Genomic DNA, 70,821 nt, shown 5'->3' with positions numbered 1-70,821 from the left:
ATGTACTCTCCACTCACTCTTTCTACCATGGTCTTAACTTGCCCTCTCTCAATCTTCTCTTTCAAACTGCTTGTTCATTTACATCCCCTTGCTCTCTCAAACCCTCTTTCTCAACTCCTTCAACCCTCACAATATCTCAACCCTCTCTATGCCTTTTTTTCCCATCCTTCCACTTCCCTTGCTATTTCCCTGAAAGAGGCTTTGTTTTCTTTCAAAATTCAACTGCTTTCTAAAAAATCCAGTTACAATAAGGAAATAATCTATCTGTCTTAACCTGAAGTTTATAGAACACTAAACAAAAGCTTCAAGTGTGGAATTAGTGCATTGTTATTTTTCTCACTGTTTCACAGTCAAATAGGCCCCATGATTCTGGGTGGGATTGGACAATTTATCACTAAAATTATGGAAAGAGACAGGGAAAAACTTTCTGGAATTTCAGGGCCTCAATGACACAACTTCTTAAGAAAAAAAGCATTCAATAGAAATATTAGCTCAAGCTTTTGAAATTTGTCATCTTGCTTTTCAAAGTGTTCGAAAGAAAAACTACTGATCAGAAAATTGAAGAATCTGAAGAAAATATATTTTATCAGTAAAGCTGACTGAACGGTACAGATGCATCTGGGTAATTAGTTACACTGCACGTGAAGAGAATGCATATTCCAAATTCAGCCAACACAGTGGTAGGCCTGGGCAAAAATATCCATTGCAAGCCGGGTTTGCATCAAGACTAAAGCACAGAAACAGGCCATTCGGCCCAACTGGTTAATGCTGGCGTTTATGCTCCACATGAGCTGCTTCCTACTCCTCTTCATATAACTCTAACAGCCTAACTTTCTATTCCTTTTTCTTTCATATGCTTATCGAGCTTCACCTTAAAAAAAATCTTTGTCATTTGCCTCAACTACTCCTCGTGGTAGTCAGTTCCACATTCTGACCACTTTCTCCGAAATTAACTATGGGATAAATTAGTATCAATCTATTATATATATATATAAAATGACCTCTAATTTTCAACTCCCCCACAAGGGGAAACATTTATCCTATTAAACCCCTTCAGAAATTTATGGTCTGACCAAGGTTTTATACAAGTTTAAGATATCTGCTTTTCAATTCTCTCTGCCTAGATATGTGCCCTCTTGGTTGCTTCTTTTAGGCCTTATTAACCTGTTTTGCTACTTTTAGTGATTTGTGAATGTGTACTCCTAGATCCCTTCGATCTCAACACCATTTAGGGTCTTATTATCTAAGCAGTATGTGGCATCTTTATTCTTGATCATATTGTGCAGACAGAGAGAAGCGTTTACACAGGACAAAACCCATCACAAAGGTGGTCAGAGGAATTTATGATTGAAATAGATAATGAGGGGCAACAGACCTAGTGCAGAATCCCATCCTATATTGTAAAGTGATACTGTATCTAATTACATATCACATTTATATAATGTTTTCACTCCAGGTAGGAACCCTTAAATTCCTACACACTGGGTGGCTGATATCTGGCAGGATGATTTCCACATACATACAGCCAGGAACATGAGACAGTTATGATGAGATTCTATCCCAGATCTTCCACCAGCCACCCCATATCAAGGAGGCATATCTAGGGGGGTTTGTGGGCTTCTCTGGGAAATTCCATTCACTGCATGCCAAAAAGGTCTCAGTATTCATGGTATTCATAGAAAAGCAAAATACTGCGGATGCTGGAAATCTGAAATTAAAACGTATAATACTGATAATACTCAGCAGGTCTGGCAGCATCTGTGGAGAGAGAAACAGAATTAATGTTACAGGTTGATGACCTTTCATCAGAAGTTAGAAATGTAATAGGTTTTAAACAAATGAAGGGGGGAGGGTGGAAAAAAAACAAAAGGGAAGGTCTGTGATAGGGTGGAAGACAGAAGTTAAATGACCAAAGAGTTGGTGCGCAGGGCCAAATGGAGTGGTAATGAGATAAGTAAAGAAACAAAAGATGCGTCTAGAGGAGGTGTGAATGATGAACAACTTCCACCCAAAGACAAAAACAAGAGAAAAACAAGAGTAAAACCAAACCAGCAAAGAAAAAGGAAACAAACTGGCAGCATAAATTATGGATTGAAATTGTTGAACTCAGTGTTGAGTCCTGAAGGCTGTAAAATGCTGTATTGAAAGATGAGGTGCTGTTCCTTGGACTTACTTTGAGCTTCATTGGAAACTGCAAGAGGCCAAGGACAGAGAGGTCAGCGTGGGAGCAAGTTGGAGAATTAAAATGACAGGCGACCGGAAGCTCGCAGTCATGCTTGCGGACTGAGTGGAGGTGTTCCACAAAGCAGTTACGCAATCTGCGTTTGGTCTCCCCATTGTAGAGCAGACATCATTGTGAACAGCGAATACAGTGTACTAAATTGAAAGAAGTACATGTAAATCGCAGTTTTACTTGGAAGGTGTGTTAGATGTTGAGAGAAAGGAGGTAAAAAAGTTAGTGTTGCATTTCCTGCGCTTGCACAGAAAGCTGCTGTGGGAAGAGGACGGAGTTTTGGGGGTGATTGAGAAGTGGACCAGAGTGTCACTGGGGGAATAGTCCTTTCAGAATGCTGACAGGGTTGGCGAGGGTTAGATGTGTTTGGTGGTGGCATCATGCTGAAGGTGGCAGAATTGCGGAGGATGAGCCGTTGTTTACGGAGGCTGGTGGGGTGGAAGGTGAGGACAAGTGGAACCTTATCATGGTTCTAGGAGGGTGATGAAGATGTGAGAGCAGTCGTGCAAGAAATGGGAGAGGTATGGTCGAGGGCCCTGTTAATCACGGTGGAGAGTATTCTCAGTTGAGGAAAAAGGAAGACGTATCAGAAGCACTGGTATGGAAGGTTGTATCATCAGAACAGGTGCAACGGAGATGGAGAAACTGGGAGAATGGAATAGAGTGCTCACAGAAAGCAAGGCGTGAGGAGGTGTAGTCAAGGTAGCTGTGGGAGTCAGTGGGCTATTAGTGAATATTTGTTGAAAGCCTATCCCCAAAAATGGATACACAGAAGTCGAGAAAGGGAAGAGAAGAGTCAGAGATAGACCATGTGAAGGTGAAAGAAGTGTAGAAATTGGAAGCAAAGTTGATGAAATTTTCCAGTTCCCGGCAAAGGCAGGAAATGGGACCGATACAGTCATTAATGTACAGGAAAAAGAAGTGAGAGGGGGGGCCTGAGTAGGACTGGAACAAGGAATATTCCACATATCCCACCAAAAGGCAGGCAGAGCTAGGACCCATGCAGGTATCCATAGCCTTCCTAGCCGTTACAGCCTTTTCCATTCTCTGTATCATTGTTCCTCTGAATTTTCCACCCCTGTTCCTCCAAATTTCCAAATCTACTTCCTTCAGGCAGTTTCCTGGCTACCATGTTTGACCTCAAAATATGCAGAACTCTGTCCGTTAAACACCCCTTTTTTTAACCTGGCCATTCCAGTCTAGACAGGACTTTTGTTTCTTTACTTGTCCCATTATCATTCCCTTTGGCCTTGCACCGCCAGCTCCTTTGTCATTGGATCTCTCTGGTTTTCCACCCTATCACAGACCTTCCCTTTTGTTCCTTTTCTACCCTTCCCCTTTCACTTGCTTAAAACATTACATTTCAACTTTCCCCAGTTCTAATGAAGGTCATTGGCCTGAAACGTTAACTCTCTTTCTCTCACCACTATGTTGTCAGACCTTCTGAATATTTCCAGCATTTTCTGTTTTTATTTCACGGTATTCATGTCTGTCGAGAGCTAATGTGAGTACTGCTGAGGCTCCAGGAAAGGCCTCCTAAACTCCTGAGACCAAAGCAATCTCTCAAACACCTACATAGTTCTCCCTTCGAAACAAATAGTAAACAAACTAGCATCATTTCTTTAGCTAAAAAAAGTGCCTTGGGATCCGCGAGTTGGAAAGGCCAGGGAAAAAATTTAAGGGAGGGACTTCTGCATATTTTGAGGTCAATAACCAGGAAAATGCCTGAAAGAAATATATTTGGAAATTTGGAGGAACAGGAGTGTAAAGTTCAGAGGAACAAAGATACAGAGAATGGAAAAGGCTATAACGGAAAGATAGTCTAGTGGTGAATGAAGGACAGCCGAGCAGATTACAAGCTTTTATTTGACTCTTGTCCTGGAAAAACTTCTCCTGCTGTGAGAACAACATTCAAGTCGGGGACAGGTTGGGCTTTATAAAATGTTAGAGTTAATGAAGTGGAAATAAGTTACACCAGCATGGTTGTCATAATGATTCTGTAATTTATAAATACAATTAAAGCATTTAAAGCAGCCACAGAAAACTAGAATAGATGTACAACTGGATCTGGACTGCATCCGAGATAAAGACCAGTGAAGGTAAAGTTACTTACTACGGCATTCGCTGATTGTCATCGTTAAGCAGTTAGACAAAGCACAGATATTTGTCTGATTTACGAAACATGTATTAGGATCTGTAAGTTAAAAAATTGAACATTTCAGTGAATATTGAACATGAATTTCTTTGATGATGAGTCAATGAAATACAAACACATCATTCAAACGAGACCCTTGAATCTTTCTTGAAGCCCCTAATGGATAAAAGCACTATGTAATCCATTACAAAGAATAACAGCCAGAAGATTGTATTCTTCTATCCTTTATCCATGTTCAGTTATCCTCAGCTGGGGGGTAGTGGGGGGGGGTGGTGTGGGCATCCCTGAACTAGAGAGACAGGAAAATCGGCCACGATTCTGGTTCCTCATCACCATCTAGGACGTATGAGAGACAGAAGCTGGCTTGACTGATGCTCTTCCTATCAAATAGCCCATTGACATTTGTGAGGGTTCACTCCCAGCTAGAAGGCCTTGTGAACAACAGCCATGACAGTGATTTTAGGATGACAACACTGTAGACTCCATTTTCCAACCCACATGTGCACTGATAGAGTTTCAGAAATGCCCTCTTTTGTTGTCTATGCTTGCATGAAGAATTGGCACCTGGCTGAGATGCTGGAGAGCTCCAAGCACCTATGAGACTGTATAAAGTGGATTGAGAAAGTCAACAAGAATGACAACTTATGTCTATATAACACCTTTAATGTAATAAAACATCCCAAGATGCTTCACAGGAGGAATATTTGACACCGAGCCACATAAGGATATATTAGGTCAGATGGTCAATAGCTTGGCTAAAGAGATATGTTTTAGGAGCATATTAAAGGAGGAAAGATTGGTGACGAGGGGAGAGATTTAGAGAGGAAATTCTAGATCTTAGAGCCACGTTAGCTGAGGGCACGGCAACCAGAGCAGGAGTGATTAAAATCGGGGACACTCAATTGGCCAGAATTGGAGGAACACAGAGATTTTAGAGGACTGTGGAGTTGGAGGAGATTACAGAGACAGGGAGGGGTGAGACTATGGAGGGATTGGAAACGAGGATGAGAATTTAAAAATCGAGCAGTTGCTTAACTGAATGCCAGTCTATGTCACGACAGATGATGGATGAACCAGTCTTGGGGCGAATTGGTACACAGACAGCAGAGTTTTCGATTACCTCAATTTTACAGAGGGTAGAATATGGGAGACCAGCAGAAGTGCATTGGAATAGAAAACTGTAAAGGTAACCAAGACATGAATGAGGGTTTCAGCAGCAGATGAGCTGAGGCAGTGGCAGAGTTGAGCAATGTCATGGATTGTAAATAGGCAGTCTTATTGATGGCATGTATATGTGATCAAAAGCTCATCTCAGGGTCGAATATGACACCAAGGTCACGAACAGGTTGTCTCAGCCACAGACAGTTACCAGGGAGAGGGATGGAGTCAGTGGCTAAGAGTAGTGGGGACCAAGGAGAATGGCTTCCAAATATTTAACTGGAGGAAATTTCTGCTCATCTAGTAGTGGATGTTATACCATTTAGAGACAGTGGAGGAGTTGAGAGACATGGTGGTGAGGTAGAGCTGGGTGTCATCAGCAAACATGTGGAAACTGACACTATGTTTTCAGATGATGTTGCCGAGGGGCAGCATGCAGGTAAGAAATAGGAGGGGGCCAAGGATAGATCCTTGGGGGACACCAGAGATAACAGTGAGGGGGTGGGAAGAGAAGCCATTGCAGGGGATTTTCTGGCTACAATTAGATAGATAAAATGGAACCAGGATTGCTGCAATCTTAGAAACAAAGAAGTCCATAAGCTCATCACACTTGCTGAAGGTGAGGGTGAAGGATACAGGAGAGGGGTTTAAGAAGAGCATTTGCAGTAGAGAAAAGAAGCCAAGCATTATCTGTGTACTCCAGGATAGTCCTGGAATAGTGAGCACTTTAGGCAGATGAGAGTAGAAATGACTAGTGCTTTGTGTGGTCTAGTCAGATCTGGCAGTGAATGGCTAAGATCGTAAGATCATAAGAAATAGGAGCAGGGGTAGATCATTCGGCCCCTCAAGCCTGCTCCGCCATTCAATAATATCATGCCAGATCTGATTGTGGCCTTAACTCCACCTTCCTTGCTTGCCCCTCCATAACCCTGGACTCCCTGGTAGATCAAAAATCTGTCCTTACTTAGCCTTGAATATATTCAATGATCCAGCCTTCACTGCTCTCTGAGGGAGAGAATTGTAAAGGTTAGCAACCCTCTGACAGAAGAAATTCCTCCTCATCTCCATCTTCAAAGGGAGACAACTTATTCTGAAACTGTGCCCCCTATTCCTCCATGAGGGGAAACATCCTCTCAGCATCTACTCTGTCAAGCCTCCTCAGAATCTGATATATTTCAATAAGGTCACCTTTCATAGATCACCTATACTCCAATGAGTATAGGCCCAACCTGCTCAACCTTTCCTCATAAGACAACCCCTTCATCCCAGGAATCAACCTAGTGAACCTTCTCTGAACTGCTTCCAATGCAAGTGTATCCCTCCTTAAGAAAGGAGAGCAAAAGTATATGCAGTACTCTAGGTGCAGTCTCACCAATGCCCTGCACAGTTGTAGCAAGACTTCCCTACTTTATACTCCATCCCCCTTGCAATAAATGATGCCAATATTGCATTTGCCTTCCTGATTACTTGCTGTACCTGAATGCTAAGTTTTTGTGATTAATGTATGATGAGTACTGCATGAACAGCAGAAGGTCTGACAGCACAGCAGGGATAAAGCAGTGGGAGAGGGGGAGAGAGGGAGAGAGAAAGCACACTTCGAGAGGAAACTAAGAAAAAAAAACAAAGTGTGACATCACAGGAAAGCAGGTCAATGGCTGGTTGTTGATATTTCTCTTTTACTCTCTCTAAATGAGGGAAGTTTTTCAAATTAGGAGCCTGGAACCTCAAATCAGGGTGAGTATAACAGTGAATGAATTAAAAGTAATAGCACAGATCTAGAGGCATAAATTAAAATTAATAGTTTAAACAAGATAACAACGAGATTGTTAAAGAGGGAATAGAGTTTTCTTTTTAGATCATGGATGGACAGCTGCGACCTGTTGCTTGCAATTTCTGTGCCATGTGGGAACTCCAGGGCACTTCACATGACTTGAGCAGCCATGTATCTTGGGTGTCTTGGTGTAGGAAGTGTCTCCAGCTGCTTCAGCATTTCTGAGCTTGAGGGTCAGCTGCAGTCACTGCTGAGCATCAGGGAGCAGAAGAATTTCCTGGATTATACGTTCCAGGAGGTGGTCACCCACAGGCAATAAAAGTTCAGGATACAAGGTGGGTGGCCATTTGGAAGACCATAAGAGGCAGGAGGTGCAGGAGTCTTCAGGGTGTGTGCCATTCAGCATTGGAGTGCAGTCCAAACTATGGCACCAATGGGCAAGGAGGGAGCAGCAAGTGCAGAAATGCAGTTTTTATAGGAGTGGGACAGACAGTCATTTCTGTAACTGTCATCATGAATCCCACATGGTGTGTTACCTCCCTGGTGCTAGGCTTAAGGACATCATGGAGAGGGTGCAGGATATTCTGCAGTGGGAAGTTGTGGTACATTTGTTTTATTTTTTATTTAGAGATACAGCACTGAAACAGGCCCTTCGGCCCACCTGTGCCGACCAACAACCACCCATTTATACTAATCCTACATTAATCCCATATTCTCTACCACAAACCCACCATTCTCCTACCACCTGCCTACACTAGGGGCAATTTACAATGGTCAATTTACCTATCAACCGGCATGTCTTTGGCTGTGGGAGGAAACTGGAGTGTCCGGCGGAAACCCACGCAATCACAGGGAGAACTTGCAAACTCTGCACAGGCAGTACCCAGAACCGAACCCGGGTCGCTGGAGCTGTGAGGCTGTGGTGCGAACCACTGCACCACTGTGCTGCCCAACAACATAGCAAGGGCAGGTATTGAGGGCCTATGGTCAGATTCTCAGGAGTTAGGCAGGAAGTTAAAGAGTAGGGCCTCGGAGGTAGTAATCCCTGGATTACTCCCAGTGCTACACGTTAGTGAGAGTAGAAATAGGTAGATAGGGAGGGTCAATATGTGGCTTGAGGCATGGCACAGGAGGGAGGGCTTCAGATTCTTGGGGCGTTGGGACCAGTTTTGGGGCAGAATGCACCTATTCAAAATGGAGGAGTTGCACATCAACAGAACTGGAACCAATGGCCTCACAGGAAGGTTCACTAGTGTGGTTGAGGATAGTAGTAGAAGAGAGGAATAAGGTGCATAATATGAGAGTGTTGGACAGTACTAGAGAAGACAGCAGTTCCAAATTAGGTAGGAGCAGACTGAAGAAGGCTACGAGGAATACAAAGACAGCTTTGCAATGCATATATGTAAATGTGTAGTGAATAAGGTTGGTAGATACAAGCACAAGAGCAGTATGGAAATATGATGTAGTGGTAATAGAGGAATCGTGGCTTAAATCTACTGAGGACTGGGTGCTTAATATACAAGGTTATAAAGTGTTCAGAAGAGATAGGGAAGGTAAAAAGAAACATGGCTTGGCAGTACTGATTAAGGAAGACATTGTACTGTTGGAAAGATGGGATTTCCTTGAGAGGCAAGGACAGAATCCATTTGGTTAGAGTTGTGAAACTGAAAGTGTATGAACACACTACTAGGGTTATCCTATAGGTCTCCAAATAATGAGAGAAAGATAAAGGAGCAAATCGGCAAGGAAATCACAGAGATGTGCAAGAACTATAGAGTGGTGATATTGGGGGACTTTAATTACCCAAATATCGATTGGGATAATTTTAGAGTAAAGGGAAAGGGGGGGAGGAATTTCTGAAATATGTTCAGGAGAGCTTCCTTGATCAGTATGTCCTCAGCCTAACCAGAAAGGAGGCATTGCTGGATCTAGTGCTGGGAAAAGATGTGGGCCAAGTGGACGAAGTGTCTGTGGGGAAGCACTTAGGTAAGAGTGATCCTTGTATTATAAGGTGTAGACTCGTAATGCAGAAAAGCAAGGAACAATGTAAGGTGGAACAGCTAGATTGGAAGAGGGCTAATTTCAATGTGATGAGAAGGGATCTAGCCAGGTTAAAATGGAACCAAAGACAGACAGGAAAAACTGCAATGGAACAATGGGTTATTTTGAAGGAAGACATGCTTCAGATACAGGCTAGATACATTCCAACAAGTGCAGAACGTAGGGCTCCTTGGATGATGAGGGAAATAGAGATTATGATGAAACAAAAAAGGAGTGTGTATGATGCATGTCAGGTGAATTCTTCACATGAGAACCAGGCAAAATACAATATGTTCAGAGGGGAGGTGAAGAGGAAAATATGACTGGCAAAGAGAGAATATAAGAATGGAATGACAGTTGAGATAAAAGTGAACCCAAAAATCTTCTACCGGCATGTAAATAGTAAGCGGGTAGTGAGAGGTATGGTGAGGCCTGTTAGGTACTAAGAGGGTAATATGTGCTGATAGGCACAGGGCAAGGCTAGAATACTTAATGAGTGCTTTGTATTAGCGTTTACTAAGGAAGAGGAATCTGATAAAATACTGGTAGAAATTGAGAGAGTAGAGACAATGGATAGGTTAAAAATTGAGAGGGAGGAAGTTCTGGAAAGGCTGGCTATGCTTCGGGTGGTTAAGCATCCCCGGTTGCTAAACAAAGTGGGGGTGGAGATAGCTGAAAGGCTTGCCACGATCTTCCAATCTTCCCTAGATATGGGAGATGTGGCAGAGGATTGGAAAGTGGCAAATGTGACACCCTTATTCAAGAAAGGGTAAAAGGACAGTCTAGCAACTACATGCCAGTTAGTTTAACATCAGTGGTGGGTAAGATTTTAGAAATAATAATCAGGGAAAAAAATCAACAGGCACTTGGAGTTAATTAAAAATAGCCAGCAGGGATTTGTAAAAGGTACATCATGCTTGACTAATCTAATTGATTTTTTTTGATGAAGTAACAGAGAAGGTTGATGAAGGGAATGCAGTAAATGTTGTCTATATGGACTTTAAGAAAGCATTTGATAAAGTACCACATAAAAGGCTGGTTAACAAATTTGAAAATAAGGGTTAGTGTCCAACTGGATAAAAAAATTGGCTTAAGAACAGAAAACAGTGAATCGTGGTAAATGGTTGTTTTTCAGCTGGAGGATGATAGACAGTTGTGTTCCCCAAAGGTCAATGCTAGGACCACTGATTTTTTGATACATATAAATGACTTGTATCTTGGAATACAGAGTAAAACTTCAAAAATTTGCAGATGATACTAGACTTGGAAGGGCGGCCAGCAAATGGCAGATGGAATTTAATACAGAGAAGTGTGAGGTGATGCATTTTGGCAGAAGGGATAGAGTGAGGCAATATATACTTAATGGCACAGTTCTAAAGAGTGTGCAGGAACAGAGGTGCATTTGCATAGATATTTGAAGGTAGCAGGACATAACGAGAGAGTGGTTAGCAAAGCATATGGGATTTTCAGAAATAGAAGCAAGTTGTACAAAAGCAGGGACGTTATGCTGAACCTTTATAAAGCTCTGGTTAGGCCCCAACTAGAGTACTGCACTCATTTCTGGTCACCACACTTTAGGAAGGATGTGAGGGTCCTTGAGAGGGTGCAGAGGAGATTGACCAGAATGCCTATGAGAGTGATGGAAACGGCGAAGATCCATGCTTTCAAAAGGAAATTGGATAGACACTTGAAGGAAAGGAACTTGGAGGGCTACAGGGATCGAGTGGTGGCATGGGACTCACTGGATTGCTCCACAGTTAACTGGCACTGACTCTATAGGCCGAATAGCTTCCTTCTGTGCCATAAAAGACTATGACACACAGATCCCTCTGTATCACAGCATTCTGCAGTCTCTCTCCTCTCTCTTCTTCCTGCCAAAGTGGACAACTCATATTTTCCCACATTATCCTCCATCTGCCAAATTTTTGCCCACTCACTTAACCTATCTATATCTCTTTGCAGACACTTTGTGTCTTCCTCACAACTTGCTTTCCTACCTATCTTTGTATCGACCGCAAATTTGGCTGCCGTACAATTGGTCCCTTCATCTAAGTCGTTAATATAGATCATAAATAATTGAGGCCCCAGAACTGATCCCTGTGGCATTCCACGAGTTTGGCCAGTTGAGATTTTGAAAGTGAATTGGGATGAGGTTATTTCTTGGGACAGACACAGAAGGAAGTAGGGTTGAGAAGGGGAAGAGAGATGTGATCAGAGATCGCCGTATCTGTGATTGATATGTTGGGAGTACAGATTCCACATGAGATGGCAAGGTCAAGGGGATGGCTGCAAATATGGGTTGGGAAGTTTATAGGGTGGGAGAGATTAAGGGATGGTAAGAGGGTAGTGAACTCCGATGAGAAAGAGCATGGAGTTTGAAATCACTGAGGATGAGAAGTCACTTGGTGCAGAGACTGAGGGAGGAAAACAGTGAAGATATCTCAGAGAAAATTTTTATGGTGCTTGGCTGGGCAGTAGAAGGTGTCATCATCCCTCAACCAGGTTTCCGTAAAGCCATGATGTTGATGCAAGCATCCACAATCAGCTAATGGATGGCAAGGGCCTTTTTTCACAAGTGAATGGATATTCTTGAGGGAGATGTGGAGAGGGCTGGTGGATAGAAGATTTGTTGCCACAGCCTACAGGATCAGCACTGGGAAGGTTGAATTTTACGGGGAGGAGATTGGCAATATTAGGCCACAGCACTGGGTGGGAAGGTCGGTGAGAGTATAGGTTGGGGGCAGTTGGGACTGCTGCTCATAAGGAGACAGCAATCTTAAGATGTCACAAGAAAAGATCAAAGAAAACTCAAAAAATAAAGAATCAAAGACTTTTATACACAAAGCAAGTGTTCACATTAAAAAGACTGTCTGTACTTTTGAAAGATCCTTGGAATGCTTCACATCCGAGTTAATAGATTGATGTCAACAGCTGACATCCCAATGACACTCCATTGTGTACCAATGCTGATGCTAGATGACATCATAGCATCCCATATTCACATCACCATTATGCATTTTAGTGAAAGACAGCAAGAAATACTTGCCTCGGAACATTTCTGGAATGTAGATGTTCATTTCAATCTCTTTTCTAACAAATATAAACGCTGCATGTTTATTATCATTAATCCATTAATCACCAATAGAAATGTAAGGCTGGAAATTAACACCTACCAACATTAGTAGATGATGTCAAGGTCTTGGAGAGTGTGCAGAAGAGATTTATTGGAATGATACCATGGAATGAGGGACTTTAGTTATATGGAGATACTAGAGAAGCTAGGATTTTTCTCTTTAGGCTAGAAAATGTTACAGAGGGATTTAATAGAAGTGTTCAAAATTATGAGTTTTGCTGGAGTTAAAAAGGAAAAATGTTTCCACTGCTGAGTGGGTCAGTAACCAAAAGGTGCAATTTTAAAGAGGGGGGGATGGTTCAAGAACTGATAGACTTGGGCGTTCACATACACTAAATATTCGAAGATGGCAGAACAAGTTGATAAGAATGTTAACAAAGCATACGTAATCCATGGCTTTAGAAATAGAGACATAGTGCACAAAATCAAGGAAGTTATTCCATACTTTCTGAATCACTAGTTAGGCCTCAGCTCGAGTTGCTATGTCCTGAAATACATAGACTGAAGAGGTGGTGGAAGTACATTCAAAAGTCACTTTAAAGAGGGAATTTGTTATACAATTGAAAAGGAAAAATTCGTAGGGTTTTGGGAAAGGGCAGGGCAATGGGTAGCTCTTTCAAAGAACTAGAACAGGCATTATGGATTGAATGGCCTCCTTCTGCCCTATAAAATTCTATGGGCTGGATTTTGTGGAGGAAGTGGATCTCCCGGTGTCAGACCGAAAAGGCAGGAGGACCCTGCCTCAGCCTTTTCATGCCCCCCCCCACCCCCACCCCCCGGAGCAATCCTCCGGTGTTTTTAAGCCTAAGGGTCCCGCGCCAGGATCACCGTCTCTTTAAAGAGGGGGGTTGGCGCCTCTAACAGTTGCCGGTGAATCACAACGCCAGCAGTATCAGCAGTGCCACTGGGGGCGGTGGCCACTGCCGGTACTGCGGAGACCTTGGACTGAGGCCCAGCGCAGGAAACCTGGACCTCAATGAAGCGAGATGGGGCCATTGGGGCCAGTCCGGAAAGCACCAGAGATTTGGGGGCAGGAGGAGGTGTGGGGTGGGGGAGGGCGTTGGGAGGGTGGTCATGAAGCAGGGGGAGGGAGTTCCATGGAGTTGTAGCTTTTGCCATCAGGGGTCCTCCATGGGCCACAGATTGCCCACAGAGGAGGGAGTCCCTCCCCCAACCCCCACCAAACCCACAGGGAGTGTGCCTTGTTTTACAAGGCGCCATCCCCATGTGGAGGAGGCACCTCCTACTGGTTAGATCTCAGTGGCAGCAGGAAGTGGCCATTAAGTGGCTGTTAATAGAACACGTAAGGCCCTCAATTGGCTTCTTGAGGATATAGATAGGTTGAGTGAAAGGGCAAAAACTTGACAGATGGAGTTTAATGTAGGAAAGTGTGAGGTCATCCACTTTGGTAGGAAGAATCAAAAGGCAGACTATTATTTAATGGAGAGAGACTTCAAAAAAATGCAGCACAGAGGGATCTGGGTGTTCTTGTGCATGAAACACAAAAAGTTAGCATGCAGGTGCAGCAAGTAATTAAGAAGGCAAATGGAATTTTGGCCTTTATTGCTAGGGGGTTGGAGTTTAAAAATAGGGAAGTCTTGTTACAACTGTACAAGGTGTTCGTAAGGCCGCACCTGGGGTATGCGTACAGTTTTGGTCCCCGTATCTAAGAAAGGATATACTGGCATTGGAGGCAGTTCAAAAGAGATTCACTAGGCTGATTCCTGGGATGAAGGGGTTGACTTGTCAAGAACACTAAACAGGTTATGCCTTTATTCATTAGAGTTTAGAAGAATGAGGGGTGATCTTATTGAAACGTACAAAATTCTGAGGGGGCTTGACAAGGTAGATGTTGAGAAGATGTTTTCACTAGTGGGGGAATCTCGAACTAGGGGACATAGTTACAGAATAAGGAGACAAAGAACAAAGAAAATTACAGCACAGGAACAGGCCCTTCGGCCCTCCAAGCCTGCGCCGATCCAGATCCTCTAAGTAAACATGTCACCTATTTTCTAAGGGTCTGTATCTCTTTGCTTCCTGCCCATTCATGTATCTGTCTAGATACATCTTAAAAGACGCTATCGTGCCCGCATCTACCACCTCCGCTGGCAACGCGTTCCAGGCACCCACCACCTTCTGCGTAAAGAACTTTCCACGCATATCCCCCCTAAACTTTTCCCCTCTCACTTTGAAGTTGTGACCCCTAGTAATTGAATCCCCCACTCTGGGAAAAAGCTTCTTGCTATCCACCCTGTCTATACCTCTCATGATTTTGTACACCTCAATCAGGTCCCCCCTCAACCTCCGTCTTTCTAATGAAAATAATCCTAATCTACTCAACCTCTCTTCATAGCTAGCGCCCTCCATCCCAGGTAACATCCTGGTGAACCTTCTCTGCACCCTCTCCAAAGCATCTACATCCTTTTGGTAATGTGGCGACCAGAACTGCACGCAGTATTCCAAATGTGGCCGAACCAAAGTCTTATACAACTGTAAAATGACCTGCCAACCCTTGTACTCAATACCCTGTCCGATGAAGGAAAGCATGCTGTATGCCTTCTTGACCACTCTATTGACCTGCGTTGCCACCTTCAGGGAACAATGGACCTGAACACACAAATCTCTCTGTACATCAATTTTTCCCAGGACCTTCCATTTACTGTATACTCATTTAAAACTGAGATGGGAAAGAATTTCTTCTCTCAGAGGGTAACTGAATGTCTGGAATTCTCTATCCCAGAGAGTTATAGAGGCTAGATCACTGAAAGTATTTAAAGAGGAGATAGATAGATTTTTGAAATATTGGGTGGTTGAGGGCTATGAGGAGCTGGCACGAAAGAGGAATTGAGGTTTGGGGCAGGTCAGCCATGATCTTATTGAATGGCGGGGCAGGCTTGAGGGGCCTAATGGCCTACTCCTGCTCCTATTTCTTATGTTCTGGGCTGGAGGCCATCGTTGGCCTACCCTGCCCCAGCAAAATCACTTGGTAATGGGAAGGTGATGGGCCCTCTGTCCCAGTACCCATCATGATTCTATGGCACCCCCCTGCCTCTGACCCTGCCTCAGTGGGGCTCCATAAAATCCAGCCCTATGAGTCTGTAACATCCCTCTTGGCATTTGTCTACTTGTTTAATTCATTTATTTGAACTGGTCAATGGCGCTTTCAAACAGCAGTGAGATGAATAATAAACATGTTAAGTGCTCATATCTTAATATCATTTTCCTTATGATCTCATCACTCCTGGTTTAAACAGTTCCGATTCCGATCTTTACCTCTGCACTGAGTTCCTGGGTTTGCCGGATTGGTATCTATTATTCCCTGGAAACAGCTACATGAGTAATTCCCTGGGGTGTTTGTGCAGGCAGCAAAATCAGAGCATGTGTTGTTCCCAGTCTGACACTCGTCAACATCTGAAACAATAATTAGAATTAAAACAATCACTTGGAGCAAAGGTTACTTTAACCCAATGATATTGAGTCATGTTAAACTCAGGCAATTACGTACCTTCACATATCCTTCCAGGTGTACTGGGGCTTGTGTCTCTGAACCCAGCATTGCACCGACAGGTGTAAGTTGCATTCAGTCTTATACAGGTTCCATTACCTGAACAGTCATTCAGGCCTGGCTGGCAGCTGTCTCTGTCTGTAATGATAAGGTCGGATCTGTATTAGAAAATTGATTCAATCTGAAACCTAACCAGCTTGGAAGTATTTGAAGAACTGATATATATGGAGTTTCATGTGACTCCTCTTTCCCCTCTTTACTGCAATGTAAATGTCATCTCCTAATGGCGGGAAACAATTAATACAGAAAGATACCTAAACAGCACGGGGAGGTGAATCATGGGACTAGAGCTGGCTAGTGCAGTGAAGTGGGACACTATTATGTTACCCCTGGGCTTGGGTTTTGAGCCAGTCATAAAGAATGAAGGTTTGCATTCTCTTCTAGTTGCAAAAGTCCTGAAAGAAGTAAGTGTGGGATTTAAAACTCAGTTTGCAAAAGGAACACTCTTCAAGAAAGGAGGGGAGAGAAAACGGTACAGCAGGCCAGTTTTTTTTAATTCGTTATTGGGATGTGGGCATCACTGGCTAGGTCAGCATTTATTGCCCATCTCTAATTGCCCTTGAGAACGTGGTGGTGAGCTGCCTTCCATGTTCGTTAGGTACATCCACAGTGCTGTGAGGAAGGGAGTTCCAGGATTTTGAAACAACGACAGTGAAGGATTGGCGATATAGTTCCAAGTCAGGATGGTGTGTGACTTGGAGGGGATCTTTCAGGCGTTAGTGTTCCCATGCAACTGCTGCCCTGTCCTTCGAGGTGGTAGAGGTCGCAGATTTGGAAGGTGCAGTCGAAGGAGCCTTGGTGCATTGCTGCAGTGCATCTGGTAGATGGTACACACTGCTGCCACTGTGCGTCGGTGATGAAGGGGGTGAATGTTTGCTGATGGGATGCCAATCAAGCGGGCTACTTTGTCCTGGATGGTGATGAGTTTCTTGAGTGTTGTTGGAGCTGCACCCATCCAGGCAAGTGGACGGTATTCCATCACACTCCTGACTTGTGCCTTGTCGATGGTGGACAGACACTGGGGAGTCAGGAGGTGAGTTGCTCGCTGCAGAACTCCTAGCCTCTGACCTGCTCTTGTAGCCACGGTATTTATATGGTTACTCCAGTCCAGTTTCTGGTCAATGGTAGCCCCAGGATGTTGATAGTGGGGGATTCAGTGATCGTAATGCCATTGAATGTCAAGGGGAGATGGTTAGATTCTTTCTTGTTGGAGATGCTCATTCCCTGGCACTTAAGTGGCAAGAATGTTACTTGCCACTTTTCAGCCCAAGCCTGGATATTATCCAGGTCTTGCTGCATTTCTACACTGACTGCTTCAGTATCTGAGCAATCACGAATGGTGCTGAACATTGTGCAATCATCAGCGAACATCCCCACTTCTGACATTATGATTGAAGGATGGTCATTGATGAAGCAGCTGAAGATGTTTGGGCCTAGGATACTACCCTGAGGAACTCCTGCAGTGATGTCCTGGAGCTGAGACCTCCAACAACCACAACTATCTTCCTTTGCGCGAGGTACGACTCCAACCAGTGGAGAGTTTTTCCCCGATTCCCATTGACTCCAGTTTTGCTGGGGCTCCATGATGCCATACTCAGTCGAATGCTGCCTTGATGTCAAGGGCAGTAACTCCCACCTCACCTCTTGAGTTCAGCTCTTTGGTCCATGTTTGAACCAAGGCTGTAATGAGGTCTGGAGCTGAGTGGCCCTGGCGGAACCCAAACTGACCATCAGTGAGCAGGTTATTGCTAAGCAAGTGCTGCTTGATAGTACTGTCGATGTCACCTTCCATCACTTTACTGATGATTCAGTAGACTGATGGGGCGTGTCCTGCTTTTTGTGTACAGGACCTACCTGGTCAATTTTCCACATTGCTGGGTAGATGCCAGTGTTGTAGCTGTACTGGAACAGCTTAGCTAGGAGTGCGGCAAATTCTGGAGCACAGTTTTCAGTACTATTGCTGGAATATTGTCAGAGTCCATAGTCTTTGCAATATCCAGTGCCTTCAGTCGTTTCTTGATATCACGCAGTGTGAATCGAATTGGCTGATGACTGGCATCTGTGATGCTGGGGACTTCAGGAGGAGGCCGAGATGGGTCATCAACTCAGCAATTCTAGCTGAAGATTGTTGCAAATGCTTCAGCCTGATCTTTCGCACAAATGTGCTGGGCTCCCCCATCATTGAGGATGGGAATATTTGTGGACCTACCACCTCCAGTTAGTTGTTTAATTGTTCACCACCATTCATGACTGGTTGTGGCAGGACTGCAGAGCTTAGATCTGATCCGTTGATTATGAGATCGCTTAGCTCTGTCTATCGCATGCTGCTTACGCTGTTTGGCACTCAAGCAGTCCTGGGTTGTAGCTTCACCAGGTTGACACCTCATTTTGAAGTCTGTCTGGTGCTGCTCCTGGCATGCCCTCCTGCACTCTTCATTGAACCAAAGTTGGTCCCCCGGCTTTATGGTAATGGTAGAATGGGGGATATGCCAGGCCATGAGGTTACAGATTATGGTTGAGTACAATTCTGCTGCTGCTGATGGTCCACAGCACCTGATGGATGCCCAGTTTTGCATTGCCAGATCTGTTCGAAATCTATCCCATTTAGCACAGTGGTACTGCCACACAACATGATGGAGGGTATCCTCAATGTGAAGGTGGGACTTCGTCTCCACAAGGACTATGTGATGGTCACTCCTACCAATACTGTCATGGACAGATGCATCTGCGGCAAGTAGATTGGTGAGGATGAGGTCAAGTATATTTTTCCCTCTTGTTGGTTCCCTCACCACCTGCTGTATACCCATTTTAGCAGCTCTGTCCTTTAGGACTCGGCCAGCTCGGTCAGTAGTGGCGCTATCAAACCACTCTTGATGATAGACATTGAAGTTTCCCACCCAGAGTACATTTTGTGCCCTCACCACCCTCAGTGCTTCCTCCAAATGCTGTTCAACATGGAGGAGTACTGACTCTTCAGCTGAGGGAGGGGCGGTAGTGGTAATCAGCAGGAAGTTTCCTTGTCCATGTTTGACCTGATGCCATGAGACTTCATGGGGTCCAGAGTCAATGTTGAGGACTCCCAGGACAACTCCCTCCCGACTGTATACCACTGTGCCATCTTCTCTGCTGGGTCTGTCCTGCTGGTGGGACAGGACATACCCGGAGATGGTGCTGGCGGTGTCTGGGACATTGTCTGTAAAGTATGATTCGGTGAATATGATTAAGTTAGCCTGACATCAGGCATCGTGAAAATGCTGGTTTCAATTATTAAGAAAGCTTTAGCAATGCACTTAGAAAATTATAATATGATCAGAGTCAACATGGTTTTAACAAAAGAGTAAGAGAAAGAGTAGGGCCCATTAAGGACCAAAGTGGCAATCTGTGTATGGCGCCAGAGGACATAGGTGAGGTTTTAAATGATTACTTTTCATCTGTGTTCACTATGGAGAAGGAAGATGTAGGTGTAGCGATCAGGGAGGGGGATTGTGATATACTTGAACAAATTAGCATTGAAAGGGAGGAGGTATTAGCGGCTTTGCGGGCTTAAAAGTGGATAAATTCCCAGGCCCAGATGAGATGTATCCCAGGCTGCTATGTGAGGCAAGGGAGGAGATGGCAGGTGCTCTGACACAAATTTTTAATCCTCTCTGGCCACAGGAGAGTTGCCAGAGGACTGGAGGACAGCAAATGTGGTGGCATTATTCAAGAAGGGTAGCAGGGATAAACCAGGTAATTACAGGCAAGTGAGTCTAACATCAGTGGTAGGGAAACTATTGAAAAAAATTCTGAGAGTTAGGATTAATCTCCACTTGGAGAGGCACAGATTAATCAAGGATAGGCAGCATGGCTTTGTCAGGGGGAGTTCATGTCCAACAAACTTGATTGAATCTTTCGAGGAGGTGACGAGGTGTGTAGATGAGGGTAAAGCGGTTGATGTAGTCTACATGGACTTCAGTAAGGCGATTGATAAGGTCCTGCACGGGAGATTGGTCAAGAAGGTAAGAGCCCATGAGATCCAGGGCAATTTGACAAATTGGATCCAAAACTGACTTAGTGGCAGGAGGCAGAGGGTGATGGTCGAGTGTTGTTTTTGCGATTGGAAGCTCATGACCAGTGGTGTACCACAGGGATCGGTGCTGGGACCCTTGCTGTTTGTCGTGTACATTAATGATTTAGACATGAATATAGGGGGTATGATCAGTAAGTTAGCACTAGTTAGGCCGCAGCTGGAGTACTGTGTACAGTTTTGGGCACCACACTATAGGAAGGATGTGATTGCACTGGAGAGGGTAGAGAGGAGATTCATCAGGATGTTGCCTGGGCTGTAGCATTTCAGCTATGAAGAGAGATTGGATAGGCTAGGGTTGTTTTTCTTAGAGCAGGGAAGGCTGAGGGGGGACTTGATTGAGGTATGCAAAATTATGAGGGGCATAGATAGGGTAGATAGGAAGAAACCTTTTCCCTTAGTGGAGGTGTCAATAACCAGGGGGGATTGATTTAAGGTAAGGGGCAGGAGGTTTAGAGGGGATTTGAGGAAAAATCTTTTCACCCAGAGGGTGGTTGGAATCTGGAACACACTGCCTGAAGAGGTGTTAGAGGCAGGAACCCTCACAACATTTAAGAAGTATTTAGATGAGCACTTGAAATGCCATACCATACAAGGCTACAGGCAAAGTGCTGGAAAATGGGATTAGAATAGATAGGGTGCTTGATGGCCGGCACGGGCACGATGAGCTGAAGGGCCTGTTTCTGTGCTGTATAACTCTTTGATTTTAAGAAAGGGAAATGGTGTTTGACAAATGTATTACAGTTTTCTGACGATGTAACTGGTAGGGTAGATACAGGGGAGCCAGTAGATGTAGTGTACTTGTAGTTCCAAAAGGGATTCGATAAGGTGCCACATAAAAGGTTAATATGCAAGATAAGAGCTCATGGAGTTGGGAATAATAAATTAACATGGATAGAGGATCGGGTTAATGGACAGGAGGCAGACAATAGGAACAAACAGGGCATTTTCACGTCGGCAGGCTGTAATTAGTGGAGTTCTGCAAGGATCAGTGCTGGGGTCTCATCTATTTACAATCTATGTTTATGACTTAGACAAAGAGACTGCAAGTAACCTATCCAAGTCTGCTGACGATACAAAGCTAGTGGGAATGTAAGCTGTGAGGAAGACATCATGAATCTGCAAAGAGATATAGACAGGTTAAATATAGAAAAACAGAGTATTTTTTTAAAAGGTGGGAAACTTTTAATTGTTGATTTCCAGACTTGGGTGTACTAGTACAAAGAACACAAAAAAATAGCAAACAGGTGCAGCAAACAATTAGAAAGGCAAATGGTATTTGGTCTTTATTGCGAGGGGATTGGAGTATAAGAATAAGGAAATCTTGCTCCAATTGTGCAGGACTTTGGTGAGACCACACCTGGAGTACTGTGTATAGCCTTGGAGGCAGAACAGCAAAGATTCACTGGATTGGTTCCTGAGATGAGAGGGCTGTCCTATGATGAGAGGCTGAGTAAATTGAGTCTGCATGCTCGAGGGTTTAGAAGAATTTGAGGTAATCTCAATGAAACATGCAGGATTTTGAAGGGACTTAACAGGGTAGATACTGAGAGATTGTTTTCACTTGCTGGAGAATCTAGAACACAGGGGGACAGCCTCACGAAAGGAGAAATTTCTTCACTCGAAGGGTTGTGAATCTTTGGAATTCTCTACCCCAGAAGGTTATGGATGCTCCATTGTTGAATATGTTCAAGGCTGGGATAAACAGATTTTTGACCTCTCAGGATATCAAGGGATATGGGGAGCAGGTGGGAAAGTGGGGTTGAGGAAGAAGATCAGCCATGATGGTACCGAGTGGCAGAGCAGGCTCAAGCAGTCGTACAGTCTGCTTCTGCTCCTACATCTTATATTCTTATTTCCTTCGGTGGCTACTTCTTAGTGACTTTGTCAATCTGGCAAGTATTTGCTAATTCCAACAGAATCACAAATACGATTTTATTTTCTTCACACTGTTCTTTCCGAGACCATCTTGTTCAAAATGGCATTAGGAAAAAACACTCCTGCTCTGTTTACAAGGTCACTTTAATTCCATTAGTTTACTTTTCCTGGCGGTGGCTTCAATAGACACTGCAAACTAATCAGTTTCTTGGGTAGAACATCGTTTTCTCACAAAATTTAAAGTACTAAATAATTAATTTTTTTCACGTTTTAATGTTTTTCACTAGGCCTTTCATTCCAGACCAAACTGAAGGCTTATTCCGAAGTCGTTAGCTGCAAGCGTACGTCTGCTCTATTTATTTCAGTCAAAATAACTGAACTCTAGTCAGGACTGACATGCTCTTCCTCCTTGCTACAAAGCCAACTGTTGTAATCAAGCCTCATTGGATCATAACCCACTCTAGTTCATTCTTTGCCAGGAATCCTAAGACTATGGAAGTCCTCCCATTTCCCAGTCTTCCTTTCTTCCTAACTCTTCAGTCTTTGCAAACCCAAGTTTGGAATCACCTACCCACTTCATGATTCAGCTTTGTCTCCCTTCTGTACCTTTTAATTTTTAGTGTTGCCTGTAGGATAGTCTTTCACCAACTCTTCCAGAATTTTACCAAGTCCATTGGGGATTGAAATGCTTATGGTGAAATAAATGCCTTACCTGCAATGGTTGTATTTTGAAGGTCTATAGCAAACTGTCGGCTGTTGTTTAAAGAATCTACAAAAGATTCTTTGATATCAGACAGAGTGACGTTCACGCTTGTTGATGTTGTCACACCAAATCGAACAATCACGCTCCCTTGTTCAATAGCTGTGACAATAATTGTCATTTTTCCACGCCTGATTAAATCCTGGATATCTGCATCAAGTCCTTTTTCCAACTGAAATGAAAGAAATAGAAATCCACTTATCCACTTTTGAAAAATGTCTAATTGTTTTTCCTGCAAGACATGAATGTCGCTAAAAGGCTGTTCATAGATTTCAAAAAGGAAAAGCTACCTACACCCAGCCCACAATCATAGACCTAACCTTGATATGAGAGGGGAGGCTCTCATAAAAGCCAACTGATATCATTTCGAATTAGTCCTGCCTCTCACAGCCAAACAAAGCCAGATTGAATAATTAATTGTCTCATTGCCTCTCCCACTCTCTGCAATGTGGTTCTTGATGTGTTTGCCTATAAAACAGGTGTTACTATAATTCATTGTGCAGGATCTACTTCTGAGAACTTCAGAACTTGTAATGAAAGGTCATGAACCTATATGTTGTCTGTGTTTCTCCCTCCACAGATACTTCATGACCTGCTGAGTGTTTCCAGCATTTTCTGCTTTCATCACACAGGGCTCCAGTTGTCTACCCAAAATCAACAGACTCCATTTCACTGCTGAACCCTACATTGATATTCCAGGTTCAAGGTGATTATTCAGATAACAATATTTGTGGGTTGAATGAATCCACTCAGTTGAAATCACAATGCACAATATTGGTAACATACAAAATCATTCATATAAAATTCTTCTTTTATAATTGATTAGCTGGAAGAGAAAGGAAATGGGATTAGAGCTGATAGTTCCAGTAAATGAGCCAGCACTAAAACAGGCACAATGGACTGAATGCCCACATTTTATGCTGCCATTTCCATGATTCATGTGTTAATGTATCCATTATTGATACTGTAAAATAGTCTATAAGCAAGATGGAATTTTTCAAGATGCATTATCTTTTAAATAGATAATTACTAGCTAATCATTAATTTGTATTTTACAATTAAGCCTAGTTGTGTTCATTTCTCTGCTTATTGTTTTCTTATATTAACTGATTAGAACCTGCACAATGGGTAGGTTTTGCTGGGAAATGTTAAGATCTTCCAGAATGTCCACGATTAAGTCATCGCTATCACTGTATTTTATTCCCAAATAGAAATCTGAAAAGGTATTAGAGAGAGGAGAATAATAATTTGAGGACAGTTGACAATATTCAAACACCCGCCATCTACACTAAGTACAAGGTACTTTAATAGATAATTTGAAATCTCACAAGTAAAAGAAGTATCTTATCATGTCCTCATATTTGCAAAAACATACACATGCTACAGTCTATTTCTTTTCTGTGAATTGAGATCCAGGACTCTCTTCCTCCCAACACGCAAGAATGACTTACTTCAGCAGTGAAATTCTTTACAAAGTCTTTGTACTTCTGGCTGTTTGTATCTTGCAAATCTGAGCTGAACTCCACATTTGTAATTCTTGTTGACACATCCAATACATTGGCAACTTTGGAAAATGAAAAAAAAGTTACTTTTTCAGTAAAACCTCAACTGTAAATTTGATGGATGTTGCTACTGTTCTAGATTGAAATTCAAGTTGGCTTATACATCCATTGGGGAGAGAATGAGCAGGGTGTTACAACAACGGTAAAATATTTACCGCTCTGTACTCACCACACACACCCTGTCACCTGCGCCCCCCCCCCTTTCCTAGTACATGAATCACAAAAAGTTAACATGCAGGTATAGCAAGTAATTAGGAAGGCAAATGGAATGATGGCCTTTATTGCAAGAAGGATGAAGTATAAAAGTAGGGAAGTCTTGCTACAGCTATACAGGGCATTGGTGAGACCACACCCAGAGTACTGTATACACAGTTTCGGTCTCCTTATTTAAGGAGGGATATACTTGCATTGGAAGCAGTTCAGAGAAGGTTCACTAGGTTAATTCCTCACAGAATCACAGAATTGTTACAGTGCAGAAGGAGGCCATTCGGCCCATCATGTCTGCACCAGCTCTCCGAATGTGCAGTTCACTTAGTGTTATTCCCTGCCTGCTCCCCATCACCCTGTACATTCTTCCTTTTCAGATAACAATCTATTTCCCTTTTGAATGCTTTAGTTGAACTTGCCTCCATCACACTCTCAGGCAGTGCATTCCAGACCTTAACCACTCGCTGCATGAAAAAGTTTTTCATCATGTTGCTTTTGGTTCTTTTACAAAATTACTTTAAATCTGTGCCCTCGCGTCGTCGATCCTTTCATGAGTGGGAACAGTTTCTCTCTATCTACTCTGTACAGACCCCTCATGATTTTGAATATCTCTATCAAATCTCCTCTTGGCCTTCTTTTCTTCAAGGAAAACAGTCCTAACTTCTCCAATCTATCTTCATAACTGAAGTGCCTCATCCCTAGAACAACTCTCGTGAATCTTTTCTACACTCTTTCTAATGCTTTCACATCCTTCCTAAAGTACGGCACCCAGAACTGGACACAATACTCCAGCTGAGGCCAAAGTAGTGTCTGATTCAAGTTCAACATAACATCCTTTCTCTTGTAACAAAAACAAGAAATGCTGGAATCACTCAGCAGGTCTGGCAGCATCTGTGGAAAGAGAAGCAGAGTCAACGTTTCGGGTCAGTGACCCTTCTTCGGAACTCCTTCTTTCTGCTTCTCTTTCCACAGATGCTGCCAGACCTGCTGAGTGATTCCAGCATTTCTTGTTTTTGTTTCAGATTTCCAGCATCCGCAGTATTTTGCTTTTATCCTTTCTCTTGTACTCTATGCCCCAATTAATAAAGCCTAGGATGCTGTATCCTTTATTAACTATTCTCTCAATCTGCCCTGCCAGTTTCAATAACTTGTGCACATATATACCCAGGTCCCTCTGCTTCTGCACCCCCTTTAGAATTGTACCCTTTATTTTATATTGTCTTTCCATGTTCGTCCTACCAAAAGGAATCACTTCACATTTCTCTGCATTGAACTTCATCTACTACCTGGCTGTCCATTCCACCAACTTGTCTATGTCCTTTAGAAGTCCTACACTATCCTCCCCACAGTTCACAATGCTTCCAAGTTTCGTATCATCCGCAAACTTTGAAATTGTGCCCTGTACACCAAGGTCTAGGTCATTAATATGTATCAGGAAAAGCAAGGGTCCCAACACTGACCCCTGGGGAACTCCACTGCAAACCTTCCTCCAAAACATCCATTAACCACTACTCTCTGTTTCCTGTCACTCAGCCTATTGTCCTTTTTATTCCATGAGCTATAACTTTGCTCACAAGTCTGTTGTGTGGCACTGTATCAAACACCTTTTGAAAGTCCATGTACACCACATCAACAGCATTGCCCTCATCAACCCTCTCTGCTACCTCTTCGGAAAACTCCAGCAAGTTAGTTAAACATGATTTTCCCTTAAGAAATCCATGCTGACCTTTTTTAATTAACCCGCATTTCTTCATGTGACTATAAATTTTGCCCTGATGTATTGGCCGGGATTTTGTTTGGCCCCCCTGAGGCAGGGTTGGAGGTGGGGAGGTGGGGGGGCACAGAGTATTGCAAAAGGTGGTGGGTGGAGCAGCAGGGTGAAGGGCCATCGCCCAGCAATCTTCCCGGGGCCAGGATAGGTCAATGGCAGCCTTCCCGCCCAGAGGCCAGTCGAGGCCCTTAAGGGGCCTATTAATGGCCAATTAAAGGCCTCTTCCCACCGCTGCTGAGATTTTACCAACAGCAAGTAGGGCCTTTGCCACATGGGAAGGTTGCCTTGTAAAACAAGGGGCTCTGCCTGCAGGCTTGATGGGGGGGGGTCCATCCATTGTGTGCAGTTTTTGGCCCACGGAGGACCCCCATCGGAAACAACCTTACCCCCCAAGACCCACCTCCCCCTGGACTGCACGACCACACCACCATGCCCCTTCGCCGCAGCCTTCTGGACTGGCCTCGGCGACCCATCCGCACCTACCTCTGTTCCGGGATTCCAGCGCTGGGCCTGGGTCTGAAGCCTCTGCAGTACCGGCAGTGGCCACCGCTCCCGGTGGCGCTGGTGATACTGCTGAGCTACCGGCTCTCTGTTTGGCCAGCAGCTCTTGGAGGCGGGATCCCCTTCCCTTAAAAGTCTTTATCGGGACAGGGATCCTGCCTCCAGATTCTTTGATTTAAAAAGACCGGAGGATTGCTCCGGGGCGGGTTGGGGGGGGGCATAAAAGGCAGAGGCGGGTTCCCCCCACCTTTTCGGCCTGCCATCGGGAACCCCACCTCCAGCACAAAATCCAGCCCATTCTTTCTAGAGGTTTCTCCACCACCAAAGTTAAACTGACTGGTCTGTCGTTGCTGGGTTTATCTTTATGCAAGGGTAATGTTTGCAATTCTCCAATCCTCTAGCACCATCTCTGAGTCTAAGGAAGACTGAAAAATGATGGCCTGTGCCTCCATAATTTCCACTCTCATTTCCCTCAGTTTCCTTGGATGCATTTCATCTAGTCTGGGTGCCTTATCTACTTTAAGTATAGACATTCCTGGGATGAAGGGGCTGTCTTATGAGGAAAGGTTAGGCCTGTACTCATTGGAGTTTAGAAGAATGAGAGGTGATATTGTTGAAACATACAAGATTCTGAGGGGAATTGACAGAGTAGATGAGGAGAGGGTGTTTTCTCTCATGGGGGGATCTATAACTAGGGGGCTGAATTTAAAAATAAGGTGTCTCCCTTTGAAGGCGGAGAGGAGGAGGAATTTCTTCTGTCAGAGGGTCATTAATCTTTGGAATTCTCTTCCCCAGAGAGCAGTGGAGGCTAGGCCATTGAATATATTCAAGGTTGAGTTCGGCAGATATTTGGTCTACAAGGGAGTCAAGGATTATGGGGGGGGGGGGGGGGGGTGGGGAGGCAGGAAAGTGGAGTTGAGGCCACATTCAGATCAGCCATGATCTTATTAAATGACGTAGCAGGCTCGAGGGGCCGAATGGCCTACCCCTGCTCTTAATTCTCATGATCTTATGATCTTGTGACCTAAAGCAATGTTGAGTCCTCCATTTTCACAACTCATGTTTAGGAAGGATATTCTATGAGAAGAGCAAGAAAAATTTGGTTCATCAAACATACCTGTTCTGAACCTTCTGGAGATTGTCTGCTGCTGACGACAAGTTGTTGTGGATATTATTATCTGAAATTCAACACCAGGCTGCAGATTGATAAATTCTGCTGTTTGTTGTGTAGTTAGAATTGTATTCCCTGTAACATTCCCCCTGGAGATTGTGACATTGAATTGAGGATTTTTGAATGCGTTGTTGGTATCCCAGGTAATGGAAATTGCTTCACTTTCCACCTTTATCAGATTAATACGAAGGAACCTCAGTGCAACTGCAACAAAAATGTTATTTATTATCAAGCATCAGAATAAAAGCAACATAAGGTGCTTTTTAAGTCCCAAAATGCTTTATAGAGGATAAAATACTTTTGATGTGAGTTCACTATTATAATGTTGGAAATGTGGCAACCATTTTATGCATTGCATGGTCCCCCAAATAGCAATGAGTTCGCAACCAGACAATCTGATTTTAGTCATGTTACTTGAGGCATATGTATTGGCCAAGACATCAGGTTACATAAAAGCAAAATACTGCAGATGCCGGGAATCTGAAATAAAAACAAGAAATGCTGGAAATACTCCGCAGGTCTGGCAGCATCTGTGGAGAGAGAAGAGATTTAACGTTTCAGGTCAGTGACCCTTCATCAGAACTGACAAATATTAGAAATGTAAATGATTTTAAGCAAGTATAATGGTTGCGGGGGGGGTGGTGGGGGGTGAGCAAGAGATAACAAAAGAGAAGGTGTTGGTAGGACAAGGCCACAGAGAATAGCTGACCAGAAGGTCATGGAACGAAGGCAAACGGTATGTTAATGGTGTGCTGAAAGACAAAGCGTTTGCCAGACCTGCTGAGTATTTCCAGCATTTCTTGTTTTTACATCAGGTTACATTTCGAATTAGGGTGCTGAGAAAGAGAGATCGAGTATGAGAGGTCAGGAAGGGAGCATGAGCTCTATTCATGATAGAGCATGAATGCATTGAATTATTTTTGCCAACCTTGCAAGGATGTTGAACATTTATCAGCACTGTGTTGCAGCACTTGGGAGGGGGTTGCCCTGACTGCCTCTGCTATGTTACTACAGACTATCTTTGCCTTCCTCTTATGGGGCTCAATGCCCTAAGTACCCTTGAGACAGGTCCTCCTTGCCCTGCCTGCAGCACCTCTACAAATGCATATGAAAACCTTGATGTAGATACTTCTGCTGCCATGCCCTAAATGGCTCTTGCTGTAACCGCTGGGTCCACCTGTAACTAGCTGCAGCCTTTTAAAGGCTGCACAAGAACTGTAATCCCTTCTGCCCCTGAGGTGCTCAGTCAATTAAGTGCAGTTTGCTGTCCTACATGCCTAATGAGGGTTTGGGAAGACGAAGCAGCAGATTAGCAGCATTCGTTAGGAGGCGAATCAAGGCCTCTAACTCTTGGCCAGAATGTAACTGTAGTGGGCCGCTCCGAGTTCGGGGAGGTGGAAGCGGGTGAAGAACTCACTCCCGCTCTGCGCCTAGCTGCCGCTCCTATCGTGCGCGAGGCAGCCTATTAGCGGCCCCACGGCGTATTTCTGAATGAAAAGGGCGTGCACAGGTGGGAGGCTGAGTGTCGGCGGGGGCAGGGCGAGAGCTGGAAGAGGTTGCTGAAAGCCATTTAAAAGGGCTTTTAGCAACCTCTGTGGCTCCGAGAGGCTTACCCTGCAGCAAGGAGGATGTTGGGAGGAGCAACTGCTGAAAAAGAAAAACAAGAGACTGAGGGTGAAAGGACTGGAGGAGGACTTAGTGCCCACCAATCCAACAATTGAAAATAAAACAGAACCCCACCAGAACCTAATCTAATCTAAACCCGCTTGCAACTATGGAAGGGAGAAGCAGCTGAATGGCCCCCTGCTTCTGAGAGGAATCCTTACATGTCCTCCTCCAGGCAGTTGAGGCAAGGCGGGAGGTCCTCTTCCCATCCAACGGAAAGAGGAGGTCTCCCCAAGTCACAAAGAAGGCCTGGCTGGAGGCAGCGGAGGAGGTCAGCAGCCGCGGAGTAGTTAGGAGGACATGGCTCCAGTGCCACAAGCGGGTGAATGACCTTCTGCGCTCTGCCCGGGTAGGGCGTATTCCACAGTCATTGCGGCTTCTTTGTGACGCGGAAGGGTCAATGGGTGCTGATGCTGCAAGGTTGAAGCCATCCATGGTCAGTGATCGGCTGCAGCCATGCCTTGGGCTGTATAATGGGCACATCAGTAACGCCCAGGGGTCCAGATGTGTTCCATCCATGCACTTCACTGGCATTGGTTTGAGATGTAGCACTCAGCCCAAGGGATGAGTGGGTGATCTTCCCAATAATATGTATTAACTAACTGCTTTATGTCTACACAGGAGAAGAGGGCACATAATGCCCGTGAGAGGTCCTGCACTGGTGGCAGCGTGGCGAACCTGGCATATTTGAGCAGACCAGAGGAGGATGCATTAACACTAGCAGGGGAGGATGGAGGATGTGCTATAGCTGGCACACCTGGTCAGGAGAGTGAGTTCCCCAGTGTATGGTCGAGGGGGATGGTGGGGGTGCAGGGGGTTGCGCGGGGTAGTATGGTGTTGTGCAGCGATTGTTTCAGGCACTGAAGGGTGCTCTCAAACGCAAAATCACACCGATGTGCCCACACTGCAGTCTATAACATGTCCTCCAGTCAGGAGTGCTGATCACAAATGATCATTCTGATTTTCCCTGCAGGTGAAACACAGCAGCAGCCAGGAAGCGTGTTTGGGGCTCATCCACCCACGTCGGAGGAGGAAGGAGGGACCTCAGAGGGTGCAGCGTCACATCCTCACCCTGCAACAAGCGCCAGCTCAGAGCTAGTCACCTCGGTTGGGATGCGTGTCTCCTCGGATTCGTGGTCACAACCTGGTGTTAGCGCCGCTCAATTGCCGGACCAGCTGCCAGAGGCAGTACCGGCCGATGCCCCTGACTATCGGAGGACTGTGGGAGGCCAGGCCCGTGCTGAGCCACAAGCTAATGATGAGCCTCTGCTGACATCCATTCGGCGGGAGAAGCTGCAAGTGCAGCGTGCGGTGCGTGGAGATCTGACGGAGTTACCAGAGACTTTGCGTGCTATAACTCAGACTTTGGAGATGTCCATCCAGGGCTGCAATACCGCACATTCTCTGTCATCTGTCCATCTGGCTTCCTCCATTAACAGATTGGCGGCTGCAGTGGAGGGCCCGATCCTGGAGGCCATGCACAACCTCACAGAGAGAGTGGGCTCCATGGACATTAGAGCATTAGAGATCGGACTCTGATGCTCAGGCGACATTTGGAAGCTGCTCATCCCTCTATGGTTAGCAGAGAGGACCACTTGAGCCTCGAGAGCGCACAGTGCAGCAGCAGATTTCATATGGGAGGTCCTCTTAGGGCACTCCTGATGCATCTTGCAGCTCCTTGTCCCCTCTGCCAGTGACATCAGCACCGCATACTCACATGGTGTCAGAGGGTGTTCCTGAGACTTTTCAGGGTCACCTTGAGATGTCGCGGCCCACACGGCCTCGGGCAGGCAGAGGACGGCCGCCAAAGTCATCCAGAGCAACACGGCAGCCTGATCAGCCACCTGCCTCCGGTGTGGCTGGCAGCGAGGGGTCATCCACACACATGAGCACTCGCAAATGTTTCAAAATAAATCACACTGACAGCACTTAGGGGTCACTGGTGCAATTTGTAAATGTTTATTTGATGTAAAAACGCACTAAAAGTTATTACAGTTTTCACTTGGCATTTTCACATGTCACAGCTCATTGCTAATGTTGGAGGCGAGCTTGTTGATTTACTTGAGAAAGATTATTTGAGAGGTGACACATTTGAACTGGATGGTGTTTGATCAAAATGTAGCCCATATCAGCTGAGATTTCCCCCTGAAGGTGAGTGCCTCTGCGCTTCCAGCTCCTCGTAATGCCCCATCTCAGACTGCCATGCGAGTGCCTGCTTGATGAGACTCTGTTCAGGAGAAACGCCTGAGCATTAGAGCCTCCCGGGTTTCCCTTGCACTTAACTCCCCCAGACCTTCGGCTCCCTCTCCCCGCCGTTCAGGTGGCTGCGGCCACTCTTCCTCATCTGTATCACTATCCTCGTCTGAGAATGCCTCGCGCTGAACTTGATCATCCTCCAGGACCTCTCCCCTCTCCATCGCCAGTTTATGTAAGGCGCAGCCGACGACAATAATTCTAGAAACCCTTGATGGCGAGTGCGGCAGGGCTCCACCTGAGCGATCAAGACACCTAATATCATTTTGAGAAGATCTATCATCTGTTCTATGGTCACTCTGGTGGTCGCATGGCTCTCATTGTAACATTCCTTTGCCTCGTTCCTTGGGTTCCTCACCAGTAATGGGGAGACGGTGGCGTAGTAGTAATGTCACTGGACTAGTAATCCAGAGCCCAGACTAATGCTCTAGGTATATGGGTTCGAATCCTACTACGGCAGATGGTGAAATTTGAATTCAATTAATAAATCTGGAATTTAAAAAAAATCTAGTCTTATGATGACCATGAAACCATTGTCGATTGTTGTAAAAACCCATCTTGTTCACTAATGTCCTTCAGGGAATGAAATCTGCTGTCCTTACCTGGTCTGGCCTACATGTGACTCCAGACCCACAGCAATGTGGTTGACTCTTAAAATGACCTCTCAAATGGCCTAGCAAGCCACTCAGTTCAAGGGCAATTAGGGATGAGCAATAAATGCTGGCCTGGCCAGTGATGCCCACATCCCACAAAATGAATTTTAAAATAAGTGTCATCAGCCATGTCTTCAGTGGATAACTCCTGTCGCCGAGTATCCATCTTTGCGGGCATTCAGGAGGGCTGAATAGTGCTGGCACCTGGGAGTTCTGGGGAATGAAAGCATCGTGACTACTTCCAGGGTAACGTGTACACAGCTGCAAGATTCCCTTACGATGGTCACAGACGATTTGAACATTCATTGCATGGAACTCCTTGCAATTAATGAAGACCCCTGACTGACCTGTAGGTGCTTTAATGGCCACATGAGTGCAGTCTATTACATCCTGGACCATGGGGAACCCAGCAATGGTGCTAAAGCCTCTGGCTCTCTTGGCCTGACTGGCGGCGTCTGTCTTGAAATTGGTGAAATGGTTGGTATGCCTGAAAATGGTATCAGTCACAACCTTTATGCAGTGATGCAGTGATGCTTGAGAGACTCTGCACATGTCTCCCGATGAAGCCTGGAACAAGCCTGATGCATTGAAATTCAGTGCGACTGTTACCATCAGTGTGACTGGCATTGGATGACCACCAATGCAGGGTGAAGCAACCTCCACCGCCAGCATCTCACACAGAGAAGTGACAGTCTCCCATGACAGCCGCTGTCATCCTTGGCATTGGCGTTCTGGCAGTTGCAGGAAGCTCAAACATGGGCGGTAGATCCTGCCTGCTGGGTAAGCTCATCTCCTGACAGATGGTTGCACCCAGGCCACTCTGCCACCATCTCCCCCTCCCCCATTATGAGGCTGAACTGGACCAGCAAATTGCTGGTTCCCCTGGCCAGTTGTCCTCCTGTCACTCCTTGGGCCATAGTCCTCTTCATTAGATGAGTCGCCTCCAGAGTGCACAATAACCATTGTTGCTGAGTTCCACAGATGCAATTAGTTCAGGTATTGTCAGCCTGCTGTAAGGACAGGCACACACAACCCCCTCCTTTTCATCCAAAAAATCAATACTGCTGGAGCCCAACCAGGAGTGAGTAATATTCAGATGAATCCTGCTGAACAAGCAGAAACTACCACAAACTTTCAAGTCACACAATGAAATAACAATGAACAAAGAACTAACAAAAAAGTACCTCCAACTCCGCCACAGATACAATGCCTGTTCCAGTGGACATTAGATATCCCACAACATTATTTCAAGAAGAACAGGAATTAGTCTGATGGCCTGATCAACATTCCTCACTCAGCCAAAAAATACAAAGTATCATTCAGTTCATTGCAGATTGGGAAGCTTTATGGTGCAAAGGGTAATGGCTCTTTGTTTACAAAACAACATTTAATGCACGTCAAACCAATTTGGTGTGTGCAAAAAACGTCAAGACAGATATGAGCGATGTGAGAAGGCACTCCAGGAATGTCAGTCTGATTTTCTTACTGATCAGTCCCAGTACACTGGAAACCCACTATTATCATAAATCAAATAACTTTAGATTCACCTTCAAACAATAGTTCAAAAACATCATGATGCCACAACAAAATGAAGGATAAGAAAAATTTCCTTGTCCAGGCGAAGAACCATTGATAATAGTCAGTGAAAAGGCAACAACACAGTCTTAGCATTCTGATGGAAAATAACATCACATGTAATACTCATACTTGAACCCCTACTGTCTAACATTGACCTGCCATTGAGTTAGAGGGATACTATGTAAATATTAACAAGAATGTTAGGAAAATAATCAACTTTGTCATTTATAGAAACGACATAGATGACTATGTGGGGAGTAGGATCAGTACGTTCACGGATGACAAAGATTGGCCGAGTGGTTAACAGTGAGGCTGAGTGTCTTGGGTTACAGGAAGATATAGACAGGATGGTCAAATGGGCAGAAAAATGGCAGATGGAATTTAACGCTGAAAAGTGTGAGGTGATATTCTTTGGAAGGAGTAATATGATACGGAAGTATTCAATGAATGGCCTGACACTGGGAAGTTCCAAAGAACAAAGGGACCTTGGCGTGTTTGTCCATAGATCTCTGAAGGCAGAAGGGCAGGCTAATAGGGTGGTGAAAAAGGAGTATGGGACACTTGCCTTTATCAATTGAGGCATAGATTACAAAAGCAGGGAGGTCATGTTGGAGTTCTATTGAACTCAGGCCACAGCTGGAGTACTGTGTGCAATACTGGTCGCCACATTATAGAAAGGATGTGATTGCACTGGAGGGGGTGCAGAGGCGATTCACCAGGATGTTGCCTGGGATGGAACATTTAAGCTATGAAGAGAGGTTGGAAAGGCTTGGGTTGTTTTCACTGGAGCAGAGAAGACTGAGGGGTGACCTGATCGAGGTGTACAAGATTATGAGGGGCATGGACAGGGTGGATAGGGAGCAGCTGTTCCCCTCAGTTGAAGGGTCAGTTATGAGGGGTCACAAGTTTACGGTGAGGGGCAGGAGGTTTAAGGGGGATTTGAGGAAGAACTTTTTTACCCAGAGGGTGGTGACGAACTGGAATGCCCTGCCTGGGAGGGAGGTAGAGGCGGGTTGCCTCACATCCTTTAAAAAGTACCTGGATGAGCACTTGGCACGTCATAACATTCAAGGCTATGGGCCAAGTGCTGGCAAATGGGATTAGGTAGACAGATCAGGTGTCTTTAATGCATCGGTGCAGACTCAATGGGCTGAAGGGCCTCTTTTCACTATATTATTCTGTGATTCTGAACTTCTTAATGTAAGTACTCCATTGAGATTAACGGTGCAGTCACTGCAATAGATATAAGAAATAATATTCAACTTACCACAGGGGAAGGGAGTGGTGACAGTCGGAGTGGTGGTAGATGGAGTGGTGGTAGATGGAGTGGTGGTGGTAGGAGTGGTGGTGGTAGGAGTGGTGGTGGTAGTAGGAGAGATGGTGGTAGGAGAGATGGTGGTAGGAGAGATGGTGGTGGTGGTTGGAGTGGTGGTGATTGGAGAGGTGGTGGTAGGAGTAGTGGTGGTAGGAGTGGTGGTGGTCGGAGTGGTGATGGTCGGAGTGGTGATGGTCGGAGTGGTGGTGGTAGGAGAGGTGGTGGTAGGAGTGGTGGTGGTAGGAGAGGTGGTGGTAGGAGTAGTGGTGGTAGGAGTGGTGGTGGTCGGAGTGGTGATGGTCGGAGTGGTGATGGTCGGAGTGGTGGTGGTTGGAGTGGTGGTGGTAGGAGTGGTGGTGGTAGGAGTGGTGGTGGTAGGAGTGGTGGTAATAGGGGTGGTGGTAATAGGGGTGGTGGTGATAGGAGAGGTGGTGGTCGGCGAGGTGGTGGTCGGCGAGGTGGTGGTCGGCGAGGTGGTGGTCGGCGAGGTGGTGGTAGGAGAGGTGGTGGTAGGAGTGGTGGTGGTAGGAGTGGTGGTCGTCGGCGAGGTGGTGGTAGGAGAGGTGGTGGTCGGAGAGGTGGTGGTCGGAGAGGTGGTAGTGGGGGAGGTAGTGGTCAGAGAGGTGGTGGTCGGAGAGGTGGTAGCCAGAGTGGTGGTGGTCGGAGAGGTGGTAGCCAGAGTGGTGGTGGTCGGAGAGGTTGTGGTAGGAGAGGTGGTGGTTGGAGAGGTGCTGGTAGGAATGGTAGTGGTAGGAATGGTAGTGGGAGGGGAGGCGGTGGTAGGAGAACTGGTGGGAGGAGAGATGGTGGTGGTGCTTGGAGTGGTGGTGGTTGGAGAAATGGTGGTAGGAGCAGTAGTGGCAGGAGAGGTGGTGGTAGGAGAGGTGGTGGGAGGAGAGGTAGTGGTGGTAGTTGAAGTGGTGGTAGGAGAGGTGATGGTAGGAGATGTGGTGATAGAAGTTGTGGCTCTAGGAGTGGTGATGACGGGAGTGGTGATGACGGGAGTGGTGATGACGGGAGTGGTGATGACGGGAGTGGTGGTGGTCGGAGAGGTGGTGGTCGGAGAGGTGGTGGTCGGAGAGGTGGTGGTCGGAGTGGTGCTGGTCGGAGTGGTGCTGGTCGGAGTGGTGCTGGTCGGAGTGGTGGTGGTTGGAGTGATGGTGGTTGGAGTGATGGTGGTTGGAGAGGTGGTGGTTGGAGAGGTGCTGGTAGGAGTGGTGGTGATAGGAGAGGTGGTGGTTGGAGAGGTGGTGGTAGGAGTGGTGGTGATAGCAGAGGTGGTGGTAGGAGAGGTGGTGGTAGGAGTGGTGGTGGTAGGAGTGGTGGTGGTAGGAGTGGTGGTGGTAGGAGAGGTGGTGGTAGGAGAGGTGGTGGTAGGAGAGGTGGTGGTAGGAGTGGTGGTGGTAGGAGAGGCGGTGGTAGGAGAGGTGGTGGTAGGAGAGGTGGTAGTTGGAGTAGTGGTGGTAGGAGTGGTGGTGGTTGGAGTGGTGATGGTTGGAGTGGTGATGGTCGGAGTGGTGGTGGTTGGAGAGGTGGTGGTAGCAGAGGTGGTGGTAGGAGTGGTGGTGGTAGGAGTGGTGGTGGTAGGAGTGGTGGTTGTAGGAGTGGTGGTGGTAGGAGTGGTGGTGGTAGGAGTGGTGGTAATAGGGGTGGTGGTGATAGGAGAGGTGGTGGTCGGCGAGGTGGTGGTTGGCGAGGTGGTGGTAGGAGAGGTGGTGGTAGGAGAGGTGGTGGTAGGAGTGGTGGTGGTAGGAGTGGTGGTGGTAGGAGTGGTGGTGGTAGGAGTGGTGGTCGTCGGCGAGGTGGTGGTAGGAGAGGTGGTGGTCGGAGAGGTGGTAGTGGGGGAGGTAGTGGTCAGAGAGGTGGTGGTCGGAGAGGTGGTAGCCAGAGTGGTGGTGGTCGGAGAGGTGGTAGCCAGAGTGGTGGTGGTCGGAGAGGTTGTGGTAGGAGAGGTGGTGGTTGGAGAGGTGGTGGTTGGAGAGGTGGTAGTTGGAGTAGTGGTGGTAGGAGTGGTGGTGGTTGGAGTGGTGATGGTTGGAGTGGTGATGGTCGGAGTGGTGGTGGTTGGAGAGGTGGTGGTAGCAGAGGTGGTGGTAGGAGTGGTGGTGGTAGGAGTGGTGGTGGTAGGAGTGGTGGTGGTAGGAGTGGTGGTTGTAGGAGTGGTGGTGGTAGGAGTGGTGGTAATAGGGGTGGTGGTAATAGGGGTGGTGGTAATAGGGGTGGTGGTGATAGGAGAGGTGGTGGTCGGCGAGGTGGTGGTCGGCGAGGTGGTGGTCGGCGAGGTGGTGGTAGGAGAGGTGGTGGTAGGAGAGGTGGTGGTAGGAGTGGTGGTGGTAGGAGTGGTGGTGGTAGGAGTGGTGGTCGTCGGCGAGGTGGTGGTAGGAGAGGTGGTGGTCGGAGAGGTGGTAGTGGGGGAGGTAGTGGTCAGAGAGGTGGTGGTCGGAGAGGTGGTAGCCAGAGTGGTGGTGGTCGGAGAGGTGGTAGCCAGAGTGGTGGTGGTCGGAGAGGTTGTGGTAGGAGAGGTGGTGGTTGGAGAGGTGCTGGTAGGAATGGTAGTGGTATGAATGGTAGTGGTAGGGGAGGCGGTGGTAGGAGAACTGGTGGGAGGAGAGATGGTGGTGGTGCTTGGAGTGGTGGTGGTTGGAGAAATGGTGGTAGGAGCAGTAGTGGCAGGAGAGGTGGTGGTAGGAGAGGTGGTGGTAGGAGAGGTGGTGGGAGGAGAGGTAGTGTTGGTAGTTGAAGTGGTGGTAGGAGAGGTGATGGTAGGAGATGTGGTGATAGAAGTTGTGGCTCTAGGAGTGGTGATGATGGGAGTGGTGATGACGGGAGTGGTGATGACGGGAGTGGTGATGACGGGAGTGGTGGTGGTCGGAGAGGTGGTGGTCGGAGAGGTGGTGGTCGGAGTGGTGCTGGTCGGAGTGGTGCTGGTTGGAGTGGTGCTGGTTGGAGTGGTGCTGGTTGGAGTGATGGTGGTTGGAGAGGTGCTGGTAGGAGTGGGTGTGATAGGAGAGGTGGTGGTAGGAGAGGTGGTGGTAGGAGTGGTGGTGGTAGGAGTGGTGGTGGTTGGAGAGGTGGTGGTTGGAGAGGTGGTGGTTGGAGAGGTGGTGGTAGGAGTGGTGGTGGTAGGAGAGGTGGTAGTTGGAGTGGTGGTGGTAGGAGAGGTGGTGGTAGGAGTGGTGGTGGTAGGAGAGGCGGTGGTAGGAGAGGTGGTGGTAGGAGAGGTGGTAGTTGGAGTAGTGGTGGTAGGAGTGGTGATGGTCGGAGTGGTGGTGGTTGGAGAGGTGGTGGTAGGAGAGGTGGTGGTAGGAGTGGTGGTGGTAGGAGTGGTGGTGGTAGGAGTGGTGGTGGTAGGAGTGGTGGTGGTAGGAGAGGCGGTGGTAGGAGAGGTGGTGGTAGGAGAGGTGGTAGTTGGAGTGGTGGTGGTAGGAGAGGTGGTGGTAGGAGTGGTGGTGGTAGGAGAGGCGGTGGTAGGAGAGGTGGTGGTAGGAGAGGTGGTAGTTGGAGTAGTGGTGGTAGGAGTGGTGATGGTCGGAGTGGTGGTGGTTGGAGAGGTGGTGGTAGGAGTGGTGGTGGTAGGAGTGGTGGTGGTAGGAGTGGTGGTGGTAGGAGTGGTGGTTGTAGGAGTGGTGGTAATAGGGGTGGTGGTAATAGGGGTGGTGGTAATAGGGGTGGTGGTGATAGGAGAGGTGGTGGTCGGCGAGGTGGTGGTCGGCGAGGTGGTGGTTGGCGAGGTGGTGGTTGGCGAGGTGGTGGTAGGAGAGGTGGTGGTAGGAGTGGTGGTGGTAGGAGTGGTGGTGGTAGGAGAGGTGGTAGTGGGGGAGGTAGTGGTCAGAGAGGTGGTGGTCGGAGAGGTGGTAGCCAGAGTGGTGGTGGTCGGAGAGGTGGTGGTAGGAGAGGTGGTGGTCGGAGAGGTGGTAGTGGGGGAGGTAGTGGTCAGAGAGGTGGTGGTCGGAGAGGTGGTAGCCAGAGTGGTGGTGGTCGGAGAGGTGGTAGCCAGAGTGGTGGTGGTCGGAGAGGTTGTGGTAGGAGAGGTGGTGGTTGGAGAGGTGCTGGTAGGAATGGTAGTGGTAGGAATGGTAGTGGTAGGGGAGGCGGTGGTAGGAGAACTGGTGGGAGGAGAGATGGTGGTGGTGCTTGGAGTGGTGGTGGTTGGAGAAATGGTGGTAGGAGCAGTAGTGGCAGGAGAGGTGGTGGTAGGAGAGGTAGTGGTGGTAGTTGAAGTGGTGGTAGGAGAGGTGATGGTAGGAGATGTGGTGATAGAAGTTGTGGCTCTAGGAGTGGTGATGACGGGAGTGGTGATGACGGGAGTGGAGATGACGGGAGTGGTGATGACGGGAGTGGTGGTGGTCGGAGAGGTGGTGGTCGGAGAGGTGGTGGTCGGAGTGGTGCTGGTTGGAGTGGTGGTGGTAGGAGAGGTGGTGGTAGGAGAGGTAGTGGTGGTAGTTGAAGTGGTGGTAGGAGAGGTGATGGTAGGAGAGGTGATGGTAGGAGATGTGGTGATAGAAGTTGTGGCTCTAGGAGTGGTGATGACGGGAGTGGAGATGACGGGAGTGGTGATGACGGGAGTGGTGGTGGTCGGAGAGGTGGTGGTCGGAGAGGTGGTGGTCGGAGTGGTGCTGGTTGGAGTGGTGGTGGTAGGAGAGGTGGTGGTAGGAGAGGTGGTGGTAGGAGAGGTGGTGGTAGGAGTGGTGGTGGTAGGAGTGGTGGTGGTTGGAGAGGTGGTGGTTGGAGAGGTGCTGGTAGGAGTGGTGGTGGTAGGAGAGGTGGTGGTAGGAGTGGTGGTGGTAGGAGTGGTGGTGGTAGGAGTGGTGGTGGTTGGAGAGGTGGTGGTTGGAGAGGTGGTGGTAGGAGTGGTGGTGGTAGGAGAGGTGGTGGTAGGAGAGGTGGTGGTAGGAGAGGTGGTGGTAGGAGTGGTGGTGGTAGGAGAGGTGGTGGTAGGAGAGGTGGTAGTTGGAGTGGTGGTAGTTGGAGTGGTGGTGGTAGGAGAGGTGGTGGTAGGAGTGGTGGTGGTAGGAGAGGCGGTGGTAGGAGAGGTGGTAGTTGGAGTAGTGGTGGTAGGAGTGGTGGTGGTCGGAGTGGTGGTGGTCGGAGTGGTGATGGTCGGAGTGGTGGTGGTCGGAGTGGTGGTGGTAGGAGTGGTGGTGGTAGGAGTGGTGGTGGTAGGAGTGGTGGTTGTAGGAGTGGTGGTGGTAGGAGTGGTGGTAATAGGGGTGGTGGTAATAGGGGTGGTGGTGATAGGAGAGGTGGTGGTCGGCGAGGTGGTGGTCGGCGAGGTGGTGGTAGGAGAGGTGGTGGTAGGAGAGGTGGTGGTAGGAGAGGTGGTGGTAGGAGTGGCGGTGGTAGGAGTGGTGGTGGTAGGAGTGGTGGTCGTCGGCGAGGTGGTGGTAGGAGAGGTGGTGGTCGGAGAGGTGGTAGTGGGGGAGGTAGTGGTCAGAGAGGTGGTGGTCGGAGAGGTGGTAGCCAGAGTGGTGGTGGTCGGAGAGGTGGTAGCCAGAGTGGTGGTGGTCGGAGAGGTTGTGGTAGGAGAGTTGGTGGTTGGAGAGGTGCTGGTAGGAATGGTAGTGGTAGGAATGGTAGTGGTAGGGGAGGCGGTGGTAGGAGAACTGGTGGGAGGAGAGATGGTGGTGGTGCTTGGAGTGGTGGTGGTAGGAGCAGTAGTGGCAGGAGAGGTGGTGGTAGGAGAGGTGGTGGGAGGGGAGGTAGTGGTGGTAGTTGAAGTGGTGGTAGGAGAGGTGATGGTAGGAGATGTGGTGATAGAAGTTGTGGCTCTAGGAGTGGTGATGACGGGAGTGGTGATGACGGGAGTGGTGATGACGGGAGTGGTGATGACGGGAGAGGTGGTGGTCGGAGAGGTGGTGGTCGGAGAGGTGGTGGTCGGAGAGGTGGTGGTCGGAGTGGTGCTGGTCGGAGTGGTGCTGGTCGGAGTGGTGCTGGTCGGAGTGGTGCTGGTCGGAGTGGTGGTGGTTGGAGTGACGGTGGTTGGAGTGACGGTGGTTGGAGTGACGGTGGTTGGAGAGGTGGTGGTAGGAGAGGTGGTGGTAGGAGAGGTGGTGGTAGGAGTGGTGGTGGTAGGAGTGGTGGTGGTAGGAGAGGTGGTGGTAGGAGAGGTGGTGGTAGGAGTGGTGGTGGTAGGAGTGGTGGTTTTAGGAGAGGTGGTGGTAGGAGAGGTGGTGGTAGGAGTGGTGGTGGTAGGAGTGGTGGTGGTAGGAGAGGTGGTGGTTGGAGAGGTGCTGGTAGGAGTGGTGGTGGTAGGAGAGGTGGTGGTAGGAGAGGTGGTGGTAGGAGTGGTGGTGGTAGGAGTGGTGGTGGTTGGAGAGGTGGTGGTTGAAGAGGTGGTGGTTGGAGAGGTGGTGGTAGGAGTGGTGGTGGTAGGAGTGGTGGTGGTAGGAGAGGCGGTGGTAGTTGGAGTGGTGGTAGTTGGAGTGGTGGTAGTTGGAGTGGTGGTAGTTGGAGTGGTGGTGGTAGGAGAGGTGGTGGTAGGAGTGGTGGTGGTAGGAGAGGCGGTGGTAGGAGAGGTGGTAGTTGGAGTAGTGGTGGTAGGAGTGGTGGTGGTCGGAGTGGTGATGGTCGGAGTGGTGGTGGTTGGAGAGGTGGTGGTAGGAGTGGTGGTGGTAGGAGTGGTGGTGGTAGGAGTGGTGGTTGTAGGAGTGGTGGTGGTAGGAGTGGTGGTAATAGGGGTGGTGGTAATAGGGGTGGTGGTAATAGGGGTGGTGGTAATAGGGGTGGTGGTAATAGGGGTGGTGGTGATAGGAGAGGTGGTGGTCGGCGAGGTGGTGGTCGGCGAAGTGGTGGTCGGCGAGGTGGTGGTAGGAGAGGTGGTGGTAGGAGAGGTGGTGGTAGGAGAGGTGGTGGTAGGAATGGTAGTGGTAGGGGAGGCGGTGGTAGGAGAACTGGTGGGAGGAGAGATGGTGGTGGTGCTTGGAGTGGTGGTGGTTGGAGAAATGGTGGTAGGAGCAGTAGTGGCAGGAGAGGTGGTGGTAGGAGAGGTGGTGGGAGGAGAGGTAGTGGTGGTAGTTGAAGTGGTGGTAGGAGAGGTGATGGTAGGAGATGTGGTGATAGAAGTTGTGGCTCTAGGAGTGGTGATGACGGGAGTGGTGATGACGGGAGTGGTGATGACGGGAGTGGTGATGACGGGAGTGGTGGTGGTCGGAGAGGTGGTGGTCGGAGAGGTGGTGGTCGGAGTGGTGGTGGTCGGAGAGGTGGTGGTCGGAGAGGTGGTGGTCGGAGAGGTGGTGGTCGGAGTGGTGGTGGTTGGAGTGATGTTGGTTGGAGTGATGGTGGTTGGAGAGGTGGTGGTTGGAGAGGTGCTGGTAGGAGTGGTGGTGATAGGAGAGGTGGTGGTAGGAGAGGTGGTGGTAGGAGTGGTGGTGGTAGGAGTGGTGGTGGTAGGAGTGGTGGTGGTTGGAGAGGTGGTGGTTGGAGAGGTGGTGGTTGGAGAGGTGGTGGTAGCAGAGGTGGTGGTAGGAGAGGTGGTGGTAGGAGTGGTGGTGGTAGGAGTGGTGGTGGTAGGAGAGGCGGTGGTAGGAGAGGTGGTGGTAGGAGAGGTGGTGGTAGGAGAGGTGGTGGTAGGAGAGGTGGTGGTAGGAGAGGTGGTGGTAGGAGTGGTGGTGGTAGGAGAGGCGGTGGTAGGAGAGGTGGTGGTAGGAGAGGTGTTAGTTGGAGTAGTGGTGGTAGGAGTGGTGGTGGTCGGAGTGGTGATGGTCGGAGTGGTGATGGTCGGAGTGGTGGTGGTCGGAGAGGTGGTGGTAGGAGAGGTGGTGGTAGGAGTGGTGGTGGTAGGAGTGGTGGTGGTAGGAGTGGTGGTAATAGGGGTGGTGGTAATAGGGGTGGTGGTAATAGGGGTGGTGGTGATAGGAGAGGTGGTGGTCGGCGAGGTGGTGGTCGGCGAGGTGGTGGTAGGAGAGGTGGTGGTAGGAGAGGTGGTGGTAGGAGTGGTGGTGGTAGGAGTGGTGGTGGTAGGAGTGGTGGTCGTCGGCGAGGTGGTGGTAGGAGAGGTGGTGGTCGGAGAGGTGGTAGTGGGGGAGGTAGTGGTCAGAGAGGTGGTGGTCGGAGAGGTGGTAGCCAGAGTGGTGGTGGTCGGAGAGGTGGTAGCCGGAGTGGTGGTGGTCGGAGAGGTGGTAGCCAGAGTGGTGGTGGTCGGAGAGGTTGTGGTAGGAGAGGTGGTGGTTGGAGAGGTGCTGGTAGGAATGGTAGTGGTAGGAATGGTAGTGGTAGGGGAGGCGGTGGTAGGAGAACTGGTGGGAGGAGAGATGGTGGTGGTGCTTGGAGTGGTGGTGGTTGGAGAAATGGTGGTAGGAGCAGTAGTGGCAGGAGAGGTGGTGGTAGGAGAGGTAGTGGTGGTAGTTGAAGTGGTGGTAGGAGAGGTGATGGTAGGAGATGTGGTGATAGAAGTTGTGGCTCTAGGAGTGGTGATGACGGGAGTGGTGATGACGGGAGTGGAGATGACGGGAGTGGTGATGACGGGAGTGGTGGTGGTCGGAGAGGTGGTGGTCGGAGAGGTGGTGGTCGGAGTGGTGCTGGTTGGAGTGGTGGTGGTAGGAGAGGTGGTGGTAGGAGAGGTAGTGGTGGTAGTTGAAGTGGTGGTAGGAGAGGTGATGGTAGGAGAGGTGATGGTAGGAGATGTGGTGATAGAAGTTGTGGCTCTAGGAGTGGTGATGACGGGAGTGGAGATGACGGGAGTGGTGATGACGGGAGTGGTGGTGGTCGGAGAGGTGGTGGTCGGAGAGGTGGTGGTCGGAGTGGTGCTGGTTGGAGTGGTGGTGGTAGGAGAGGTGGTGGTAGGAGAGGTGGTGGTAGGAGAGGTGGTGGTAGGAGTGGTGGTGGTAGGAGTGGTGGTGGTTGGAGAGGTGGTGGTTGGAGAGGTGCTGGTAGGAGTGGTGGTGGTAGGAGAGGTGGTGGTAGGAGTGGTGGTGGTAGGAGTGGTGGTGGTAGGAGTGGTGGTGGTTGGAGAGGTGGTGGTTGGAGAGGTGGTGGTAGGAGTGGTGGTGGTAGGAGAGGTGGTGGTAGGAGAGGTGGTGGTAGGAGAGGTGGTGGTAGGAGTGGTGGTGGTAGGAGAGGTGGTGGTAGGAGAGGTGGTAGTTGGAGTGGTGGTAGTTGGAGTGGTGGTGGTAGGAGAGGTGGTGGTAGGAGTGGTGGTGGTAGGAGAGGCGGTGGTAGGAGAGGTGGTAGTTGGAGTAGTGGTGGTAGGAGTGGTGGTGGTCGGAGTGGTGGTGGTCGGAGTGGTGATGGTCGGAGTGGTGGTGGTTGGAGTGGTGGTGGTAGGAGTGGTGGTGGTAGGAGTGGTGGTGGTAGGAGTGGTGGTTGTAGGAGTGGTGGTGGTAGGAGTGGTGGTAATAGGGGTGGTGGTAATAGGGGTGGTGGTGATAGGAGAGGTGGTGGTCGGCGAGGTGGTGGTCGGCGAGGTGGTGGTAGGAGAGGTGGTGGTAGGAGAGGTGGTGGTAGGAGAGGTGGTGGTAGGAGAGGTGGTGGTAGGAGTGGCGGTGGTAGGAGTGGTGGTGGTAGGAGTGGTGGTCGTCGGCGAGGTGGTGGTAGGAGAGGTGGTGGTCGGAGAGGTGGTAGTGGGGGAGGTAGTGGTCAGAGAGGTGGTGGTCGGAGAGGTGGTAGCCAGAGTGGTGGTGGTCGGAGAGGTGGTAGCCAGAGTGGTGGTGGTCGGAGAGGTTGTGGTAGGAGAGTTGGTGGTTGGAGAGGTGCTGGTAGGAATGGTAGTGGTAGGAATGGTAGTGGTAGGGGAGGCGGTGGTAGGAGAACTGGTGGGAGGAGAGATGGTGGTGGTGCTTGGAGTGGTGGTGGTAGGAGCAGTAGTGGCAGGAGAGGTGGTGGTAGGAGAGGTGGTGGGAGGGGAGGTAGTGGTGGTAGTTGAAGTGGTGGTAGGAGAGGTGATGGTAGGAGATGTGGTGATAGAAGTTGTGGCTCTAGGAGTGGTGATGACGGGAGTGGTGATGACGGGAGTGGTGATGACGGGAGTGGTGATGACGGGAGAGGTGGTGGTCGGAGAGGTGGTGGTCGGAGAGGTGGTGGTCGGAGAGGTGGTGGTCGGAGTGGTGCTGGTCGGAGTGGTGCTGGTCGGAGTGGTGCTGGTCGGAGTGGTGGTGGTTGGAGTGGTGGTGGTTGGAGTGACGGTGGTTGGAGTGACGGTGGTTGGAGAGGTGGTGGTAGGAGAGGTGGTGGTAGGAGAGGTGGTGGTAGGAGTGGTGGTGGTAGGAGTGGTGGTGGTAGGAGAGGTGGTGGTAGGAGAGGTGGTGGTAGGAGTGGTGGTGGTAGGAGTGGTGGTTTTAGGAGAGGTGGTGGTAGGAGAGGTGGTGGTAGGAGTGGTGGTGGTAGGAGTGGTGGTGGTAGGAGAGGTGGTGGTTGGAGAGGTGCTGGTAGGAGTGGTGGTGGTAGGAGAGGTGGTGGTAGGAGAGGTGGTGGTAGGAGTGGTGGTGGTAGGAGTGGTGGTGGTTGGAGAGGTGGTGGTTGAAGAGGTGGTGGTTGGAGAGGTGGTGGTAGGAGTGGTGGTGGTAGGAGTGGTGGTGGTAGGAGAGGCGGTGGTAGTTGGAGTGGTGGTAGTTGGAGTGGTGGTAGTTGGAGTGGTGGTAGTTGGAGTGGTGGTGGTAGGAGAGGTGGTGGTAGGAGTGGTGGTGGTAGGAGAGGCGGTGGTAGGAGAGGTGGTAGTTGGAGTAGTGGTGGTAGGAGTGGTGGTGGTCGGAGTGGTGATGGTCGGAGTGGTGGTGGTTGGAGAGGTGGTGGTAGGAGTGGTGGTGGTAGGAGTGGTGGTGGTAGGAGTGGTGGTTGTAGGAGTGGTGGTGGTAGGAGTGGTGGTAATAGGGGTGGTGGTAATAGGGGTGGTGGTAATAGGGGTGGTGGTAATAGGGGTGGTGGTGATAGGAGAGGTGGTGGTCGGCGAGGTGGTGGTCGGCGAAGTGGTGGTCGGCGAGGTGGTGGTAGGAGAGGTGGTGGTAGGAGAGGTGGTGGTAGGAGTGGTGGTGGTAGGAATGGTAGTGGTAGGGGAGGCGGTGGTAGGAGAACTGGTGGGAGGAGAGATGGTGGTGGTGCTTGGAGTGGTGGTGGTTGGAGAAATGGTGGTAGGAGCAGTAGTGGCAGGAGAGGTGGTGGTAGGAGAGGTGGTGGGAGGAGAGGTAGTGGTGGTAGTTGAAGTGGTGGTAGGAGAGGTGATGGTAGGAGATGTGGTGATAGAAGTTGTGGCTCTAGGAGTGGTGATGACGGGAGTGGTGATGACGGGAGTGGTGATGACGGGAGTGGTGATGACGGGAGTGGTGGTGGTCGGAGAGGTGGTGGTCGGAGAGGTGGTGGTCGGAGTGGTGGTGGTCGGAGAGGTGGTGGTCGGAGAGGTGGTGGTCGGAGAGGTGGTGGTCGGAGTGGTGGTGGTTGGAGTGATGTTGGTTGGAGTGATGGTGGTTGGAGAGGTGGTGGTTGGAGAGGTGCTGGTAGGAGTGGTGGTGATAGGAGAGGTGGTGGTAGGAGAGGTGGTGGTAGGAGTGGTGGTGGTAGGAGTGGTGGTGGTAGGAGTGGTGGTGGTTGGAGAGGTGGTGGTTGGAGAGGTGGTGGTTGGAGAGGTGGTGGTAGCAGAGGTGGTGGTAGGAGAGGTGGTGGTAGGAGTGGTGGTGGTAGGAGTGGTGGTGGTAGGAGAGGCGGTGGTAGGAGAGGTGGTGGTAGGAGAGGTGGTGGTAGGAGAGGTGGTGGTAGGAGAGGTGGTGGTAGGAGAGGTGGTGGTAGGAGTGGTGGTGGTAGGAGAGGCGGTGGTAGGAGAGGTGGTGGTAGGAGAGGTGTTAGTTGGAGTAGTGGTGGTAGGAGTGGTGGTGGTCGGAGTGGTGATGGTCGGAGTGGTGATGGTCGGAGTGGTGGTGGTCGGAGAGGTGGTGGTAGGAGAGGTGGTGGTAGGAGTGGTGGTGGTAGGAGTGGTGGTGGTAGGAGTGGTGGTAATAGGGGTGGTGGTAATAGGGGTGGTGGTAATAGGGGTGGTGGTGATAGGAGAGGTGGTGGTCGGCGAGGTGGTGGTCGGCGAGGTGGTGGTAGGAGAGGTGGTGGTAGGAGAGGTGGTGGTAGGAGTGGTGGTGGTAGGAGTGGTGGTGGTAGGAGTGGTGGTCGTCGGCGAGGTGGTGGTAGGAGAGGTGGTGGTCGGAGAGGTGGTAGTGGGGGAGGTAGTGGTCAGAGAGGTGGTGGTCGGAGAGGTGGTAGCCAGAGTGGTGGTGGTCGGAGAGGTGGTAGCCGGAGTGGTGGTGGTCGGAGAGGTTGTGGTAGGAGAGGTGGTGGTTGGAGAGGTGCTGGTAGGAATGGTAGTGGTAGGAATGGTAGTGGTAGGGGAGGCGGTGGTAGGAGAACTGGTGGGAGGAGAGATGGTGGTGGTGCTTGGAGTGGTGGTGGTTGGAGAAATGGTGGTAGGAGCAGTAGTGGCAGGAGAGGTGGTGGTAGGAGAGGTGGTGGGAGGAGAGGTAGTGGTGGTAGTTGAAGTGGTGGTAGGAGAGGTGATGGTAGGAGATGTGGTGATAGAAGTTGTGGCTCTAGGAGTGGTGATGACGGGAGTGGTGATGACGGGAGTGGTGATGACGGGAGTGGTGGTGGTCGGAGAGGTGGTGGTCGGAGAGGTGGTGGTCGGAGTGGTGCTGGTCGGAGTGGTTATGGTTGGAGTGGTGGTGGTTGGAGTGATGGTGGTTGGAGTGATGGTGGTTGGAGTGATGGTGGTTGGAGTGATGGTGGTTGGAGAGGTGGTGGTTGGAGAGGTGCTGGTAGGAGTGGTGGTGATAGGAGAGGTGGTGGTAGGAGAGGTGGTGGTAGGAGTGGTGGTGGTAGGAGTGGTGGTGGTAGGAGAGGTGGTGGTTGGAGAGGTGGTGGTAGGAGTGATGGTGATAGCAGAGGTGGTGGTAGGAGAGGTGGTGGTAGGAGTGGTGGTGGTAGGAGTGGTGGTGGTAGGAGAGGCGATGGTAGGAGAGGTGGTGGTAGGAGAGGTGGTGGTAGGAGTGGTGGTGGTAGGAGAGGCGGTGGTAGGAGAGGTGGTAGTTGGAGTAGTGGTGGTCGGAGTGGTGATGGTCGGAGTGGTGATGGTCGGAGTGGTGGTGGTCGGAGAGGTGGTGGTAGGAGAGGTGGTGGTAGGAGTGGTGGTAGTAGGAGTGGTGGTGGTAGGAGTGGTGGTGGTAGGAGTGGTGGTTGTAGGAGTGGTGGTGGTAGGAGTGGTGGTGGTAGGAGTGGTGGTGGTAGGAGTGGTGGTAATAGGGGTGGTGGTAATAGGGGTGGTGGTAATAGGGGTGGTGGTGATAGGGGAGGTGGTGGTCGGCGAGGTGGTGGTCGGCGAGGTGGTGGTTGGCGAGGTGGTGGTTGGCGAGGTGGTGGTAGGAGAGGTGGTGGTAGGAGAGGTGGTGGTAGGAGAGGTGGTGGTAGGAGAGGTGGTGGTAGGAGTGGTGGTGGTAGGAGTGGTGGTGGTAGGAGTGGTGGTCGTCGGCGAGGTGGTGGTAGGAGAGGTGGTGGTCGGAGAGGTGGTAGTGGGGGAGGTAGTGGTCAGAGAGGTGGTGGTCGGAGAGGTGGTAGCCAGAGTGGTGGTGGTCGGAGAGGTGGTAGCCAGAGTGGTGGTGGTCGGAGAGGTTGTGGTAGGAGAGGTGGTGGTTGGAGAGGTGCTGGTAGGAATGGTAGTGGTAGGAATGGTAGTGGTAGGGGAGGCGGTGGTAGGAGAACTGGTGGGAGGAGAGATGGTGGTGGTGCTTGGAGTGGTGGTGGTTGGAGAAATGGTGGTAGGAGCAGTAGTGGCAGGAGAGGTGGTGGTAGGAGAGGTGGTGGGAGGAGAGGTAGTGGTGGTAGTTGAAGTGGTGGTAGGAGAGGTGATGGTAGGAGATGTGGTGATAGAAGTTGTGGCTCTAGGAGTGGTGATGACGGGAGTGGTGATGACGGGAGTGGTGATGACGGGAGTGGTGGTGGTCGGAGAGGTGGTGGTCGGAGAGGTGGTGGTCGGAGAGGTGGTGGTCGGAGTGGTGCTGGTCGGAGTGGTGCTGGTCGGAGTGGTGCTGGTCGGAGTGGTGGTGGTTGGAGTGATGGTGGTTGGAGTGATGGTGGTTGGAGAGGTGGTGGTTGGAGAGGTGGTGGTTGGAGAGGTGCTGGTAGGAGTGGTGGTGATAGGAGAGGTGGTGGTAGGAGAGGTGGTGGTAGGAGAGGTGGTGGTAGGAGAGGTGGTGGTTGGAGAGGTGGTGGTTGGAGAGGTGGTGGTAGGAGTGGTGGTGATAGCAGAGGTGGTGGTAGGAGAGGTGGTGGTAGGAGAGGTGGTGGTAGGAGAGGTGGTGGTAGGAGTGGTGGTGGTAGGAGTGGTGGTAGTTGGAGTGGTGGTAGTTGGAGTGGTGGTGGTAGGAGAGGTGGTGGTAGGAGAGGCGGTGGTAGGAGAGGTGGTGGTAGGAGAGGTGGTGGTAGGAGTGGTGGTGGTCGGAGTGGTGATGGTCGGAGTGGTGATGGTTGGAGTGGTGATGGTCGGAGTGGTGGTGGTTGGAGAGGTGGTGGTTGGAGAGGTGGTGGTAGGAGTGGTGGTGGTAGGAGTGGTGGTGGTAGGAGTGGTGGTGGTAGGAGTGGTGGTTGTAGGAGTGGTGGTGGTAGGAGTGGTGGTAATAGGGGTGGTGGTAATAGGGGTGGTGGTAATAGGGGTGGTGTTAATAGGGGTGGTGGTAATAGGGGTGGTGGTGATAGGAGAGGTGGTGGTCGGCGAGGTGGTGGTTGGCGAGGTGGTGGTAGGAGAGGTGGTGGTAGGAGAGGTGGTGGTAGGAGAGGTGGTGGTAGGAGTGGTGGTGGTAGGAGTGGTGGTCGTCAGCGAGGTGGTGGTAGGAGAGGTGGTGGTCGGAGAGGTGGTAGTGGGGGAGGTAGTGGTCAGAGAGGTGGTGGTCGGAGAGGTGGTAGCCAGAGTGGTGGTGGTCGGAGAGGTGGTAGCCAGAGTGGTGGTGGTCGGAGAGGTTGTGGTAGGAGAGGTGGTGGTTGGAGAGGTGCTGGTAGGAATGGTAGTGGTAGGAATGGTAGTGGTAGGGGAGGCGGTGGTAGGAGAACTGGTGGGAGGAGAGATGGTGGTGGTGCTTGGAGTGGTGGTGGTTGGAGAAATGGTGGTAGGAGCAGTAGTGGCAGGAGAGGTGGTGGTAGGAGAGGTGGTGGGAGGAGAGGTAGTGGTGGTAGTTGAAGTGGTGGTAGGAGAGGTGATGGTAGGAGATGTGGTGATAGAAGTTGTGGCTCTAGGAGTGGTGATGACGGGAGTGGTGATGACGGGAGTGGTGATGACGGGAGTGGTGATGACGGGAGAGGTGGTGGTCGGAGAGGTGGTGGTCGGAGAGGTGGTGGTCGGAGAGGTGGTGGTCGGAGTGGTGCTGGTCGGAGTGGTGCTGGTCGGAGTGGTGCTGGTCGGAGTGATGGTGGTTGGAGAGGTGGTGGTTGGAGAGCTGCTGGTAGGAGTGGTGGTGATAGGAGAGGTGGTGGTAGGAGAGGTGGTGGTAGGAGTGGTGGTGGTAGGAGTGGTGGTGGTAGGAGAGGTGGTGGTAGGAGAGGTGGTGGTAGGAGTGGTGGTGGTAGGAGTGGTGGTGGTAGGAGTGGTGGTGGTAGGAGAGGCGGTGGTAGGAGAGGCGGTGGTTGGAGTGGTGGTGGTAGGAGAGGTGGTGGTAGGAGTGGTGGTGGTAGGAGAGGCGGTGGTAGGAGAGGTGGTGGTAGGAGAGGTGGTAGTTGGAGTAGTGGTGGTAGGAGTGGTGGTGGTCGGAGTGGTGATGGTCGGAGTGGTGATGGTCGGAGTGGTGGTGGTTGGAGAGGTGGTGGTAGGAGAGGTGGTGGTAGGAGTGGTGGTGGTAGGAGTGGTGGTGGTAGGAGTGGTGGTTGTAGGAGTGGTGGTGGTAGGAGTGGTGGTAATAGGGGTGGTGGTAATAGGGGTGGTGGTAATAGGGGTGGTGGTGATAGGAGAGGTGGTGGTCGGCGAGGTGGTGGTCGGCGAGGTGGTGGTTGGCGAGGTGGTGGTTGGCGAGGTGGTGGTTGGCGAGGTGGTGGTAGGAGAGGTGGTGGTAGGAGTGGTGGTGGTAGGAGTGGTGGTCGTCGGCGAGGTGGTGGTAGGAGAGGTGGTGGTCGGAGATGTGGTAGTGGGGGAGGTAGTGGTCAGAGAGGTGGTGGTCGGAGAGGTGGTAGCCAGAGTGGTGGTGGTCGGAGAGGTGGTAGCCAGAGTGGTGGTGGTCGGAGAGGTTGTGGTAGGAGAGGTGGTGGTTGGAGAGGTGCTGGTAGGAATGGTAGTGGTAGGAATGGTAGTGGTAGGGGAGGCGGTGGTAGGAGAACTGGTGGGAGGAGAGATGGTGGTGGTGCTTGGAGTGGTGGTGGTTGGAGAAATGGTGGTAGGACCAGTAGTGGCAGGAGAGGTGGTGGTAGGAGAGGTGGTGGGAGGAGAGGTAGTGGTGGTAGTTGAAGTGGTGGTAGGAGAGGTGATGGTAGGAGATGTGGTGATAGAAGTTGTGGCTCTAGGAGTGGTGATGACGGGAGTGGTGATGACGGGAGTGGTGATGACGGGAGTGGTGATGACGGGAGTGGTGGTGGTCGGAGAGGTGGTGGTCGGAGAGGTGGTGGTCGGAGAGGTGGTGGTCGGAGTGGTGCTGGTCGGAGTGGTGCTGGTTGGAGTGGTGCTGGTTGGAGTGGTGGTGGTTGGAGTGATGGTGGTTGGAGTGATGGTGGTTGGAGTGATGGTGGTTGGAGAGGTGGTGGTTGGAGAGGTGCTGGTAGGAGTGGTGGTGATAGGAGAGGTGGTGGTAGGAGAGGTGGTGGTAGGAGTGGTGGTGGTAGGAGTGGTGGTGGTAGGAGTGGTGGTGGTTGGAGAGGTGGTGGTTGGAGAAGTGGTGGTAGGAGTGGTGGTGATAGCAGAGGTGGTGGTAGGAGAGGTGGTGGTAGGAGTGGTGGTGGTAGGAGTGGTGGTGGTAGGAGAGGCGGTGGTAGGAGAGGCGGTGGTAGGAGAGGTGGTGGTAGGAGAGGTGGTGGTAGGAGAGGTGGTGGTAGGAGAGGTGGTAGTTGGAGTGGTGGTGGTAGGAGAGGTGGTGGTAGGAGTAGTGGTGGTAGGAGTGGTGGTGGTCGGAGTGGTGATGGTCGGAGTGGTGATGGTCGGAGTGGTGATGGTCGGAGTGGTGGTGGTCGGAGAGGTGGTGGTAGGAGTGGTGGTGGTAGGAGTGGTGGTGGTAGGAGTGGTGGTGGTAGGAGTGGTGGTGGTAGGAGTGGTGGTAATAGGGGTGGTGGTGATAGGGGTGGTGTTGATAGGGGTGGTGGTGATAGGGGTGGTGGTGATAGGAGAGGTGGTGGTCGGCGAGGTGGTGGTTGGCGAGGTGGTGGTAGGAGAGGTGGTGGTAGGAGAGGTGGTGGTAGGAGTGGTGGTGGTAGGAGTGGTGGTGGTAGGAGTGGTGGTCGTCGGCGAGGTGGTGGTAGGAGAGGTGGTGGTAGGAGAGGTGGTGGTAGGAGTGGTGGTGGTAGGAGTGGTGGTGGTAGGAGAGATGGTGGTCGGAGAGATGGTGGTCGGAGAGGTGGTGGTCGGAGAGGTGGTGGTAGGAGAGGTGGTGGTAGGAGTGGTGGTGGTAGGAGAGGTGGTGGTAGGAGAGGTGGTGGTAGGAGAGGTGGTGGTCGGAGAGGTGGTGGTCGGAGAGGTGGTGGTAGGAGTGGTGGTGGTAGGAGTGGTGGTGGTAGGAGAGATGGTGGTCGGAGAGATGGTGGTCGGAGAGGTGGTGGTCGGAGAGGTGGTGGTCGGAGTGGTGGTGGTAGGAGTGGTGGCGGTAGGAGTTGCGGTGGTAATAGTTGTGGTGGTGGTAGGAGAGGTGGTAATAGGAGTGTTGGTGGTAGGAGAGGTGGTGGTAGGAGAGGTGGTGGTAGGAGAGGTGGTGGTAGGAGTGGTGGTGTTAGGAGAGGTAGTGGTAGGAGAGGTGGTGGTAGGAGAGGTGGTAGTGGTAGGAGTGGTGGTGCTAGGAGTGGTGGTGGTAGAAGGGGTGGTGTTAGGAGAGGTAGTGGTGGTAGTTGGAGCTGTGGTGGTTGGAGCTGTGGTGGTGGGAGTGAGGGTGGTGGGAGTGAGGGTGGTGGGAGTGAGGGTGGTGGGAGTGAGGGTGGTGGGAGTGAGGGTGGTGGGAGTGAGGGTGGTGTGTGTGCTGGTGCTGGGAGTGGTGGTGGTTGGTGTGGTGGTGCTGGCTGTGGTTGTAGTGGGGTTCGTGCCAATTGGTGTCGCAGTAAGAGCCTTGGTTATTGGATTGCTGGTCGAGGCACTGATGCTGCTTTGATTCGTCTTTGTTGAGAATACATTGATTGGAGTCGTACTCTCTGAGGAAATGGTGGAACCTGTATTAAAAATGAAAGGCCAACAAATTTTAATCAGCAACACTGGTAAAATTGCTCGGAGCCTTTTAGTTCAAGGTCATACTCAGTCAATGGTTTCGCCCATACACTGTCTCAGATAGCAGCAGCATTGCAGGTTATTCCTTAATAAGGCAAAGGATATTAGTTTCTTAAAGTCACACAACTAAAATGAAGACAATAGATGGTTTCAGTAAGGGAGAGTAGGGCATGACAGCGACAGATACATGCAGGGCTCTGGGAATCAATGAGTACCTGACATAAATTGTCAGAGTTGGCCTTTTTATGAACCATGCAAGGTACTTTCCATTGGAGAATGGAGCCAGGAGCACGCTATACCACGGATTCCCTCTAGCCAGGTTCAATCAGGTCCCAGTATATTGGGGGAGGCCAGTACGTTGAGTGAGTTAAGGTATACAGGCCTCCAGAGGTTCGATGTTGTCTGTCGGCCACCAACGAGCGGGAAAGATGGAGAGGAACAAATTTGCAAGGAAATTACAGACTGATGCAAGAATTATAGAGTAGTTATATTGGGGACTTTAATTATCCAAATAAAGAATGGGATAGTAGTAGTGTAAAGGGGAGAGAGGGGCAAAAGTTCCTCGAATATGGGCAGGACAATTTTCTACAGCACAGTCCAATGAGAAAGGAGGCAGAACTGGACCTGGTTCTTGGGAATGAGGTGGGCCAAGTGGATCACATCTCAGTGGGGGAACATTTAGGGAACAGTGATCAATATATCATAGGGTTTAGGTTGGCTATGGAAAAGGAGAAAGAACAATCCAGAATAAAAATAATGAGCTGGGGGAAAGCCAGCTTCAATGGGGTAAGCATGGATCTGACCCAGATAAATTGGAATCAAAGGTTGGCAGGCAAAATGGTAACTGAATAATGGGCTACCTTTAAAGAAGAGATGGTTGGGGCACAGTCAAAGTATTTTCCCAAGAAGGGGAAAAATAGGGTAAACAAATCCAGAGCCCCCTGGATGTTGAAAGCGATAGAGATTAAAATGAAGAAGAAAAAGTGTGCTTATGACAGATGTCAGCTGGATCATGCAACTGAGAATCAAGCTGGATCTAGTAGGTTCAGAGGGGAGAAGCAAAGTGTGAGTATAAAGAGAGACTGACAGCTAACATAAAAGGGAATAAAAAAGTCTTCTATAGTCACATAAATAGTAAAAGGATGGTAAAAGGAGGAGTGGGGCAGATTAAGGACCGAAAAAGGGATTTGCGCATGGAGGAAGGGGGCATGGCTGAGGTGTTAAATGAATACTTTGCATCTGTCTTTAACAAGAAAGAAGATGCTGTGCAGGTCATTGTTAAAGAGGAGATAGTTCAGACTCTTGAAGGGTTTAAAATTAATAACGAAGAGGTATTGGATAGGCATCTGTACTTAAAGTTGATAAGGCACCAGGATCAGATGAGATGCATCCAAGAAAACTGAGGAAACTGAGAGTGGAAATTGCGGAGGAACTGGCCTTAATTTTCCAATTTTCCTTAGACTTAAGGGTGGTGCCAGAGACCTGGAGAATTGCAAAAAAGATGTAAAGGTGCAGGATAAGCCCAGCAACTACATGCCATATAGTATAACCTCAGTGGTGGGGAAGCTTCTAGAAATGATAATTTGGGACAAAATTATTAACAGGATATACATTATTGATATATATTAATGACCTAGACGTTGGTGTATAGGCCATAATTTCAATATTTGCAGATGATACAAGACTTAGAAGTATTGTGAACTGTGAGAATAGTATAAACTTCAAAAGACAATGGGTTGGTGGAATGGGTGGACAAGTGGCAGGTGAAATTTAATGTAGAGGAGTGTGAAATGGTTCATTTTGGTCGAAAGTATGCAAAGAGCCAATATAAAATAAAAGATACAATTCTAAAGGGGGTGCAAGAGCAGAAGAATCTATGTGTACTTGTGCATAAATCATTGAAAGTGGCAGAATGGGGTGAGAGAGCAGTTACTAGAGCATACAGCATCCTTGGCTTTATCAATTATCAATGGCTTTACAAAAGCAAGGAAGTTATGTTAAACTTGTACAAAACACTGGTTTGGCCTCAAATGGAGTATTGTGTCCAGTTCTGGGCAGCACACTTTAGGAAGGATGTGAAGGGGTTAGAGAGGGTGCAGAAAAGATTCACGAGAATGAATGAGAACGTCACTTACATAGATAGATTGGAGAAGTTGGGACTGTTTTCCTTGAAGAATAGAAGGTTGAGAGGAGACTTGATGGAGATATTCAAAAATATGAGGGAACATAGGAACATAGGAGCAGGAGTAGGCCATTCAGCCCATCGAGCCTGCTCCACTATTCAATACGATCATGGCTGATCATCCACTTCAATGTCTTTTTCCCACACTGTCCCCATATCCCCTTACGCCATTTGTATTTAGAAATCTGCTTTAAACATACCCAATGACTGAGCTTCCACAGCCCTCTGGGGTAGAGAATTCCAAAGATTCACAACCCTCTGAGTAAAGAAATTTCTCCTCATCTCTGTCCGAAGTGGCTTCCCCCTTATTTTGAAATTGTGTCCCTTGGTTCTTGACTCCCCAGCCAGGGGAAACATCTTAACTGCATCTACCCTGTCTATCTCTATACGTATTTTGTAGGTTTCAATGAGATCACCTCTTATTCTTCGAAACACTAGAGAATATAGGCCCAGTTTCCCCAATCTCTCTTCATAGGACAGTCCCACCATCCCGGGAACAAGTCTGGTGAATCTTCGTTGCACTCCCTCTATGGCAATAATATCCTTCCTAAGGTAAGGGGACCAAAACTGCACACAGGTGCGGTCTAACCAAAGTTCTATACAATTGAAACAAGACTTCACTACTCCTGTACTCAAATCTTCTTGCAATAAATGCTAACATACCATTAGCCTTCTTAAATGTTTGCTGTACCTGCATGTTAGCTTTCAGTGACTTATTGACAAGGACACCCAGGTCTGAACAGATAGGGAGAAACTGTTCCCATTAGTGGAAGGATCAAGAACTAGAGGGCACAGATTTAAGGTAATTGGCAAAAGAAGCAATGGTGACATGAGGAAAAACTTTTTTATGCAGCGAGTGGTTAGGATCTGAATGCACTGCCTGAGAGTGTGGTGGAGGCAGGTTCAATCAAGGTATTCAAGAAGGAATTGGATTGTTATCTGAAAAGGAAGAATGTGCAGGACTATGGGGAGAAGCTGGGGGAGTGGCACTAGATGAATTGCTCCTTCAGAGAGCCAGCACAGGCACAACGGGCCAAATGGCCTCTTTCTGTGCTGTAACCATTCTATGATTCTATGAATGTGGAGCCCCACCAGCTGGTCCAGCTTGTGGAAGAGCCCTACAAAAATGTGAGTGTTTTTATACAAGGGGCCGATGAGATATGGCCAGTGTCAGGACAGGATCTGGGGAAACCTATTCCCCAACAACCCACCACTACCCCACCTTTCACAACTTGCAGCTGGATGAAGCAGGCAGGCAGCAGAGATGTTCCTGAATTGGGGTCTTTGCCTGCCTATGTAATGCAAAGCGGGTTCCTAACATCGACCCTGCACATGACCAGCCCAGTGGGACGCTGGTGAGTGCCGTCCCAACATAAGCAAGTTAAGCAATTTCAACTCCAAGTTTGCTGCTGCTCACAGGCTCTTTGGAAAAATGTCAGTTCAAAACATAAGAAAGAAAGTTGTCGGTCAAAAAGGAACTTTACTGAACAATATACAACTGTTAAAGCAGTGCAAACAACTGTTGGAAAGTGTTTGAACACTCTGGATTGCTGAAATGATCGACTTTGTATTAAACATTACACATCCTTCAACAAATAAAAAGCAAAATTGCCAAATTCAGTAAGCCAGTGGTGCTGGGTATCAGAGCATAGCAACACAGAGAGAAGGTATGGAGGTTTGTTTCCCAATTCCAAGTCCTTGTTCCCAGACAGGTCACTGTGGGAAGGTGCAACCAGAGTAAGGGTCATTTCTTGGCTGATGTTGCTTTCTAACAGCTGGCTGATGAGAGTTACTGATAGAGGGCTCAGTCACAGGAGGTGCAAGACTCAAGGAATCCAAACAGGGGGAAAAACAGAAACAAAATACAGCCATTTCATGCTCTAAAATGCTGAAGAGAAACTAAAGACAGAAGTTAAATCAATTTTGGAAAAAGTAATTTTTTTTCTCTTATTAATATACTCCATGATTTATTTTCAGTTATATTTCCATTGACTTTAACAGTCATTAAATCTGTAATTCTCTCCCCTTTAATTCTCTACTTTACTGCCTGTCTCACTGTTCACTTTGTCCCCTACCAATTTTGAAATTCTTTTCCCCCTTTTCTCTTTCCAGCGCCCTTTCACTGACAGAGTAAGTTTCGTGTAACATCCAGCATGTTTTCCATACCTTGCCAAGTTTTGATCACACCTGATGTTCAGCTTCCCCTCTCTCTTCTATTCAGTCCTGTCAGGGTGCTTACTTATCAGGACAGGAGCACACCTGAATGTTAACCTTACTTTTCTCCTTCCAGGTACAAACAGATCGGCTGTACCTTTTCCTCATTTTAACTCTCATTAATTTTGCAAGGTGTCTTTATTCAATGCAAATTTTACAGAAGAGCAATAGTTCCTCTGTTTGGCATTTCAACCAGAAAAGTAATTTTTTTTTAAAGTGTCATGCCAATTCGGAGTTCAGTGTAACATAACCAAATGAAATATCTATTGGTAGACTTACCTAAACTTGCAGCTATTAAAATTAAGTAGAAAACGCCTATTGGCTCCATATTGAGGCTGAAATACTTCCAATCACTGACTCTTCCCATTGATGTTCAGTTTGAAAGATCCAATTTAGAGGTTTGAAAATGTTTTATAGAGCTTTGCCCTGTTTACTCAGGTAAAACATTATAATTAACTATGATGAGGTATTGTAATTTGCATATCATTAATACTGGCCATTAATAGAGTTTGTTTCATTATGCACAACTCTGACAACTAGAGGAAGGTAAGCAGCTGATGCATGTTTGGTATTCAACATGGTGCAATGACTGTGGTAATGAGTTAATCATTGGCAACCAATTCATCAGGAACATTTTTTAATAATATACAAATCCTAGACTTCCTTTTCAACTGTTGTACTGTTGAAAGTGGAGTGGCTCGGCACTTTCATATTAACATAGGATTAGGAATAGGCCATTCAGCCCCCTGAGTCTGATTCAATCAGACCATGACGAATCCATATCTCATCTCCAGTTACCTGCCTTTGATCCTTGATATCCTTACCAAATAAAAATCGATCATTCTCAGCCCTAAAAGTTTCAATTGATCCAGCTTGTACAGTCTTTTGGATGGCAAAAGTTTTCTATCCTTTGTGTGAAAAAGCGCTTCCTGATTTCCCTCCTAAATGGTCGAATTTTTAGATTGTACCCTCTTGTTCTTGATTCTTCCACTAACAGATTTATTGCCCACCTATAGTTGCCCTGAGAAGGTAATGCAAGGCCTTATTCTTGAACAGATGCACTCTTTGTGATGTTGGGATGGCCACAAGAGCTCTGGGTAGAGAATCCAGAATTTTGGCCCAACGATGCAGCTGAACACGTGGCTACAGAACTGGTGTAGGAGGGAGGGATTCAGATATGTGGATCATTGGAATACTTTCTGGGGAAGGTGGGACCTGTACAAGAAGGACGGGTTGCATCTGAACTGGAGGGGCACCAATATCCTGGGCGGGAGGTTTGCTAGAGCTCTTCGGGAGGGTTTAAACTAGTTTGGCAGGGGGATGGGAACCGGAGCCACGGATCAGTGGATGGGGTAGCTGTTGAACAGGCAGATACCAAATGCAGAGTGTCTGTGAGGAAGGTTAGACAGTTGACAGGGCAAAGTTGCAGCCAGTATGATGGGTTAAAGTGTGTCTATTTTAACACAAGAAGTGTCAGGAATAAGGGTGATGAACTTAGAGCATGGATCAGTACTTGGAGCTACGATGTTGTGGCCATTACGGAGACGTGGATACCACAGGGGCAGGAATGGATGTTGGATGTTCCGGGGTTTAGATGTTTCAAAAGGAATAGGGAGGGAGGTAAAAGAGGTGGGGGAGTGGCATTGCTAATCAGGGATAGTATCACAGCTGCAGAAAGGGAGGTCGTTGAGGAGGGTTTGTCTACTGAGTCATTATGGGTGGAAGTCAGAAACAGGAAAGGAGCAGTCACTTTGTTGGGAGTTTTCTATAGACCCCCCAATAGCAACAGAGACATGGAGAAACAGATTGGGAGGCAGATTTTGGAAAGGTGCAGAAGTAACAGGATTGTTGTCATGGGTGACTTCAAATTCCCTAATATTGATTGGAACCTCCTTAGTGCAAATAGTTTGGATGGAGCAGTTTTTGTCACTTGTGTCCAGGAAGGTTTCCTGACTCAATATGTAGATAGGCCGACGAGAGGGGAGACTATGCTGGACTTGGTGCTTGGCAACGAACCAGGCCAGGTGGCAGATCTTTCGGTGGGAGAGCATTTCGGTGATAGTGATCACAACTCCCTGACCTTTACTATAGTCATGGAGAGGGACAGGAGCAGACAGGATGGGAAAATATTTATATAAAAGCAAAATACTGCGGATGCTGGAAATCTGAAACAAAAACAAGAAATGCTGGAATCACTCAGCAGGTCTGGCAGCATCTGTGGAAAGAGAAGCAGAGTTAACGTTTCGGGTTAGTGACCCTTCTTCGGAACTCTATTTAATTGGGGGAGGGGGAATTACAATGCTATTAGGCAGGAACTGGGGAGCATAAATTGGGAACAGATGTTCTCGGGGAAATGTACGACAGAAATGTGGAGGTTGTTTAGGGAGCACTTGCTGCGACTGCTGGATAGGTTTGTCCCGATGAGGCAGGGAAGGGATGGTAGGGTGAAGGAACCTTGGATGACAAGAGATGTGGAACAGCTAGTCAAGAGGAAGAAGGAAGCTTACTTAAGGTTGAGGAAGCAAGGATCAGACAGGGCTCTGGAGGGTTACAAGGTAGCCAGGAAGGAACTGAAGAATGGACTTAGGAGAGCTAGAAGGGGACATGAAAAAGTCTTGGCGGGTAAGATTAAGGAAAATCCCAAGGCATTCTACACTTATGTGAGGAACAAGGGGATGGCCAGAGTGAGGGTAGGGCCTTTCAGGGATAGTGGAGGGAACTTGTGCCTGGAGTCGGAGGAGGTAGGGGAGGTCCTAAATGAATACTTTGCTTCAGTATTCACTAGTGAGAGGGACCTGGTCATTTGTGAGGACAGCGTGGAACAGGCTGATATGCTCGAACAGGTTGAGGTTAAGAGGGAGGATGTGCTGGAAATTTTGAATGATATGAGGACAGATAAGTCCCCGGGGCCAGACGGGATATACCCAAGGATATTACGGGAAGCGAGGGAAGAGATTGCTGCGCCTTTGGCGATGATCTTTGCGTCTTCACTGTCCACTGGAGTAGTACCGGATGATTGGAGGGTGGCAAATGTTGTTCCCTTGTTCAAGAAAGGGAATAGGGATAACCCTGGGAATTATAGACCAGTCAGTCTTAGGTCGGTAGTGGGCAAATTATTGGAGAGGATTCTGAGAGACAGGATTTATGATTATTTGGAAAAGCATGGTTTGATTAGAGACAGTCAGCATGGCTTTGTGAGGGGCAGGTCATGCCTCACAAGCCTTATTGAATTCTTTGAAGATGTGACAAAACACATTGATGAAGGAAGAGCAGTGGATGTGGTGTATTTGGATTTTAGCAAGGCATTTGATTAGGTTCCCCATGGTAGGCTCATTCAGAAAGTAAGGAGGCATGGGATTCAGGGAAAGTTGGCTGTCTGGATACAAAATTGGCTGGCCCATAGAAGTCAGAGGGTGGTAGTTGATGGAAAGTATTCAGCATGGAGCTCAGTGACCAGTGGTGTTCCACAAGGATCTGTTCTGGGACCTCTGCTCTTTGTGATTTTTATAAATGACTTGGATGAGGAAGTGGAAGGCTGGGTTAGCAAGTTTGCCGATGACACGAAAGTTGCTGGAGTTGTGGATAGTGTGGAAGGCTGTTGTAGGTTGCAACGGGACATTGACAGGATGCAGAGCTGGGCTGAGAAGTGGCAGATGGAGTTCAACCTGGAAAAGTGTGAAGTGATTCATTTTGGAAGGTCGAATTTGAATGCAGAATACAGGCTTAAAGACAGGATTCTTGGTAGTGTGGAGGAACAGAGGGATCTTGGGGTCCATGTCCATAGATCACTCAAAGTTGCCACCCAAGTTGATAGGGTTGTTAAGAAGGCGTATGGTGTGTTGGCTTTCATTAACAGGGGGATTGAGTTTAAGAGTCGCGAGGTTATCCTGCAGCTCTGTAAGGCCCTGGTTCGACCACACTTGGAATATTGTGTTCAGTTCTGGTCGCCTCATTATCAGAAGGATGTGGAAGCTTTAGAGAGGGTGCAGAGGAGATTTACCAGGATGCTGCCTGGACTGGAGGGCATGTCCTACGAAGAAAGATTGAGGGAGCTAGGGCTTTTCTCATTGTAGCGAAGAAGGATGAGAGGTGACTTGATAGAGGGGTACAAGATGATGAGAGGCATAGATAGAGTGGATAGTCAGAGACTTTTTCCCAGGGTGGAAAGGGCTATCACCAGGGGGCATAATTTTAAGGTGATTGGAGGAAGGTTTCGGGGAGATGTCAGAGGTAGGTTCTTTACACAGAGAGTGGTGGGTGCGTGGAATGCGCTGCCAGAGGTGGTAGTAGAAGCAGATACATTAGGGGAATTTAAGCGACTCTTGGATAGGTACATGGATGATAGTAGAATGAAGGGTAGGTAGTTAGTTTGATCTTAGAGTAGGTTAAAGGTTCGGCACAACATCGTGGGCTGATGGGCCTGTACTGTGCTGTACTGTTCTATGTTCTATGTTCTATGATTAAGGAATGACAGCAAGTTAGAATGGTGAGTGACTTGGAGAGAACTTGGAGGTGATGGTTTCCCCACGACACTGGGGCTCGTCCATCTCAGTGGCAGATGTTGTGGTACTGTCAAAGTAAGTTTCAACAAATGACTGCAGTGCATCCTGTCAATTGAACATGCTTCTTCTATGACGAACATGGCTACGGCTAAGTAGAATGGTTACAATCACTTCATGCAGGTGGTCATTAGCCTGCTGTGCGTAAATGAAAAATTTTCAAAATTAAATAGTTTTTTTTTTAAAGCAGATCATCTGAGACTCATCCTGTGGGCAGAAAATTGGGTGGGAATCATTCCCCTCGCTCCCAGGACTGCTTCCAGGATTTTCCACAGGAACTGATGGCAGGTGTTCTAAACATCCATTCAAATATTCCAATGTAATAAAAACAAGAAATGCTGGAAGTTCCGAAGAAGGGTCACTGACCCGAAACGTTAACTCTGCTTCTCTTTCCACAGATGCTGCCAAACCTGCTGAATGATTCCAGCATTTCTTGTTTTAATTTCAGATTTCCAGCATCCGCAGTATTCTGCTTTTATTCAAATATTCTAATGGTTTGTTGATAACAAGAAACATCATAGATGCTTCAGCAAACGAAAATAAAAGTAAAATTTTTCAGCTGCTATACGTGGAGGCCTGCACCAATTATTTCTCAACCTCCCTGAGATGACCTCGGGCAGGATCCCCACAAGGAACCTCCCTAATACGGCGGCACAGTGGCGCAGTGGTTAGCACTGCAGCCTCACAGCTCCAGCAACCCGGGTTCAATTCTGGGTACTGTCTGTGTGGAGTTTGCAAGTTCTCCCTATGTCTGTGTGGGTTTCCTCCGGGTGCTCCGGTTTCCTCCCACATGCCAAAAACTTGCAGGTTGATAGGTAAATTGGCTATTATAAATTGCCCCTAGTATAGGTAGGTGGTAGGGAAATATAGGGACAGGTGGGGATGTGGTAGGAATATGGAATTAGTGTAGGATTAGTATACATGGGTGGTTGATGGTCGGCACAGACTCGGTGGGCCGAAGGGCCTGTTTCAGTGCTGTATCTCTAAATAAATAATACCATTAAAAATGGCTGGCCTTAGATTAACAGCACAGGTGTGGGCAGAAGTTCCACCCCAAAACACTGATGATGCTCTGCCTTCCTCTATACCAGCTGTTTTCATGGCAGCCCACTGTTGCCACATGCACCTAACAGATAAAGAACAAAGAACAAAGAAAATTACAGCACAGGAACAGGCCCTTCGGCCCTCCAAGCCTACGCCGATCCAGATCATCTATCTAAACCTGTCACCTATTTTCTAAGGGTCTGTATCTCTTTACTTCCTGCCCATTCATGTATCTGTCTAGATACATCTTAAAAGACGCTATCGTGTCCGCGTCTACCACCTCCACTGGCAACGCGTTCCAGGCACCCACCACCCTCTGCGTAAAGAACTTTCCATGCATATACCCCCATACTTTTCCTCTTTCTCTTTGAACTCGTGTCCCCTCGTAATTGAATCCCCCACTCTGGGAAAAAGCTTCTTGCTATCCAACCTGTCTATACCTCTCATGATTTTGAACACCTCAATCAGGTCCCCCCTCAACCTCCGTCTTTCTAATGAAAATAATCCTAATCTACTCAACCTCTCTTCATAGCTAGCGCCCTCCATACCAGGCAACATCCTGGTGAACCTCCTCTGCACCCTCTCCAAAGCATCCACATCCTTTTGGTAATGTGGCGACCAGAACTGCACACAGTATTCCAAATGTGGCCGAACCAAAGTCTTATACAACTGTAACATGACCTGCCAACTCTTGTACTCAATACCCCGTCCGATGAAGGAAAGCATGCCGTATGCCTTCTTGACCACTCTATTGACCTGCGTTGCCACCTTCAGGGAACAATGGACCTGAACACCCAAATCTCTCTGTACATCAATTTTCCCCAGGACTTTTCCATTTATTGTATAGTTACTCTTGAATTGGATCTTCCAAAATGCATCACCTCGCATTTGCCCTGATTGAACTCCATCTGCCATTTCTCTGCCCAACTCTCCAATCTATCTATATTCTGCTGTATTCTCTGACAGTCCCCTTCACTATCTGCTACTCCACCAATCTTAGTGTCGTCTGCAAACTTGCTAATCAGGCCACCTATACTTTCCTCCAAATCATTTATGTATATCACAAACAACAGTGGTCCCACCACGGATCCCTGTGGAACACCACTGGTTACACGTCTCCATTTTGTGAAACTCCCTTCCACTGCTACTCTCTGTCTCCTGTTGCCCAGCCAGTTCTTTATCCATCTAGCTAGTACACCTTGGACCCCATGCGACTTCACTTTCTCCATCAGCCTACCATGGGGAACCTTATCAAACGCCTTACTGAAGTCCATGTATATGACATCTACAGTCCTTCCCTCATCAATCAACTTTGTCACTTCCTCAAAGAATTCTATTAAGTTGGTAAGACATGACCTTCCCTGTACAAAACCATGTTGCCTATCACTGATAAGCCCATTTTCTTCCAAATGGGAATAGATCCTATCCCTCAGTATCTTCTCCAGCAGCTTCCCTACCACTGACGTCAGGCTCACCGGTCTATAATGACCAGGATTATCGCTGCTACCCTTCTTAAACAAGGGGACAACATGAGATATTTACATTGTTCAGGTTCCAGTCTCAGCTTGCACAAAAGTGCCAAGTTAATAATTCTTTTTCATCTAAACATGACCATTCAAAAATGTTTTATCTTTTCACTGAGTCAAGATCCATGAATTTTACCAGTAACCTCACATATCAAAGTCATATGCTTCTCATTCTTTAAATCCACAACACATTCCACTGCACTATAAATAAAAAATTCTTCGGAAAACTATGCATAGTAAAATGTACACTGCAGTGAAGTAACATTCCATGGTTTCTCACCAATGTTATGAGTAAGCAGATAACACCTGTGCTTTTAACCACGGGATTAAAAGGTTGCATGTGGACCAAATAATTTTATGCAAGAGCAAGAGCAATAATAGTTTCTTGTTATCCGTAACCAATTTTCATTTTGTATCTATTAAGAAATCCATGAGATGAAATCGAACTTTATCACATTAACGCAGACATATGGAAGTCTTCTCCCTTATCTTTCAACAGAGGCACTGATCCTGCGAAAACAAACAAGCTCCTTTAAGAGGTGTTTCATTATAAGCTGATGCTGTGCAGCACAATTATATTCAAAATCAGTTTGAACGGGCGACAAACCACAATTGAACCACTTTGGAATTTTAGCTTGAAAATCACAGTCAAATGTGACTCTACAGACTTTTGTTCTCATGAGGAATGGAATCCAGAGAAGGAGTTAGAATCTAGCATTCTGTACAAGAATAAAATGTTTTAAGAAGGGTGCAATAGAGAAATGAAGCAATAGTGGGAAAAGGAAATGTAAAAGGAAAGAAAGAAAAAGCATTTGTCTTATCACAATTCGCAGAAGCATCTGAAAGTGCTTCATGTACATTGAATTGCTTTACAGTGCAGTGACTGTTGGGATAAAGGGGAGATGGTGGCATCGTGGTAATGTCACTGGACCAGTATTCCAGAGGCCCAGACTTAATGCCCTGGGGACACAGGTTCAAATCCCTCCACAGCAGCTGGTGAAATTTAAAATTCAATTAATTAAAAATGTCTGGAATTGAAAGCTAGTTTCAGTAATAGTGCCATGAAACTATCATCGACTGTCCTAAAAACCTATCTGGTTCACTAATGTCCTTTAAGGAAGGAAACCTGCTGTCCTTACATGGTCTGTCCTACATGTGACTCCAAACCCACAGCAATATGGTTGACTCTTAACTGCCCTCTGAAATGGCTTAGCAACCCACTCAGTTCAAGGGCAATGAGGCAGCAAATACTGGCCTGCCAGCGATACCCACATCCGATGAAATAATTTTTTAAAATCCCAATGACTACAGCGGTTCTAAAAGGTGGCTCACCACCACCCTCTCAAGAGCAATTCGGGATGGGCAATAAATGCTGGCCTAGCCAGTGACGCCCACATCCCACGAATGAATACAAAGAAAATAGGCAAGTGCGGCAGTCATCTTGCATACAGCAAGACCCCTAATCAAAAACAAGATGAATAACCAGTTATTCCATGGGTTTTGGTGGCATGGGTTAATAGAAGATTGTAGGCCAGGACACCCGGAGAACTCCCTGGTATTTCTTGAATAATGCCACATGACTTTTACTGATCACTGGCAGAAGCAGACAGGCCTTAGTTTAACGCCTAATCCAAAATATACGGCAATTTGCGTTACCTTCATGGTACATTCAAATGAAAGCCTAAGTATGTGCTCAAGTACTTCAAATGTTACTTTTAATTTGTTGATAACCAATGCTCACTGACACTCAGTTTGGGTTCCACCAGGGCCACTCAGCTCCTGACCTCTGTCTAAACATGGACAAAAGAGCTGAACTCAAGAGGTGAGGTGAGAGTGACTTCCCTTGACGCCATGGTAGCATTTGACCGAGTATGGCATCAAGGAGCCCTAGCAAAACTAGAGTCAATGGGAATCGGGGGGGAGGAGCTCTCTGCTGGTTGGAGTCATACCTAGCGCAAAGGAAGATGGTTGTGGTTGTTGGAGGTCAATCATCTCAGTCTCAAGACATCATTGCAGGATTTCCTCAAGGTAGTGTCCTAGGCCCAACCATCTTCAGTTGCTTCATTAGTGACCTTCTCTCCATCATAAGGTCAGAAGTGGGAATATTTTCTGATGATTGCACAATGTTCAGCCACTCCTCAGATGCAGCAAGACCTGGACAACATCCAGGCTTGGGTTGATAAGTGGCAAGTAACATTTATGTCACACAAGTGCTAGGCAATGACCATCACAAACAAGAGAGAACCTAACCATCTCCCTTGAAGTACAATGGCATTCTTATCACTGAATCCACCACTATCAACATCCTGGGGGTTACCATTGACCAGAAACTGATCTGGACCAGCCATATAAATACTATGACTACAAGAGCAGGTCAGAGGCTGGTAATTCTATGGCGAGTAACTCACCTCCTGACCCCCCAGTGCCTGTCCACCAACTACAAGGCACAAGTCAGGAGTGTGATGGAATACTCTCCACTTGCCTGGATGGGTGCAGCTCCAACAGCATTCAAGAAGCTCAACACCATCCGTGTCAAAGCAATGCAGCCTGAGGCACCAAATAGTTTTAAAGTCAGTCAGGAGAGCACTTAGCCTTTCCCTGCAATGACGTGTTTCACTGGATATCTTTTAGTTGGCTTTTCAAATATATTATCTTAATTACCTCATTTTGCATGAGCAAAGCCATTTAATATTTAGCGAAAAACCATGATTGTTGGTAGTTTTAATTCATTCCTTGTTGTGAGTTTGTTTATGGTGCCTGCAGTAAAATAGACAGGATTTAGTGGATACTTGGCTAATTTAGGCTTGTAGTGCAATTGAAAAAAGCATGATTGAGACATTTATTTGGTGCCTTTTATGACCTCACAGGATCCCAAAGAAATTTCAGCCATGGAATTTGAAAGGCACTGGGAAGCCACTCAGCCCATTGTGCCTTTGCTGGTGCTAGCTCTTCAGCTAGAGCTATCAGCCCCAAGTCTCTATGACAGTGGATACACCTACACGGACCTTTACCACTGAACCTACCAAAGTTCACAGGCTCGGAGAGGTCCTTCAAATAAAATGCCAGTAGCTGTCAATCATGATCTTTGAGGCCCATCTGGGTCACACACCATTGACATATAGGTGGAAAATTCAATGCACAATCTGGACAGGGACGAAACACATTGAGGGGCCACAATGACACCTTTCTTTTAATTGCATTTATCTTCAGAGGTCCAGCCTGAACCCACAGGTGGGACACGCAACCATGGCTGACTAGGGCAGTATGGCTGGTCTGACCAGATGTGCCTCTGCCAACCACATGCCGGATCCCAGTAAAAGCCGGGTTACAGGGACGCCTGATATAGAAATATCTGCCCCAGACCCATCCTCCTTTATAACTCCAGCCATGTTTACAGTGGGTGCTCCCAACAGATCATAAGCATTACCTCCATATAAAGCTGGCCCCAGCATATCCAGGTCTTAGCCCATTTTCTGACCATACTGCTCATCTCGCGCCAACATTGTAGATGTAGCACACTGGAATAGCTGCTCTAATCCCATTTCCTTCCCTCCACCATAGCCTTATTTACTCTCTCTTTTTAAATACTCACCAATTCAATTTTAAGCAATATTATTGTCTCCACCTCAATGGTCACTATACCAAAATAGTTCATGTTTCAATAGCCCTCGATGTAAACATGTTCATTAGTAACCATCCTAAATTTATGTGCTTTTGTAAACAATGCAATAGAATCAATTGGGTAGATTAAATTGTTGCCTAGCAGTAAAACAACCATTATGGACTGGCTACCCTATACAAAAACTACCCAATTGTCATTTGAATATTAACTTAGATTAGATCCCTGAGGACTCCCAATACCTATAGAACCATACTCTAGTAAAACTCAATACCTTCAGGAAGGCAAAGGTAAGTGAGAAGAGGGATGAAAATTCGATAAAGCAAATAGGTGCCAAGCAACCATGGTCTGCCGAAGAGTAATAATGCATGTTCAACCCCACACATAAATGCAGTGTTACTGTACCACTCATCTGCTAAAGTAGCTTGCAAAACAAACATGGGTGTATAGGGTGAAACTGCATGTAAATATGTTTGCACTGATCATGATCATTTGTAGCTTGATAAACTTTAAAAACTTAAATGAAAAGAGTTAGAGTTGAAGAAACAATATTATCAAATGTTCTTCATAGCAGTCTTCAAGAATAAGAACGAATCCAAACACTGGCTGATTGTACAGTGCAGGGAGCACTCAATAAATCAGGATATGTAAATTAAACAGCAATTGCAGAGCTAGCAGGCATGTGCACAATATTGCGTAAGACTTGAACAAGAGATAATTAGAAGATTTCTTCCCAAAGATTGCTGGGTATATGGAATGCTGCATTAATACCTGTTTAATATCTAACATTGGATGAGATACTCAATACTCCAGCTAAACACTCTATTGTCTGCAGACCAGACACCATCTTCATCCTAGGGTGTTAAAAGAAGTGACTGGTGAGATGGTTGATGCATTAGTTTTAATTTTCCAAAATTCCCTAGATTCGGGGAAGGTTCCGTTAAATTAGAAAATCATGTATGTAACTTCTTTATTCAAAAAGGGAGTGAGACAGAAAGCAGGAAACTACAGGCCAGTTAGCTTAACATCTGTCTTTGTTAGAAGCTATTATTAAAGACGTTATAGCAGGGCATTTAGAAAAATTCAAGGTAATCAGGCAGAGTCAACATGGTTTTGTGAAAGGGAAATCATGATTAACTAATTTATTGGAGTTCTTTGAGGGAGTTACATGTGCAGTGGATAAAGGGGAACCAATAGATGTATTGTATTTAGATTTCCAGAAGGCATTTGATAAGGTGCCACATCAAAAGTTATTGCAGAAAATAAAAGCTCATGGTGTAGGGGGTAACATATTGGCATGGATAGAAGATTGGGTAGCTAACAGGAAACAGAGAGTAGGCATAAATGGGTCATTTTCTGGTTGGCAAGATGTAACGAATGGTGTGCCACAGGGATCTGTGCTGGGGCCCCAACCTTTTACAATTCATATAAATGACTTAGATGAAGGGACTGAAGGTATGGTTGCTAAATTGGCTCATGACATGAAAATCGGTATGAAAGTAACTTGTGAAGAGGACATAAGGGGGCTACAAAGGGATATAATAATAAAAGCAAAATACTGCAGATGCTGGAAATCTGAAATAAAAACAAGAAATGCTGGATATACACAGCAGGTCTGGCAGCATCTGTGGAAAGAGAAGCAGAGTTAACGTTTCAGGTCAGTGACCCTTCATCAGAACATCTTACAAAGGGATATAAATAGATTAAGTGAGTGGGCAAAGACCTGGCACATTGAGTATAATGTGGGAATGTATGAAATTGTCCACTTTGGCAGGAAGAATAAAAAAGAAGCATATTATCTAAATGGTGAGAGATTGCAGAGCTCTGAGATGCAGAGGGATCCGGGTGTCCTAGTGCATGAATCACAACAGGTTAGTGTGCAGGTACAGCACATAATTAGGAAAG

The 70,821-nt window shown here is 48.1% G+C and overlaps 2 protein-coding genes across 2 annotated transcripts; both read right to left on the bottom strand.

The window, feature by feature from the left end:
• Nucleotides 1-38,883: 38,883 nt before the first annotated feature.
• On the bottom strand, nucleotides 38,884-47,121 carry LOC137374225 (mucin-2-like; the record flags this gene model as incomplete). Its single annotated transcript, XM_068040013.1, is given in 7 exon segments — nucleotides 38,884-39,949; nucleotides 39,997-40,139; nucleotides 40,141-41,203; nucleotides 41,440-41,517; nucleotides 41,519-42,503; nucleotides 45,183-46,208; nucleotides 46,533-47,121. Coding segments are annotated over 7 exon segments (4,950 nt in total), but the record flags the coding sequence as incomplete, so codon positions are not given.
• A 273-nt stretch (nucleotides 47,122-47,394) lies between these two features.
• Nucleotides 47,395-50,601, bottom strand: LOC137374224 (mucin-2-like; the record flags this gene model as incomplete). The annotated part of the gene is made up of 3 exons (XM_068040012.1): nucleotides 47,395-47,930; nucleotides 49,653-50,159; nucleotides 50,535-50,601. Coding segments are annotated over 3 exons (1,110 nt in total), but the record flags the coding sequence as incomplete, so codon positions are not given.
• Between the last annotated feature and the right edge of the window lie 20,220 nt (nucleotides 50,602-70,821).

This window comes from Heterodontus francisci, chromosome 10, assembly GCF_036365525.1.
Source record: "Heterodontus francisci isolate sHetFra1 chromosome 10, sHetFra1.hap1, whole genome shotgun sequence".
NCBI lineage: Eukaryota > Metazoa > Chordata > Chondrichthyes > Heterodontiformes > Heterodontidae > Heterodontus > Heterodontus francisci.
The sequence above is the reverse complement of the archived record's forward strand: the minus strand, read 5'-3'. Positions and strand labels throughout refer to the sequence as shown.